This window comes from Salvelinus sp. IW2-2015, linkage group LG19, assembly GCF_002910315.2.
Source record: "Salvelinus sp. IW2-2015 linkage group LG19, ASM291031v2, whole genome shotgun sequence".
NCBI lineage: Eukaryota > Metazoa > Chordata > Actinopteri > Salmoniformes > Salmonidae > Salvelinus > Salvelinus sp. IW2-2015.
Window position 1 is genome coordinate 25,037,011 of NC_036859.1, and position 72,089 is coordinate 25,109,099.

General features: G+C 42.3%; 3 protein-coding genes across 10 annotated transcripts; all 3 read right to left on the bottom strand.

Moving 5' to 3' along the window:
* Positions 1-10,059: 10,059 nt before the first annotated feature.
* Positions 10,060-16,059, bottom strand: LOC111979023 (gap junction Cx32.2 protein-like). Its single transcript, XM_024009304.3, has 2 exons — positions 15,106-16,059; positions 10,060-14,813 (listed from the first exon to the last, which is right to left on the bottom strand). The coding sequence occupies exons 1-2, from the start codon at positions 15,167-15,169 to the stop codon at positions 13,627-13,629; spliced, it is 1,251 nt and encodes a 416-aa protein (XP_023865072.1). The 5' UTR covers positions 15,170-16,059; the 3' UTR covers positions 10,060-13,626.
* Positions 16,060-16,158: 99 nt separating this feature from the next.
* Positions 16,159-47,928, bottom strand: LOC111979472 (cyclin-Y). Of its 6 annotated transcripts, XM_024010038.2 has the most exons (13): positions 47,627-47,928; positions 47,252-47,435; positions 23,685-23,759; positions 22,970-22,990; positions 22,147-22,181; positions 21,990-22,013; positions 21,551-21,645; positions 21,413-21,448; positions 21,232-21,289; positions 20,954-21,073; positions 19,900-20,066; positions 19,436-19,598; positions 16,159-19,066 (listed from the first exon to the last, which is right to left on the bottom strand). In XM_024010038.2, exons 2-13 carry the CDS (start codon positions 47,403-47,405, stop codon positions 18,950-18,952), a joined length of 1,065 nt encoding a protein of 354 aa, XP_023865806.1. In that variant the 5' UTR covers positions 47,406-47,435; positions 47,627-47,928; the 3' UTR covers positions 16,159-18,949. The 6 variants fall into 6 exon arrangements, with proteins under 6 accessions (XP_023865806.1, XP_023865807.1, XP_023865808.1 ...); XM_024010039.2 differs by lacking the exon at positions 22,970-22,990 and having other exon boundaries at positions 47,627-47,926; XM_024010040.2 differs by lacking the exon at positions 21,990-22,013 and having other exon boundaries at positions 47,627-47,926.
* A 7,338-nt stretch (positions 47,929-55,266) lies between these two features.
* LOC111979360 (cAMP-responsive element modulator) lies at positions 55,267-66,679 on the bottom strand. Of its 3 annotated transcripts, none has more exons than XM_024009851.2 (8): positions 66,533-66,679; positions 64,865-64,985; positions 64,433-64,564; positions 63,636-63,727; positions 63,276-63,418; positions 60,557-60,736; positions 57,461-57,626; positions 55,267-57,101 (listed from the first exon to the last, which is right to left on the bottom strand). In XM_024009851.2, exons 2-8 carry the CDS (start codon positions 64,979-64,981, stop codon positions 56,957-56,959), a joined length of 975 nt encoding a protein of 324 aa, XP_023865619.1. In that variant the 5' UTR covers positions 64,982-64,985; positions 66,533-66,679; the 3' UTR covers positions 55,267-56,956. The 3 variants fall into 3 exon arrangements, with proteins under 3 accessions (XP_023865619.1, XP_023865620.1, XP_023865622.1); XM_024009852.2 differs by having other exon boundaries at positions 64,865-65,007; XM_024009854.2 differs by lacking the exons at positions 60,557-60,736; positions 63,276-63,418; positions 63,636-63,727; ... (1 more) ...; positions 64,865-64,985; positions 66,533-66,679 and adding an exon at positions 59,646-60,503.
* Positions 66,680-72,089: the final 5,410 nt, after the last annotated feature.

Here is a 72,089-nt window from a genome sequence, read left to right on the forward strand (position 1 = left end):
ATTCACAAAATTATACCTTTTTTAAACATTTCTTCGATAAATACAGTTTTTTTATCAATTACTATATTTGAATTTACACACATATTTGTTGTACTATTTGTTCCGTCCTTTCAGGTGGATTAAACTGAAATTGCAACCAACTTTCTAAGGCTTGTTTAAAAAAAAGGATATTTTGGAGATTATTTCCTTTTCAAACACCGAAAGTGAGCAGGTGTAATCTGAATAAAGGGAAAAAGGCCTTCTTGAACATAGGATGAAACATTCGTACCAATTTACTAGAGAACCAGTTTGGATTTAGTATAACTTTTGTATGACTGATGCCTTTAGTGAGAGGTCTAATGCTTTAAATTTAATAATTTCTGCCCTCCGAATTCATATTTGTATAATAAATAGGCCTTTTAATTTTATCTGGCTTGCCGTTCAAATAAAAATGGAATATTTTTTGTTCATATAATTTAAAAAGCAGGTCACTAGGTGTAGGCAAACCATAAGCAAATAGGTAACTGTGATATGACTAAAGAGTTAATCAGGGTGATTTTTCCACAAATAGACAGGTATTTTCCTTTCCATGGTAGCAAGATCTTATCTATTTTTGCTAACTTTCTATAAAAATTTATTGGAGTGAGATCATTTCTTTCTTTTGGATTTTTATACCGAGTATGTCCACATCTCCGTCAGACCATTAATTGGTAACTTACATGGCAATATAAATGTGTATTTTTTAGTGATCCAATACGTAATATGGTACATTTATATAATTTGTTTTAATCCAGAGAGGATAGCAAAGGTATCTAGATCTCTATGAGGCCGTGGAGAGACTCTAGTTGTGGTTTAAAGAAAACATGAATCATCAGCGTACAATGCACCCTTAGTTTTTAAGCCACGATTTCTAATCCATTATATTAATGTTTGATCTAATTTTAACAGCTAACATTTGATGGCAATAATAAATAGATATGCCGATATGGACAACCTTGTTTACTCCTCTAGATAGTTAAAAATGTTCTGAGATGTAGCCATTATTTACTATTTTACACCTAGGTTACTATAAATAATTTTAACCCATTTTATAAGAGATTCCCCAAAATTGAAATATTCTAGGCATTTATATATAAACTCCAGTCGTACTTTATCAAAAGCTTTTCAAATCAGCTATGAAACCAGACCTGGTGTCCCCGATATTCATAGTGTTCTATTGTTTCCAGTACTTGCCTTATATTATCTCCAATGTACGTCCATGTAAAACCTGTCTGATTAGGATGAAAATATCTGACAAACTTTTTTTTCTATGCGCCAAGCATTTTGCTAGGATTTTTGCATCACAACACTGAAGTGTAAGAGGTCTCCAATTTTTAATTGACTGGATCTTTATATATACCACTTGGCTCTGTTTCAGTAATAACGATATCAGACCTTCTTGTTGCGTGTCTGATATCTACCATTTATATAGGAGGTTTAAAACAAGCTAATAATGGTCCTTTGAGTATATCAAAAAAGTTTTGTATACTTCCACTGGTATGCCATCCAGCCTGGAGTTTTCCCATCCTTAAAGGCCCCAATTGCATCAAGCAGTTCTCTCTCTGTAATTTGGCCTTCACATGAGTCTTTCTGTACGATGTTAATTTTACATTATTAATAGGAAAAAAATCCATACAATTAGTTTCAGTTAGTGGAGATGAGGAGCCTGAAACGAAAACATATTCTTAAAGTACTTTACTTCCTCTTTCAAAATATCATTTGGTGAATCATGCGTGACTCCATCATTTGTAACAAGTTTTAATACATTTTTTTTGGTAGCATTTCTATATGAAGATTGAAAAAGAATTTGGTGCATTTTTCTCCATATCCATCCAGTCGCTTTATTTTTATAATATATTACACTGGATCTTTCTTGAATAAGTTCCTCATTTCTTTTGTTTTTCCTCTAACTTATTCTGTGCCTCTATGGTACCGTTTTATTTGCTATCTAACTGTACTGTTAGTCCTTCAATTCCTTTGTTAATATGGACTCTTTTGATCTAAATTCCCTTGTTTTATGATGAGTACTGAATTGCATGGCCTCTAAAGGCACACTTAAAAGTGTCCCATACAATAAGGGATCTGCTGTACCTATGTAATGTCTGAAAAAGTCAGTTAAAAATCTCTGTCCTAGTTCTAAACAATTTATCATCTAGTAGACTTTGATTAAATTCCAATATCCTCGGCCACGTGGAAATTCTGTAAGAGAAATAATATGCCAATTATTGATGATCGACCGCATTCTGTCCCCTATCAACACTTTTTTAACTTTTGGTGCCAGAGAGAATGGTATAAGAAAGTAGTCAAGACCTAGCTTGATTCAGCCTCCGCCATGTATATCTCACTAAATCAGGGTATTTAAGTTCCATATATCCATAATTCCAATATATCCATGACATTCATGATTTCTTAAGTGCCTGAGGGTGATAGTTTGTAGTGTGATTTCCTTTCCGGTCTATAGAGGTATTTAAGACCGTATTAAATCTCCCACTATAAATAGAGTCTAGTGTTGCTTGTAGAGTTGATAAATTCTATATATATTTTCAAAGAAGCTTGGATCATCATTATTCGGACCGTATAGGTTAACAAGCCATATTTGTTTATTGTCCAATAACATATTTAAAATAATCATCTACTTGAGGTCTGTTTGGACAATTTGCACATTTGGATCAAAATTATTGTTAATTAAAATCACCCTTTTGAATTTCTTTGCCCATGGAGAAATATATTTTGCCCCCCAGTTCTTTTTCCACAAAACTTAATCTAAACTGTTGAATGGGTTCCTGTAAACAATAGATATTATAATCCTTCTCTTTTAGCCAGGTAAATACTGATCGTCTTTTCTTATTATCTGCTAGCCATTACAATTGTAACTGGCTATACTTATTTCACCACTTACCATAATGAGACCACCTTTCATTCTTTAATCAGAATATATTTTTGTAACGTACTATTAAAAAGTAACATAATGATTGAGTGTTTATATGTTGTACCATGATTTTGCATTTCTACTAAGTAAACCTCCAATTGGTCCCTACTATTCACCCGCTAAAAGGCCTCATCTCGAGATGGCTTGTCATCCCAATGCCCGGCAGACCACCTCCCCCCTGTATCCCATAGCCCTGAACCGACTGGGCCATTCTTTGAAAAGAGCATACAGTGCATTTACCAAATTGGTAGATCAATTGCCATATGCATTTCCATTGCCTCACCTCGATTTGTATTATATATACAGTGGGGAGAACAAGTATTGGATACACTGCCGATTTTGCAGGTTTCCTACTTACAAAGCATGTAGAGGTCTGTAATTTTTTATCATGGGTACACTTCAACTGTGAGAGACGGAATCTAAAACAAAAATCCAGAAAATCACATTGTATGATTTTTAAGTAATTAATTTGCTTTTATTGCATGACATAAGTATTTGATCACCTACCAACAGTAAGAATTCTGGCTCTCACAGACCTGTTAGTTTTTCTTTAAGAAGCCTCCTGTTTCCACTCATTACCTGTATTAACTGCACCTGTTTGAACTCGTTACCTGTATAAAAGACAACTGTCCACACACTCAATCAAACAGACTCCAACCTCACAATGGCCAAGACCAGAGAGCTGTGTAAGGACATCAGGGATATAATTGTAGACCTGTACAAGGCTGGGATGGCTACAGGACAATAGGCAAGCAGCTTGGTGAGAAGGCAACAACTGTGGCGCAATTATTAGAAAATGGAAGAGTTCAAGATGACGGTCAATCACCCTCGGTCTGGGGCTCATGCAAGATCTCACCTCGTGGGGCATCAATGATCATGAGGAAGGTGAGGGATCAGCCCAGAACTACACGGCAGGACTTGATCAATGACCTGAAGAGAGCTGGGACCACATCTCAAAGAAAACCATTAGTAACACACTACGCGTCATGGATTAAAATCCTGCAGCGCACGCAAGGCCCCCTGCTCAAGCCAGCGCATGTCCAGGCCCGTCTGAAGTTTGCCAATGACCGTCTGGATGATCCAGAGGAGGAATGGGAGAAGGTCATGTGGTCTGATGAGACAAAATAGAGCTTTTTGGTCTAAACTCCACCGCCGTGTTTGGAGGAAGAAGAAGGATGAGTACAACCCCAAGAACACCATCCAGCCGTGAAGCATGGAGGTGGAAAATCATTCTTTGGGGATGCTTTTCTGCAAAGGGACAGGACGACTGCACTTATTGGGGGGAGGAGGATGGGCCATGTATCGCGAGATCTTGGCAACAACCCCTTCCCTCAGTAAGAGCATTGGAGATGGTTTGTGGCTGGGTCTTCCAGCATGACAACGACCCGAAACACACAGCCAGGGCAACTAAGGAGTGGCTCCGTAAGAAGCATTCTAAGGTCCTGGGTGGCCTAGCCGGTCTCCAGACCTGAACCAATAGAAAATCTTTGGAGGGAGCTGAAAGTCCGTATTGCCAGCAACAGCCCCAAACCTGAAGGATCTGGAGAAGGTCTGTATGAGGAGTGGGCAAAATCCCTGCTGCAGTGTGTGCAAACCTGGTAAGAACTACAGGAAACGTATGAATCTCTGTAATTGCAACAAGGGTTTTGGTACCAAATATTAAGTTCTGCTTTTCTGATGTACAAATACTTATGTCATGCAATAAATATGCAAAATTAATTTATAAAAATCATCAATGTGATTTTCTGGATTTTTATTTTAGATTCCGTCTCTCACGGTTGAGTGTACCTATGATAAAAATTAACAGACCTCTACATGCTTTGTAAGAGGAAAACCTGTAAAATTGGCAGTGTATCAAATACTTGTTCTCCCACTGTATCTGTGGATCACTCCTATTGTCCCTAACATCTTTTTACTTTCTCCTTCGCAACAGTTGTGGGATACACACATACACCACACACACTCAGCCCTTACCCCACACAACATAAGCTCACTTTCTCAACAATTGCACTCCCAGAGCCCAACTCAAGATGGGTCATGATTTACAAATGCACTTGCAGTTGCAGCTGCATGAGAAGGCTGCAAGACCGCACAAAAAATGAGCAAAAATTGAGAGATTTATTTACCATTGCACATCCTAGATAATGGAGGTCAAATGTACACCTTATTCCTGAAACACCCACAATACGGCCACCCGTCATGACCATGTCCCACGCATCTCCATGAGTCCGACTTTATTTTGTGCGCCAGGGCCACATATATACCCCTCTCTGAATGTCCGAGTGTGACCCCCTCCCCATGGGTTACTGCAGCTAGTGTTGTCAGCACTGCCACTGCCTGGGTGGGGGCACCCACCAGGAACCCCACCGGCTAGGTACAAGGTCGTCAAGGTTCTCATTAGCAGCTTTGAGAATTTCCTTGTATATTTGCTCTCCTTTAGGGGGCTTTGGCTTTGCAGGACCAACCCTGCCAAGCAGGCTCAGAATCTTGAGGGGTAGTGCTGCTCTTGGTCTCTGACTCATTTTAGCTGCATACAGACCGCTTACAGCGAGCACATAAAACAGTTAGGGACTTCTCCTTAGTATCTGGGTCATTCAGGTGGGTGTCTAGGGTATAGTGCCATGGACCGTACCATTAAAAATGGATAATAAATAATTAGAAAAAAAATGTGGTTCTCCATGATAGGACATAAATAAATAAGACGTATAATTCATTATAAAAGTATATCCATCATCTGAACAACATTGAAGCCCTCTCATACCCGGCTCACAGCTACATTGGCTCTGGATATGCAACCATTTCATTACTCATCAACTTTCCAAACATAGCAAATAAATAAAAATAAACACAAACCATACATCCACACATACTGTGCCTTCTGTTTACTTAGTTTTATCTTCACTATGTTGAATTGTGCTTGTGTGTTCAATTAGTTATATGTGAAGATTTATAGAAAAGCTATATTTTTTATTGTATTTGTTAACATCAGTAACCGGGCTTGAATTGTGTTTATTTCCCTGCTTTATGAGACTTTGTAATTTTTAAAATAACCATGGAGTAGTCTTTGTGTCTCTGAACAACTGGTTATCAATATATAGTTTATCAACGACGAGAGCTACTCGTTTCGCTTTTAAACTAATTTCTTTGAAAATTGGATACAGAACTTTGCGCCGTTCTGCAATTTCCTTCGGAAACTGATCATTCATTGCCAATTTTGGTCCAGCAAGTCTTTTACCCAGGCTTTTAACCATTATTTTTTCTAAATGAAGCAAATTTGGCAACGATTGGGCGTTCGTACCTCTGCCCTCTCTGTCCGAAGCGGTGAACGCGTTCAGTTGGATTTTGTCGATAACTTCGCGTGGAATCTGAAGCGCTGTAAGGAGGAAGTCTCTAACTATAGATTCAGGAACTTCTCCTTCTTTTTCTTGGATACCTGTAAGTACCAAATTCTCTCTCATGGATCTAGTTTGTATGTCCAGTTAAGGTTCTTACAGAACGGTGTTCTCCTTTTTAATTCCATTCATTTCGGTTTCAATCTTATTGACTGTCCCTTTTAGCTTGTGTGTTTCCTTCTCCAATGTCGCAGCTTTTTCATCACTCATCTCTAGGCTTGCCTTCAACTCTTTTATATCCTTACTAACTAATTCAAGTATACCCAGTTTGTCATTTATTGATTTTAACAGATSGGTTTCGACCTTTACCATTCCCGGTGGTGAGAATATTAAATCATCAGTGTCTGTAGAAGAGTCACGTTTTCGTTTTGTAATCGGTTCCCCTGTCTTACTCTCTGTCATGTTTGGTTGTTGCCTGTTTTCGTAATATTTGTCGATAAATGTCTCTAGTTTTAGGATTTGTTTTGTGTTATTGTCCAGATTGAAGGTTATCACTCACCAGATTATGTAGTGCTAATATTTTAGTCTAATTTAGCAGATATTTCGAATATTATGTTTTATCTTGAGGTGCTCTACATAAATCCCTTTAGTCCGCCATTACCCTTACGTTACCTTTACGTCATTACGTCACCTAATAAGAAGAGACTTGCTTGGGCCAAGAAACACGAGCAATGGCAAACACGAGCAATCACCTCTTGGCATTCTCTCAACCAGCTTCACCTGGAATGCTTTTCCAACAGTCTTGAAGAAATTCCCACATATGCTGAGCACTTGTTGGCTGCTTTTCCTTCACTCTGAAGTCCAACTCACCCCAAACCATCTCAATTGGGTTGAGGTCAGGTGATTGTGGAGGCCAGGTCATCTGATGCAGCACTCCATCACTCTCCTTCTTGGACAAATAGCCCTTACACAGCCTGGAGAGGTGCTGGGTCATTGTCCTAGTGGGACAAATMATAGTCCCACTAAGTGCAAACCAGATGGGATGGTGTATTGCTGAAGAATGCTGTGGTAGCCATGCTGGTTAAGTGTGCCTTGAATTCAAAATAAATCACAGACAGTGTCACCAGAAAAGCCCCCCACACCATCACTCCTCCATGCTTCACGGTGGGAACCACACATGCGGAGATCATCCGTTCACAAACTCTGCYTCTCACAAAGACACGGCGGTTGGAACCAAAAATCTCAAATGTGGACTCATCAGACCAAATGTCAGATTTCCACCGGTCTAATGTCCATTGCTCGTGTTTCTTGTCCCAAGCAAGACTCTTCTTATTATTGGTGTCCTTCAGTAGTGGTTTCTTTGCAGCAATTCGACCATGAAGGCCTGATTCACGCAGTCTTCTCTGAACAGTTGATGTTGAGATGTGTCTGTTACTTGATCTCTGTGAAGCATTGATTTGGGCTGCAATTTCTGAGGCTGGTAACTCTAATGAACTTATCCTCTGCAGCAAAGGTAACTCTGGGTCTTCCTTTCCTGTGGCGGTCCTCATATTAGCCAGTTTCATCATTGCGCTTGATGGTTTTTGTGACTGCACTTGAAGAAACTTTAAAAGTTCTTGAAATGTTCCGTATTGACTGAACTTCATCTCTTAAAGTAATGATGGACTGTCGTTTCTCTTTGCTTATTTGAACGGTTCTTGCCGTAATAAGGACTTGGTCTTTTACCAAATAGGGCTATCTTTTGTATACCACCGCTATCTTGTCACAACACAACGCATTAAGAAGGAAATAAATTCCACAAATTAACTTTTAACAAGGCACTCCTGTTAATTGAAATGCATTCCAGGTGACTACCTCATGAAGCTGGTTGAGAGAATGCCAAGAGTGTGCAAAGCTGTCATCAAGGCAAAGGGTGGCTACTTTGAAGAATCTAAAATATGAAATATATTTTGATTTGTTTAACACCTTTTTGGTTACTACATGATTGCTTGTGTTATTTCATAGTTTTGATGTCTTCACTATTATTCTACAATGTTGAAAATAGTAAAAAAAAAAAACTTGAATGAGTAGGTGTGTCCAAACTTTTGACTGGTACTGTAGGTAAGGATAAAGTGACTAGGAAACAGGATAGATTATAAACAGTAACAGCAGCGTATGTGATGAGTCAAAAGAGTTAGTGCAAAGCAGGTCAATGCAGATATTCCAGGTAGCTATTGCGGTGATGCAGCCAGTCAAGATGCTCTCAATGGTGCAGCTGTAGAACTTTGAAGATCTGAGGGCCCATGCCGAATCTTTTCAGCCTCCTGCGGGGGAAGAGGCATTGTCGTGCACTCTTCATGACTGTGTTTGTGTGTGTGGACCATGATAATCTTGACACTGAGAATCTTTAAGCTCTTGATCTGCTCTACTACAGCCCCGTTGATGTGGATGGGGGCGTGCTCGGCCCTCCGATTCCAGGCCTACCACCATCGTGTCGTCAGCAAACTTAACAATTTACATTTAAGTCATTTAGCAGACGCTCTTATCCAGAGCGACTTACAAATTGGTGCATTCACCTTATGATATCCAGTGGAACAACCACTTTACAATAGTGCATCTAACTCAAGCAATGGTGTTTGAGTCGTGCGTGGTCACGTAGTCGTGGGTGAACAGGGGGTACAGGAGGGGACTAAGCACGCACCCTTAAGCACGCACCCCCGTGTTGAGGGTCAGTGTGTCGAATGTGTTGTTGCCTATCCTCACCACTTGGGGGAGTCCCGTCAGGAAGTCCATTGATTGTGGCCTGTGGAATATTGTCCCACTCCTCTTCAATGGCTGTGTGAAGTTGCTGGATATTGGCGAGAACTGGAACATGCTGTCATACACATTGATCCAGAGCATCCCAAATATGCTCAATGAGTGTCTGGTGAGTATGCAGGTCATGGAAGAACTGGGACATTTTCAGCTTCCAGGAATTGTGTACAGATCCTTGCGACATGGGCCGTGCATTATCATGCTGAAACATGAGGTGATGGTGGCAGATGAATGGCACGACAATGGGCTTCAGGATCTCGTCACGGTATCTCTGTGCATTCAAATTGCCATTGATAAAATGCAATTGTGTTCGTCAGTCCGTAGCTTATGCCTGCCCATACCATAACCCCACCACCACCATGTGGCACTCTAWTCCCGATGTGATGTTGACATCAGCAAACCGCTCGCCCACACGACGCCATACACACGTCTGCCATCTGCCTGGTACAGTTGAAATCGGGATTCATCCGTGAAGAGCACACTTCTCCAGCATGCTAGTGGCCATCGAAGGTGAGCATTTGCCCATTTAAGTCGGTTACGAAACCGAACTACATTCGGGTCAAGACCCTGGTGAGGACGACGAACACGCAGATGAGCTTCCCTGAGACGGTTTCTGACAGTTTGTGCAGAAATTCTTCGGTTGTGCAAACCTACAGTTTCATCAGCTACCCAGGTGGCTGGTCTAAGACGATCCCACAGGTGCTGTACAAATCTTTTTGCCCATGCTGGCGCTACAGACTGCTAATACATTACTATTAAAGGCCCAGTGCACTACTTTTGTGAGAAATGTTTTTGTTCTATTAATATATATATTTTCTTCCAATCTTTCAGGTGTTGCTGCAGAACCCTCTGCACTCATACCTCTCATGGCTATGGCCACACCTATCAGGTGGATGGATTATCTTGGCAAAGGAGAAATTCTCACCAACAGGGATGTAAACAATTTTGTGCACAAAGTTTGAGAAAAATACGTTTTTTGTGCGTATGGAACATTTCTGGGAAATTGTATTTCACGTAATGAAACATGGGACCAACACTTTACATGATGCGTTTAAATGTTTGTTCAGTGTATGTTCAGTGAAGCAGGCTCTCTAATTCCTTTACCACTATATCTTCAGACAGGGTTGTACATCGTTCCTTCATCACTCAAAATTAGACTAGAGGTGAGGGTTGCAAAGGTCAACGGTTATGGCTATATCCGTCAGTCCATGTTCGTGAAAGTGTGTATGTATGAGTTTGTAAGTCAATGCATGACATTTCCATTTCCATATACAGGAAAAACAACAATTCTGCATATCTATTCTATGTTGCCTCTACTCTGACAGTGTTTTCTAATTCTTCAATACACAGACAACACTAATAGCCTGTATACTGTCTCTCCACTTATTTCCCTTACACAACAGAGTCATATTCACTAGGCCCCAAACAAAGAAAACATACTAAAACAGGAAGGGACTTCCTGACTTTGTCCTGTAAGAAACGTTTGTTTCGTTTTCTGTTGCAAAACAGTTTGCTACSGTTCGCAATAAWGAATGGGAATAGTCCATTCATTGTATGTAGTGATCTCTACATTTTCTCCGACATCAACATCCAAGGAGTGAGAATGGATTTTTCTGTCACCAGGGAGAACAAACATATAATCCTACTGAATTCTCTACGCAACATGCAATCTGGTTTCAGAGAAAGACGTATAATACTATATGTCCTCCAAGTTGTATTATAAATTACATCATCCAATTCGTATGCTATTTATTGTATGATCAGGTAAAACATATACTATACGTCCTCTCATTCCTATGATATTGTACAACTGCTATTCCATTCATAATGTAACCTAACGTAATGTATCATACTAAATGAAGGAGAACGGATTTTCGTACACAATCTTACAAATTTGCTTTGAGGCCAGGTTGATATTTGATATATATTTTTGATGTTCTCTTATGCTCAATGCTGAATTCTCTACCTAAATTGATCTATCATTAGTTAATGTCAACCATGAGATCTGAGTACTGTACCAATAGCATATAGGGCCAGTGAGGGTTGGATCATTTTCAGATGAACAGGGCTCTGGTCAAAAGTAGTGCACTATTTAGGGATKGGGTGCCATTTGGGATGCATCTGAACAGTGGATCAATAAGGTTGAGTAGGAGCTGACTCATTGTTGTGGTTTTCCCATGTGAACACCAAACATCATGCTTGCAAAACAAATTCAGAAAATAAAAATGATTTAAAATCTAAAAATATTTAAATTACAATTTACAGTTAAGGAAAAATATCTACATACAGTATGTATAGGTATTTTCAAATGGATTAAGAATTTCTAATCTCTGGCAGAGTGGTTCTTTCTTGTATCTGCACTTTCATTTATCTACCAGAGGAGGACAGTAAAGACAATGGCATACACTTATTCAGACGTTACGCGACCCTGTTGTTTCAATGGATTTAAAACAAAAATATTATTTAAATAGGCAAGTCAGAACAAATTCTTTACAATGACAGCCTACCCCGGCCAAAACCAAACGACGCTGGGCCAATTGTGTGCCGCCCAATGGGACTCCCAATCACAGATGGTTGTGATACAGCCTGGAATTGAACCAGGGTCTGTAGTGATGCCTCTAGCACTGAGCTGCGCCACTCGGGAGCCCTAAAACAAACAAGGTAATGATTATGACAGCCCCATGTGTACTTAAATGTTTAATAGTCTATACAATTACTTTAAAAAAGGAATTATATAAATGCAGAGAACTTGTCTACGAATTGAACAATGAAACAACATCCCTGTCCCAGACAATGAATGAATGTAGGCATACATTTAAGATGCATATACCACAACCCCGTTCCTTTAATTAACCTTTGACCTACCAGCATCATCACCCACTTACCCGGGGTAAGTTGTTCCAAGAGACCACTTTCTTTGGACAAGATACACTACAAAAGTATGTGAACGTTCTTTATACCACTCCAGCCGACGCTTGGCATTGCCCATGGTGATCTTAGGCTTGTGTGCGGCTTCTAGGCCATGGAAACCCATTTCATGAAGCTCTCGACGAACAGTTCTTGTGCTGATGTTGCTTCCAGAGGCAGTTTGGAACTCAGTAATGATTGTTGCAACCGAGGACAGGCGATTTTTACCCGCTACGCGCTTCTGCACTCGGCGGTCCCATCCTGTGAGCTTATATGGCCTACCACTTCGCGGCTGAGCCGTTTTTGCTCAGACGTTTCCAATTCACAATAACAGCACTTACTGTTGACTGGCGTAGCTCTAGCAGGGCAGAAATTTGACGACCTGACTTGTTGAAAAGATAGCATCCTATGTAGCTTAGTTGGTAGAGCATGGCGATTTCAATGCCAGGGTTATGGGTTTGATTCCCACGGGGGAAAGTATGAAAATGTATGCATTCACTACTGTAAGTTGCCCTGGAAAAGAGCATCTGCTAAATGACTAAAATGTCAATCCTATGACGGTGCCATGTTGAAAGTCACTGAGCACTTCAGCCAATCTACTGCCAATGTTTGTCTATAGAGATTGCATGACTGTGCGCTTGATTTTATACAGCTGTCAGCAACGGTGTGGCTGAAATAGCCAAATCCACTCATTTGAAGGGGTCCACATACTTTTGTATATATAGTGTATGTTTTCAAAACTGTTTTTTAAAATTATTTCCAGGGATACACAACATACTGAAATATATGTAAATATCTTTGTTAGAAAGAAAACTATATTTCCCTTGACAGAGTGATGCTGAATGTAACAAATGGCTCTCCCCTACACTCAAAACCACATGAAGGCTTTGGCCAGGATTCATTCCAAGGCACGTTGTAGAGCAGCACATTGTGTTTGACTTTTAAATGTAATTTACACTTGAGCTAACATCCACAGCATTGTTGACAGTAGGTGGGCTTGCATTCACCTCAACTTTTCCATCACTGGCCTCCTGTAAAGCCTCTCCTGACATTTACAATTTATTAATTTAGCAGACACTGTTATTCAGAGTGACATACAGGAGCAATTTGGGTTAAGTGCCTTGCTCAAGGGCACATCAACAGATTCTTCACCTAGTCGGCTCAGGGATTCGACCTTCGGTTACTGGCCCAACGCTTTTAACCGCTAGGCTACCTGCCACCCTGGTAGAGGAATAATGTTCCTTTGTTACCCTCAGTTCTCCAAGTGGTCTTAGCTTCTGATGAGTCGGGGCATGTCAGTCTTGTCTGACTGTTGTTTGGGAACCCAATGAAAGACCGTGTGAGCTGAACAACAGCGGAGTGCGGCCATCATTGCTCTTGAAGGTCAACTAACTGGCATTAATTGGATCACCCATTCTAATTCTGTTAGCTAACACATACAGTGAACACATTCTGTTTGTAGAGCTGAAAGTGTGAAGTCACAACAGCAAAATGCAATGTAGCCTATTATTACAATTTGGGGAAAAATGAATTTAAGTGTATGTAAAGAGTAAATCATCAGAGTTGTTGAACTAAAAAAGACAGCTCTCCCATTGTTGTGTTGCTGCCTTGCATAGAATTACATAGGTCTAAATAAAACAATCTACTTTACTGAGCATCTGATGAGGAAGAAGAATCACTGGAAGAGCTTGAGGAGCCCCTTACTTCCTGTAGGTTGACGTCGTCCAGGAGCCTATCACGGGATTCTGCGCTATCATAATGCTGCTCCAGGAGTGTTGCGTCTACCATGGTGGACTGGCCATGCCTCCGACCACTGTACATTGGTGAGGGTGTAAATTGGCYTGACACTACTACTGGGTCTCTCTCTAACCGCTGGGAGAGAGGGACGGAAGATGAATGGGAGATGTGGTTTGGATGAACGAAGCACCCGCTCCATGGAGCCCCCATAGGAATGGGGTGAAATGGCGGTTCAATCTTTGCATCCCTCCGCGGCAGCCTGCTCCCCTGCAGTGGTTGGGCAGCCACCCTAACGCGAGTCTCATCATTTATTCGGACTCTTCTGTGTGAAAGGTCACCGTTTGGGTTACATTTCGAGGTTGGTTTGTCAATGTGACTTTGTCCTCTCTTGAGGACAGTTTTGGGGGTGTTGTGGTTCTGGTTGTACAGGACTTCCATGTCCTCCCCAACCCCACCATTCATCAACCGTCTGCCCTTTCTCCTGGTCCTCTGTGTCACCATCCATTGCACAGAGCACACAATATCTGCCAAGTTCAGTAGCAGAGACAGGGAGGCAGASCKCAGCATGAAGTTGAGCATGATGGTCTTCTCTGTGGGGCTGGATACATAGCACTCCACCATGGACGTACAGGGGAATTCATAACACTGGAAGCTCCTGGGGACAGAGAAGCCATAGAGGTAGTACTGGCCGGCACTGAACGCTGCCTCCAGCAGAATCCGCAGTATCACATCCAGAAGATAGGCACTAACAAAGTTAGGTGTTCCTTTTGGTAGAGCGTGTAGAGGGGTGCACAGAGTGCCTGCTCCGGTCTGACTTCTGCTTCCAGAGAAATAGTTCCCTCTGATACGGAGAGTTGACGATACTTTGTGGATGATATAAGAGATGAACATCAGGTGAGGGAGACAGAGCATGATCAGTTGGAACAGCCAGAAGCGGAAGAGGGAGAGGGGAGCAAAACTGTCGAAGCAGACGTTGGTACAGCCTGGCTGGATGGTGTTGCACACAAAGTGCTCCTGCTCGTCCCGGAAGASGGGATAGCCAGAGAACAGGAGGATGAGTAACCTCAGGACCACCATCAAGATCAACCATGTCTTCCCTGCAGTAACAGCAAATCAATTAAATATTCACTCACACACATTTAAACATTTACATTTTGGTCATTTAGCAGACGCTCTTATCTAGAGCAGCTTCTAGTCAGTGCATTCAACTAAGGTAGGTAAGACAACCACATATCACAGTCATTGRAAGTAAAACAAACATTATTTTAGTGTTAGATACTCTTGAAAAAAAGCTTCATGTTAGTAACATTAACTATCCCATACATACAGCATCTACAGGCTCATTTACATACAGAACAGTATGTCCACATGGAGGAAAGGGAAACCTACCCAGAAAAGTGACGTTGTGATTGAAAGTAATGAAGAGTATTTCCATTAGGCCCGTCTTCTCCATGATAAAAACAACAAGCAGCTCATCCCATTGAGATCCTGTCTGTATACCTTGATCCAATCCAGATTACTCAGCAAGGGTCCATTTCAGTCCAATCAATCCAGTTCAACTCAATTCAGTCCAATTCAAATCCAAGTACCTCATTTGGTTGTAGAGAAGTGGCTCCAGAGTAAGTTCTCAGTTCCCCAGAGTGTATGTCTACTAGACTATAGATCTCTCTCAAGTGTTATAAACAGCTCAGTGATGCCAGGCAGGGTCCTCTCTCTGCTATTATTATCACATCCAAATCATGTTACCATCAAAGCATTGCTAGGATATTTCAACAAAATACACTGAGCTCAGACAACTGGTCGGGTCTACATAAAAGAAGCATAGTGATTATAGAATGTTATTCGAATTGAGGTTACCAGGTTAAAGGTTATAGGACAATAATGAGAATTGTAGCTTTGTGCCCAAATGGTGGTGATCTTGGCCTCCTGTCCATTAACCTCAATATCCAGGCTTCCTCACATTCGTTCGGAAATAGCAGAGTGATTAATGATACTTGGTGTGCATCCCAAATGGCACGCTATTTCCTATATAGTGCACTGCTTTTTACCCGAGCCGTATGGGCCATAGTCAAAAGTAGTGGACTACATAGGGATTGGGTGAGTATGGTAACGTGAGACTACATCTCCATGAAGCCATTTTAATGGTCATGTCAAGACAACAGCTGCTACATGTTGTATATGTAASAGTATGGCTTCTGTCCCTCTTCTAGCACACAGCTAACTAGCTCGCAATTCCACATTGGCTACAAATAGACTGCTAATAGGGGGATTTGGTGATTAGCATACACACATGATCTAACAAGTTCTCCACATATAAACATAAATTAATACAACAGTCAGACAAACGCTTTGGAAATAAGTGTATTTTATACTTTCATGTGTTGTCCTCTTGGATTTCTAAACTGTACAAATAGTTTTCACCCAAAAATAAATGAATCAAAATCAAAAGACATTTTCTTTTATTACAAACATGGATCAACGCCTCCATATAAATATTTCAAAATGAAGTTAATGATCGCATCATCACTTTAATACTTGATTATACACTGTACAAAGTTTACTCTCTAAATAATTCATACAATTGTAGTGCTTCAGTTGTCAGTAGGGTCTTCTTGACAAATGATAAAAACACAAATAAAAGTTGATCATGAATATAACAATATTAATATATTTATAAGACAAAATCAAACTGTATAACGTTTGGAGGAGCTATGTTATATAGAAGTTGGCTCAGTGTTCAGGTTTTTGTTCTTAAACAAATAAAGAAACATTGTAGTTTAAAACATCGAGTTCTAAAACAAAAAAGTCATGCTTCACACGGTGTATCAAGTATGATAACTCATTTCTATCCTTTCATTGGTCAGCTTCTTGTCAATATAACCTACTTTGAATCCTGTGGATGACACATTCACAGTAGATAAATCACTCACATTTACACTACATGGCCAAAAGTATGTGGACACATATTAATCATGGGCATTAATGTTGGTCCCTGCTTTGCTGCTATAACAGCCTCCACTCTTCTTGAATAGGCCTGGCTCTCAGTCGGTGTTCCAATTCATCCCAAAGGTGTTTGATGAGGTTGAGGTCAGGGCTCTGTGCAGACCAGTCAAGTTCTTCCACACTAATCTCGACAAACCATTTCTGTATGGACCTCGCTTTGTACACGTGAGCATTGTCATTCTGAAACAGGAAAGGGCCTTCCCCAAACTGTTGCCACAAAGTTAGAAGCACAGAATCGTCTAGAATGTCATTGTATGCTGTAGCGTTAAGATTTCCCTTCACTGGAACTAAGGGGCCTAGCCCGAACCATAAAAAACAGCCCAAGACCATTATTCCTCCTCCACCAAACTTAACAGTTGGCACTATGCATTCGGGCAGGTAGTGTTCTCCTGGCATTCGCCAAACCCAGATTCGTCCGTTGGACTGCCAGATGGTGAAATGTGATTCATTCCTCCAGAGAACTCGTTTCCACTGCTCCAGAGTCCAATGGCGGTGAGCTTTATACCACTCCAGCCGACGCTTAGCATTGCACATGGTGATCTTAGGCTTGTTTGCGGCTGCTCGGCCATGGAAACCCATTTCATGAAGCTCCCGACAAGTTCTTGTGCTAACGTTCTTCCAGAGGCAGTTTGGAAATCAGTAGTGAGTGTTGCAACCGAGGACAATTTTTACGCGTTACGCGCTTCAGCACTCAGCGGTCCCTTTCTGTGAGGTTGTGTGGCCTACCACTTTGTGGATGAGCCGTTGTTGCTCCTTGATGTTTCCACTTCACAATAACAGCACTCAAAGTTGACCAGTGCAGCTCTAACAGGGCAGAAATTTGACTGAATTGTTGGAAAGGTGGCTTCTTATGACGGTGCCACATTGAAAGTCACTGAGCTTTTCAGTAAGGCCATTCTACTGCCAATGTTTGTCTGTGTGCTCGATTTTATACACCTGTCAGCAACAGATGTGTCTGAAATAGCCGAATCCATTAATTTGAAGGGGTGTCCACATACATTTGGCCATGTAGTAAATCATTGATGAATTTAGCTGCAGATCTGAATATAACATTCTGAGTAACTAGGGAGATATACTAGTGGAAAGGTACCCACTGGGCACAGACGTCAGTTCAAAGTCTATTTCTTATTTACATAAAAAGTTTCGGTTAAAAGTTCAGTGAAAAAATACATTTTTCACATCCAATCAGTTTTCCACATTTATTTTGTTGAAATTATGTGGAAACAACGTTGATTCTACCAGTTTTTGCCCAGTGGGTAGTAAAGTAATATGGTCAACTTGTTTGAACATGAACAAAATAATTGTGTTCATTAAGAACTAAATGTTTCTGGAATTTGAATGTAGATCTCCAGTAGAAACGCCTGCACATCTAGAATGCTGTTTTACCTGATCAAATACTGTCTGCAGGTACTTGGATTTGTCAGGTTATAGCAGTAGGCAGTGAAAACAACCTTATGAACACAAAATGAATAAAAACCCTTTCACCAAAAGCTACAGAACCATCTCCAAAGGCCACCTGTCTGTCGTGCCACGCCAGCTTGGACAGTCTAGGACCCATGATCGTATTCATTAGTGCACGCCATAGCAAAACATTTTCAACGGAAACCGGATTTTTTTTCTTAATGGACAGGTTCAGGTCTTCCACCCGTTTCAGTCCTTTTTCTTTCGTTTGGTGCGACCCAGGAAAAGAGGTCAAATGTCACTGAAATGTTGTTTTCTGACAACTTCTCTGTTGGTTTGTTGCTACAACGCATAAAGCTAATGTTGCCACAGTGATGGTTGGCTGGCTACTTTTGATGGTCTTGATAGTCACCTGGCTGCTTCTGTCCACATGTCATGAGATCTCTTAACAGTCATCTTTATGTTGTATCACAAAGAAGCTTTCATTTTTCTTACTCTTAACAGTCAGTGAACTACCAGTCCTGTAGAGAGCTCTTCCCTGTGTTACAGGAGCGGAGGCACTGTGAAGGCATCTATCTGTGACAGGGACAAGGTCGGTCTGTCTATCCAGGTTAGGTTTGCAGAATACGGGTAACCTTTCCAAAATTCCCAGGAATCCAGATTTGATGATTCCCGGAATCAGCAGGAAATCCCGGAATCCTCCAATCAGGTATTCTGGAAAACCTGGGAATTTTGGGAAATTTACCATGCTGGCCTCAGGCCCAGTCTCAGGCCCAGTCTCAGGCCCAGTCTCAGGCCCAGTCTCAGGTGTGGTCTATGTTCCTGGTTGTTAGGAAAGGATGGCAGGGACCCATCGCACCCCGACCAGATTGTCCACGCTCGCTGAGCGCTTCTTGGCAGCTCTCCTGGCATCCTTGTACTTGTCATCACATAACCTTGAGATCGCCTGCAGGAGCAACAAACATGATGAATCGATAAACAAACTCGCTTGAACGGAATTGTTACTGCCCTTCAGGCATAGACTAAAAGATGTAGAAGATGTAGTTAAAGTGTTAAACCAAGACTATTCAGAGGATCAGCTGCCATCAACACAAGCCATTTTCAGATCAGCCGTTGACACAAAGTGCTCTATAGTAACCCGGCCTACCCTCTACTGCATAGCCTCTGCTTCTCTTTCGGTCTTGGCCGGGCTACTGTAAAATCACCTTGTGACAGCTGCTAATGTAAAAAGTGCTTTCTAAATAAATGTAGTTATTGATAGATTAGATTGAGTAGATTGATAGATTAGATTGAGCTAGATTGAGTGGTGTCTCACCTCTAGTCTCTGGGCTTTGTCCCGGCTCAGGGGCTCCAGAGGGAAGCTCAGGTTGTTAGTCTCTGACAGTGAGCGCAGGTCAAAGTAATACTTGGCATAAACACTTGACGGAACGTTGATGTTGAACTGCAAAAGCTCCAGAAACTGACGCTCCAGCTCGTTCCTGTTGAGAATATATGTTTTTCACAACAATTGATGGCACTCATACAGACAGCTCACTGTCCTAGAGATCGACACCAACATATTAGGGGCACGTATCCAAAACATCAGTGTAAAAACGAATTGTTGAATGTACAGTACATGGTTTTGATTTCACAATGTGGTCTAGTGTCAGACCTACAGTAAGTCAGTAAAGCTTTAAGTCTGAGATTTCCAGAAAAACTGTGTACACACTAAATGTGAGCAGCAAAACAGGMCAGCTACAATTAGCCAGCAGAAGAGTCCCTGATTTATTTTCTTCTTACATGTCCTCCACGGTGATGTCTTTGAGGATCTGGCAGTAGTCTACATTCCAAACAGCCTGGTCGTCCCAGACCTTAGAGGCCAGCAGAATGGCTCCCAGTACCATACGCTTCCAGTTCTCTGGGCCAATGTCTATCTCGGCATACGTCAGCAGCCTCTCAACGTACACCTGAAAAACACAGTGGGAAAATGAATACTAAAGTCATGAGGTAATTGTTGTGATATTGGCAGCTTCCCAAATAACACCCTATTGCCGATATTGTATGTTCATCTCCGGATCATTCGTGGCACACACAGAGCCATTTAAAAATCTGACCAGTATCTGAAGCTTGATTCATACAGTAACCTCCTGTGAACTCCCTCTTAACCCACCTCTTCTCACCCGAGGCACACCCGCCCCCATCCCTCCTCCATCCCTCACCCCTACAGCCCCTATCCCTCCCTCCCTCTCCTCACTCCCACATAGCCCCCCCCTAATCGCACACAGCCCGCCCATCAATCCCCCCTACTCCCACACAGCCCCCCTCAGTCCCCAGGGCCATCCTCCCTCCCTCCCCCTACTCCCCCTCAGCTCCCAGGGCCCTCTCAGGATGATCTCCTGAGAGAAGACAAGGATGTGTGTAAATTGAAGACAAGGCCACAACGTTGGTGCATCGAAATGTCACTTGTTGTGTGGAGAATGTGCTTCTGTGATGCTGACGTTAGCTCTGCTCTGGCTGCAGACCATCTGTGTGTTCCTCTGGCAGTAGAATAGTATACCCAGACCTTTTACTGTACGTTCGTGCAACAGAGGACACAGTGGCTAACTGGCTTTGGCCCCTGGCGGTTGGCCTAATTTTCCTCCACTGCTGCTCATGTCAGTGAATATCACAGGCTCTGAAACTGGCTGCCAGCCACACACAGACACAGGCTAGTTAGGAGGCTTCTTCTGACAGAATTGGCCTGCATCCCAATTCCCTATATAGGCCTTGGTCAAAAGAAGTGCACTAAATAGGGTATAGGGTCAGGTGCCATTTGGGACGCAAACAATGGAGTCAACCAGTCCCCCTCCTTTACCAGTGTAACAATGGCACATTCTGCAGTGAGCTGAGCAGCGCTGAACAGCATCCGGACGAAGCGGTAGATCTGTTTCTGCTCGGGGTCGTGTTTGTCATAGTCAGACGGCACTTCAGATTTCTGAGAGAGTAGAAGAACATGAAGGCTTTATGAACATGGTCACTGTATAAAACTAAATGTATAGATTCATACATAAAGGGATACACACACACACACAAACACACACACACACACAGTGGGTCAATATGAACACAGGAACTGATTGCATTGGCTGTTACCGAGAGAGGGTGAAGCTTCTCGTCAAAAATGTCTTGCCGCATTCCTCCATCTGTGTCCCTGAAACAGGTCATTCAGGAACGCTCAAATGTCAAAGGTCAAATGTTTTACTGGACTGTTACACTAGCTAACCAAACTCTCCATTCAAGGCATTGCTTGCTCACAGTGATAGGGTATTCTTACCTATTCTTTATATGGTAATATATTGCAAGAGATACACTGAAAGAAAGAAGGGTAGTTGTTAAAGCATTTGTCACAACCAGTACTTTCTGTCTGTCCCATAGGTCAACCCATGTAAACGGAACTGGGACATACACTCACCATTTAATGGTGAATTTAAGATTGGGCTGACTGACTGTGTTGTCATCCAGGAAGATGGTGGAACAGGAGCTGTGTTTTCTTCTAGTTGATCCATGCTATAATAATGAAATAGAATTACAAATACACATCTCTATATTGCTGCAATTATAAAAGCTGACCATTAGTCGAGGGCATATTGATACATTAAATAAGGTTTCTACTGAAGCTACCTCCTCAAATGTAGCATGCGATGGACATGCATGGCAAATTAAGACATACTTGTGTATTCACTATTTAAAGATTGCTAATCATTGTCAATAATGCAGAGGGTCCTTCACCCCTAACATGTTACCATGAATGATGCAAGTCAGCCCTAACTATATGAATTTAACATGATGTCACTTGAGTAGCAATGAAATGGATCCATAGAGGACACACATAAATAAATGTTGTACCTTACCTTTGACTCGCCAATGTGTGTTAACTTGTAAAACAATATAAAGATTTACCATGGGTAATTCATACATTATTATCAATCAGTTACAAAGACTAACTGTCCKATATAAGGAAATAATATATTAGCCTGAATCTATATTTAATACGTATTTAATACTCACATGATTGATGAAGAGGCTCTTTCTTTTTTCACGCACTAAACAGAGATAAAAAGAGAAAGATTGCGAAAGGCTTTAATCCGTTGTTATCAGCATTGTCCTAGAGCAGCGGTATTCAAAGTCGGGGTCACGAACTGCAGTGGTGTCGCCAAAATTATAATATTTTGTTTTTACAAAAAATTAAGAGTACAGGTTATTTTATAGCAAAAATGGTGAGACAATATACAAATGTTTTGAGAAAGATACATTTTGATGAAAGATATGAAAGAATGAAAGATACATTTTGAAAAATAAAATGTTATTGAGTAAATGTATTTATTGGATGATAAGAGATGAAAATGTAATGAGTTGAAGGTTATTTGTTGATGTAAAAATCTAAATGTACAGATTTGAAGGTTTTTCATTAGATTTGGGGTGGGTTTGCGAGAAATTCGTGCCCKAAAAAATGGGGTCCCCAGAAATTCTGGTGAAAAAAATGGGGTCCCCGCTGAYAAAGTTAGAATACCACTGTCCTAGAGATTGCGTAAGCAATAGAAAAAAGCACAATGGTAGATGAGAGTTTCAGCATGATCAGCAAGACATTCTGCAGTGAAACAGCAACGCTTCTATGGACCCTACATGCGTTAGTTGCAACATACTGTACAGCGAGAAGCGTATCAAAGTGTGCACAAAAAGGACAAAGTGGTTAACATCACACTATCAGAGATGATTCATTATGGTTAGGGCTGGTTACTGGTTATGAACAGAGAGCATTAGACACACACATTACTCCACAGCTAGGGGGAAACAGAAGCACTCAGTATTACTGTACATATACACTACTCACCATTTTTGCTAGACAACTCCACTGAAAAACAACCAAAAGCCGTCTACTTAATTTACCTGTTCAACTCAAACACACAACTATCACTGGCTCTCACTTTAATACAATAGTATGTATCAAATGTAGCTTATATCCTGGACAATTGTGTTACTTGCTAACCTGCTATGCTAATAGTGTCTTGTTACAGTATAACATAGCTAAGCATGACTCAAAGTTCCTAGAATCACTGTGTTGTTCTAAAATCCTTCCTAGTAAAATGGAAAGATTTATCAGCGAAAAACAGTGTGATAGGATGAGAATCCCAGAGGCTGTAGATACTGTAGTACTTCTAGGGAAACACCCCAGGGCAAGGAATACATTACCCCACAGAGCTGAGCTGTCTGTGTTCACTGGAAGCAGTCTTGTGATCTGGGAATATCCTACTTTATAACATAATACAGAGGTTATACTGTATTGCCAGTATCCATGAGTTTTCCCTGATAAACCTGTGTGTTTTCTTGGTCAGGTCACATGGTCAGGGAAAAACCCTGTTCCGTCCCCAATGGCACCCTGTTCCCTATATAGTGCACTATTTTTGACCAGGGTCCATAGGGCTCTGGTCAAAAGTAGTGCACTATGTAGGGAATAGAGTGCCATTTGGGATGCAGACCTGGTTTTAACTAAAGGCCTGAACGTCAAAGATTCATAATTTTTTATTGATTGATTGAAAGCCACTCACCATCAGTCTGAGATTTGCTGAGGAATATTGTGCTGGCCCGAGGATGGTCAGAGGGGTTGTACTCCATGTTCAGCTCTGAGAAAACAAAAACAATTATCACTCTGTCAGTTACTGAATATAACACCCTATTCCCTTCACTTTAGGGCCCCGGTACAGGGAATAGAGTGCTATTTGAGACACAGCCTAAATATTAACCTGTCAGATCAGATGTGTGGAGTTCCTCAAGTTACAACACAAATGTTTTGCAAGAGAGAGAAAAACACCCTCTTGTTGAATATGAAAACATTTCATTGTAGACAAACACATGCAACTTACAACTGACCGAGAAAACATAGGGGTGAGATGACATCATTTCAAAGGTTACATTTATACCCAAAGTTTCTCTCTCATCCATGCATTAGCCTCATTGTTAACTCATCCAGCCGGTATATGGCATCAGACAGAACATAGCCACATGCCTAATTCACACAATAGGGCCAAACCGAGCAAAACCAAGCAGAGCTGTACTGGCCTGATTACACATCCACGATAGTTGCTGGAAGCGTACTGGAAAGGACCGTGTGAAAAGAAAATACCCAAACCAGCACAGTACAGCTCAGATGGACTCCGTAGACAGACAGGAGGCTATATGTGTCATACATATAGAGCTGTTGTGAAGGAAGTTGTCAAGGAGATGAGTCTTTGTTTATACAGGACCTCCTGCCCTCACCTACCGTCAACCAATCATGTCAATGTGGAGCTATACGGAGCCCTCTGCATTGTTACACATTTTGAGAGGCACACGGTAGTGCGGTATGAAGCTCAATTTGGCCTCTGCATGCCTCCGGAGGCTTCGCAATTGTGTCATACCATCAATACAGAGCGTCCGACCACATTTTCGGATCAAGCGTAAATTGGCTCTTACCTGCCGACGGTGATTAATAATAATAATATAATTAAAACACTAATTAATAGCTTTTCTGAAAAGCACAGGGGACATAGTCACACAGGCTATAGGAAATGAAAGAGTGAGCAGCCTTAACAGTGAAGCGCCATAGGATGCGTCCCGAATGACAGCCTATTCCCTATTCCATAGTGCACTACTTTTGACCAGAGCCCTGTGTGTTGTTTTTGTTATCTGCTGTTCCCTCTAGTACTCATATATAAATTGTTGTTTGTTTCTCTTCACTCTCACAGAGACATTGAAGAATGATTCATGCTTTGTGATTCAGAGCATTATCTACATCACGGCCTGGGTATATGAGCTACGGATGGGCGTTCATGTCTCACATCAAACAAATAGTTACACTCATATGCTATACATATGCTATAGTATGGTAAATTACCATGATGGAGAAAAAGGTACTGAAGGATATTAATAAGCCACTATAGCTACCATTAATTTGGACTGTGCATCATAATGAAGTCTCCATGATAATGTCTGCAATGTGTCAAAATATACATTTGATACCATTGAACGCTACTCTAGCACTCACGGAGTCACTTTTCCAGAGGCAACATCACCTCAACAACAACACCTCAACACCTCCACAACACCTCCACAACAACACCACCAACACCTCAACAACACCAACACCTCAACAACAACACCTCAACAACACCAACAGCTCAACAACAACAGCTCAATAACACCTCAACAACAGCTCAACAGCACCAAAACAACAACAACACCACAACAGCACCAGGAAATGGGGGTTTCATGCTCAAACAACTGGAATATAGGTACTACCTTAAATAATAGAATAGAATAAACTCAAACCACAAAGCTAAGCCAACTTCACACTCAAGAGTGAGAAAAGTCCCTCGAAGATAGGTACTCCATTTCAGTACAAGGCTATGTGTGAACGGAAATGGAGAGCCTTTTTTGGTCAATTCTGAATAAAGAACTGCCAGGAATGCAGGGAGGTCCTCTAACTCCCACAGTGGCCCAAACAGCACCCTATATAGTGCACTATTGGGCCCTGGTTAAAAGTAGTGCACTATAAAGGGAATAGGGTGCCATTTGGTATGCACACAGCCCTACTGTATCCCTTCCCCTGGCAGGCAGACCCAGACCCAGCCAGTAGATTACAGAACAATATACCACAGAACTGGACAGTCAATGACAAGCTGCAAAGGAGTTGCTATGAGGGGTGTTAAAAGGAAAAATATTTTGTGTCATTTATTCATAGTTTTTTCTTATCATCTTGTTTGAATACAACAAATGGCTACTGTGATGGATGGAGAGACCTGGGGGTGCTGTTGCTGCTGATGAAGAGGTCTGAGGTGTTAGTCAGCAGCAGAGGGATATGACCTGGCGGCAACCCAGACAGAGGGCATGCTGGGCTGGCTGTAGGCCAACTGACCCGGAGGGGTGTGCCAGAGCTGAGAGAGGCCCTTTTGGTTATAATTTTCATTAGCTCGCTGAGACGTGGGGCAACTCTAAATGGACTGACAGTGTGGATTAGTCTTGCATAAAACACGGCCATTCCGTCAATTTAGCACACTTATGCAACAGAAGCCCAGGTTGTGTCTAAAATGGCATCCTAATCACTGTATATTGGACTACTTTTGACCAGGGCTAACAGGGTCAAAAGTAGTGCACTAAATAGGGAATAGGGTCCCATTTTGGACACACCCCATAGTATTACAATGAGAGACGTTTCAACACATTCAGAAATTAGAACCAGGAGGTATTCAGAGGCAGAGGTCACTTGAACACAATTAGCGAAAGGGGGTCAGGCAATCCTCTGACAGAAACAAATACCCTGCAGTTCTGCACCAACAAGGTACCAACATGTCTCTTTTCTGTAGAGCAAAACTGTTTTTAAATAGATTCAAGTACACAATACAGTAAATCCATTGACCTTAATCCATTCATTTTATATGTAATCAATAAATTTCAATAAAAGATCATTCACACTTAATTTCCCCCTTTCACTTTGCAGTACACAGTGGGTTGCATCGCAAATCCCTAGTGCACTACTTTTGACCACAGCCCTAGGTGCCATTTGGGACATATACCAGTGTAGATGAATTGGCATCATGCAGACAGGAAGGATATGAGAGCTCAGCCTTTTAATCCATGCCTGTTGATGCCCACTCACTACTACAGAGCACCACCACAGAGTATAGAACCGATCTGGGACTCGAGCGGGTCCGGATCCAGAATTCTAAATAATGTCACAGGTCTGATCTGATTGTCACGGGTCTCGGGTATGTGTAATTTTAACTGACTTGTCCGGAAGGGACCGTACAGATCAGAACGAGACTGCTGCAGTGTATAAAGAAAGAGATATTTTATAATTTATGCTGCTCCTCTTGCTTTTCACGAGAGTGGAGCGTGGCGCGTGTAGCTTGTTGTTGACCAATCGTGAGTCATCAAAGCGGCAATAGGCTACGGTCATAGAGCCTCGCTCAGTGTGTGGCAAAAATTAGGAGATATCTAATCAATAGAAGATGGAATTAAAATGATGGAATTAGAAGTTAAATGGAGGCTACAACTACCAGGAGCCAACAGGTAGGCTGCTACTTAATATTCTSAATGGAGTTGTTGTTATTTGTAACTGTAGGATGAGAAAGCACATGCACTACAGCCTCAGTTAGCCTAGTTAGCTAGCTTAACTAGCTTCTCCCGGTTTGATGCAGTCCAAGACAGGTACTAGGTAAATAGTATTTGATGATAAATAACCTAGCTATGGCAGCGATTAGTCTACTATAGCATCTCACTCCCTCCTCCCCGTGTCACTCGCTCACAGTAAGGTCCCTCCCTGCCTGCTGGAGCGGCACCTCTCTCGGGTCTCTATATTTAAAAAATGTATTTATGCATATCTGGTCCAGGTAGGAAAGCCCCAGGTCCATTACGGAACGGATCCAACTTTTTGGACCTATGAAGACCTCTACCACAGAGCACCACTACAGAGGCAACACACACAGAACCACTACAAGCCATAGAGCACCACTACAGAGCACACTAACAGAGCACTCAACCACAAGAGGACCACCACAGAGCACTACCACAGAGCACCACTACACAGAACACTACCACAGAGTACTACCACAGGGCACCACTACTGAGCACTACCATAGAGCACTACAGAGCACTTACCAAGAGCCTACCACAGAGCACACCCCACAGAGCACTACCACAGAACACTACCACAGAGTACTACCACAGGGCACCACTACAGAGCACCCATAGAGCACTACCATAGAGCACTACCACAGAGCATCACCACAGAGCACCACCACAGAGCACTACCACAGAGCACCACTACAGAACACTACCACAAGAGTACTACCACCAGAGCACCACTACAGAACACTACCACAGAGTACTACCACAGGGCATCCACTACATGGAGCACCACTACAATACAGAGCACCAGCTGACAGAGCGAGGGGCAGAGAGAGGGGAACAGCAGCCTATGCTATCACAGAGTATGCAGCCACACCCGTCTCTGGGCTCCATGAGAGAGAGTCACCTGAGACATGGCTCAACACCACTGACAACTGAACTGACAGAGAGATAATCAGCATCGTAGGTCTACCTCTTTCCCTCTGTCTCAATCTGACACTGTCCTTCCTTTCTTACTCTGAGTATAATTCTGTTGTCAGACAGCAGGTTGTCAAGCAGTAGGATGGATCTAATGCAGCTGAGACACCATCTGTGGCCAGCCTGCTCCTTCTACAGCAAGGAACACATTTTTTTTTGACAAGACCTTGCAACCATGGCGAGGTAAATACCTGTCTACTTACTAAAATTACACTGATTAACACTTTAGTCATATCACTGTTTACTTATTTACTTATGTCGCTACCTACTCCAGACGACTCATTTTTAAAATTATACTTAACAAAAACATAAACCAACATGCAACAATTTCAAAGATTTTACTGTTCATATGAGGAAATCAGTCAATTGAAATACATTCATTAGGCCCAAATCTATTGATTTAATGACTGGGAATAAAGATTGGCAACTGTTGGTTACAGATACCTAAAAAAAAAAAAATGGGCCTCACAATGGGCCTCAGGATCTCGTTGCGGTATTTTTGTGCATTCAATTACCAAGCGATAAAATCCAATTGTGTTCGTTGTCCATAGTTTATGCCTGCCCATACCATAACCCCACCATGGGGCACTCTATTCACAATGTTGACATCCGCAAACCGCTTGCCCACACGACGCCATACACATGGTCTGCGGTTGTGAGGCCGGTTGGACGTACTGCCAAATTCTCTAAAACAACGTTGGAGGCGGCTTATGGTCGAGAAATTAACATTCAATTCTCTGCCAACAGCTCTGGTGGACATTCCTGCACTCAGCATGCCAATTAGACGCTCCCTCAATGAGAGACATCTGTGGTATTGTGTTGTGTGACAAAACTTCACATTTTAGAGTGGACTTTTATTGTCCCCAGCACAAGGTGGACCTGTGTAATGATCATGCTGTTTAATCAGCCACACCTGTCAGGTGGATGGATTATCTTGGCAAAYGAGAAATGCTCACTGACAGGGATGTAACAAACAAAACGCTTTTTGTGCCTATGTAACAGTTCTGGGATCTTTTATTTCAGCTCATGAAACATGAGACCAACACTTGACATGTTGCGTTTATATTTTTGCTCAGTGTATATAAGCAAAACATATTTATCTTTATTTGGAATGGTTAGCCAGACAAAATTAAAATGTGCTGATTTATATAATGATTACGAGTTTGGYGGGATAAAAATGATTAAATGTTAAAGCATTAAACCTCTCACTAAAAGCTTCAGTTATACTAAAGTTATACTTAAACCCAGGGGTGCATGACCCCCCCACATTCTGGGTAGGCTGTTTTCCAGTTTCAGCCAGTGGATTTAGGACAGTACAGTCACCATAGAGCTTGCAGACAGGCTGTGTGAAGGAAAAGCTTCTGAAAGGCTGGCGTATAGGACCAGCACGGGAGAGATGAACAGAGGCAGCTGCTGTTTGTGTTGTGCTTTTTCTCTGAGTTGGAAAAGAAAGCAGAGCAGAAAATGGCTACTCTTTAGTTGACTAATCTAGCTGGCAAAGTAACTGCTGTTTGACAGAAGAAGAAAAACATATTCCTCGTTCTGAGCTAGTAGTGTAACTGACATGTTACGTTAGATAATGTTTCATCACCTCTTCACTGAAGTTAATTAACTACTAGCAGCTAGTTAGCTAACTAGTAGCTACCACAGCCAGTTCAGCTTTAGCTAGCCTTTAGCTATCTGTCAGGTAGCAGTATCTAACAGCTGTTGTTGTATGGAAATGTTTTGTAGCCTTTGTTTTGTCCCGTTTCAACAGAAGTAAATTTGATGYTTTACCATTGTACCATTAGCTAGCAGAGCCAGCCAAAAGATGGCTAATGTTAGCTAGCTAGCAAATTTGAGCTATTTTTGCCTCAATCACACTAGACCTGAATCAAACGCCGCCAAACGATTAAAGACCGATATTCTGACATTTCCTTTGCTTGACAAAGAGGCACTGAGGCATTTTCATGGGAAAATCAAAAGAAATCAACCAAGACCTCAGAAAAAAAATATAGACCTCCACATAACAATGGCTCACTGTTTAATGGGTTAACACCTTTCTATAATTAAAACATCACAAAGCAACTGTCTTGATGATGCAGGGGTTGTTTATTCTGCTCTTTGCAAATCGCCAGTAGTTTATTCTTCCCCAAGTCTTTAGTGTCCCACTCCTGATGGAAACAAAATAACACTAGAGCTAACATTAACACTGGTGACACACTGGTGCTGGGTAAGTCTCAGGTGGAAAATCACCAAATATTATGTAGGGAATATGGTGCCATTTGGGATGCAGCCTGTGTAAGAGAAGGCTAATATCGCCTGTAGCGTAGGCCTGCTGTTCTCTGATAGGCTTTATGAATTAAGAATGGGACTGTTAAACAGTGCTGTGAACACACACAGAGACAGAGAGAGAGAGAGATCTACCTCACTTGCTTTGGCAATGTTAACACATGTTTCCCATGCCAATAAACCCCTTGAATTGAATAGTTGAATTGAATTGGAAGGAAAGGAGCGAGAGAGAGAAGAGAGGAGAGAGAGAGAGAGAGAGAGAGAGAGAGAGAGAGAGAGGCTGAGAGCGTGGCATAAAGGAGGAAAGAACACAGGCCACATATCACAGTCACATGTTTGTTTGGAAACACTGGATGCCTGCAGGTGACTAGTGACAGGTGACTAGTGACAGGTGACTAGTGACAGGTGACTAGTGACAGGTGACTGGGGCAGGTGACTAGTGACAGGTGACTAGTGACAGGTGACTGGGGCAGGCAGGAGGGAGGGGGACATTTGTATGTTGTTTCTGTTAGACTTAAAAACAGGGATTGAATAGATTTAAGGATTCACTACAGCAACAACACATTTAGATTTGGTCCAAAGCAATCAACTTTCAGTTTGAGAATATTGGTATGAAGATAATGGGAGAATAATAGAGCAGTCAATAAAACAAAGTAAGCTGTAAAATACTTGTAAATGTGATTTGCGAAAGGTCTTAAGTGTGAGGCAACGCTAGAAAATCCCTGAAGAAATAACAACAACACTTGTTTCCGCTGCTCTCTGTCTCTGTGGCATTTGATACTTTACAAGAGGACTCCTAAGGATCTAGTCCGGTGATGTCAACATGAGTATTTACAGTGTTGACCAGATGACTACTGCCTGCCATTCTTTTGTGTGGCTCTCACTACGCTAAAAGGATTCTCTTAATATTACTGACTGATAGTTGCTGCAACTACTTTGCACATAAATGCATCTTTGTGTCAACTGAACAGAATAATTGAACAGAATGACACTTCCTTTATAAACTCCTAACCCAAAGCAAAACATGCAAATGTCAGAAGAGAGAGAATGAACAAAAACAGCTACTGCTCCCAAACTACTGTCTGTATCATCCATCCTGTCACTTAGCAAACACAGCATGTGTCCAAAATAGCGCCCTATCCCTTATATAGTGCACTACCTTTGACGAGGGCCCATAGGACTCTGGTCAGAAGTAGTGCACTATAAAGGGAGTAGGGCGCCATTTTTGGATGCAGACCCATCATCAGGCCGTTGTCTAATCTCCCTAATACTGTTCCAACAGACACCCCATTGTTGGGCTACAAAAGTTAACTGTAAGAGTGTAGTGGATGGTGGTGGGTCCAGTTTAGACAAAACGCTGAGCTGCGGAGCTCTGTCTAGGAGAGAAAGGCRTGTGTCCCAAATGGCACCCTATTCCTTATATAGTGCACTACTTTTGACCAGAGCCCTATGGGTGAGAAAAGTAGCACTGACAGAGCCAGACTGAGGCCAAAGCACCATTAGTCTGTCAATCAGATATGTAACTAATTGCTTCAGTCTTCCCCTGAGAATACTATTTCTCTGCAACTAAATAATCCAAGAATCTTACTCAACATCAGACAGGGATGTCAACTCAGATTTGTATAATTGCATTATTTGTATAATGGCAAGTGAAAATCAGATTGCCAGTAAATTATTTCCTCTGAGCACATTATTGAAGGCCAATGAGACCAATGCTTCTATAGGGGTTATTCATGTGATGAGATGCTCACTGATGGGAATAAATGATTCTCCCTTTACTGGTCAATAAATCAATCAACCACCTCACGTACTCCTGCCAAGGCTTAATCTGCTAGAAATGATTCATTAGCAGTAAAGGGGAAGACAAAACAGTAACAGTAAGCGGGAATTTAACTTCTCTCCTTCCTGCAAACTTTGGACATTTCTTTTTGGACAGACATCTTCAATGGTTTAAGGCACACTAATTCCAGGTATAGAGATGATTGGTTTGTGATTACAGCCAATATTTAATGTAAAAATGCTTACCTTTTCTTCTCTTCAAAACCACCAGTTTTAATAGAGGGGGTATTAAAAGGAAATAGGACAGCGTCTGAGCGTCTCTACATTTGCATAATTTCAGATGAGGCCGGTGTCTACAGACAGAGAAGTAGGAAGGAGGAGACAGGAGGGGAGGAATAGGGAGCGAGTGATGGAAGAGAAGAAGAAACAGAAATGGAGTTGAAAGTGGTAGAAAATGTATGAAAGAACAGTGAGATTGACACAGTAGGAGAAACGGGGACAGACAAACTGTAACATAACAGCTAACTTATACAGTTTAAGTCGAAAGTTTACATTCACTTAGGTTGGAGTCATTAAAACTAGTTTTTCAACCACTCCACAAATGTCTTGTTAACATTTTTACATTATTACATTTTAGTCATTTAGCAGACGCTCTTATCCAGAACGACTTACAGTAGAGTGCATACATTTTATTACATTTTTACATACTGAGACAAGGATATCCCTACCGGCCAAACTCTCCCTACCGGCCAAACCCTCCCTAACCCGGACGACGCTATGCCAATTGTGCGTCGCCCCACGGATCTCCCGGTTGCGGCCGGCTGCGACAGAGCCTYGGCGCGAACCCAGCCCAGCCTGGGCGCGAACCCAGAGACTCTGGTGGCGCAGCTAGCACTGCGATGCAGTGCCCTAGACCACTGCGCCACCCGGGAGTATCTTAACAAACTATAGTTTTGGCAAGTCGGGTTAGGACATCCACTTGTGAATGACAACTGACATAATTTTTCCAACAAGTGGTTTACAAGAAAGATTATTTCATTTATAATTCACTCTTAACATAACATTCCAGTGGGTCAGGATGTTTATAACACTAAAGTTGACTGTGCCTTTAAACAGCTAGAAAAATTCCATAAAATGATGGCATGGCTTTAGAAGCTTCTGAATAGCTAATTCGGGAGGACTCATCGATTCCTTATAGGTGGTTTGGCAACTGTGTAAACCTGACTGGAATTGCTTATATATTCAAGTTCCGTAGATCCTTTCTGCACTCTCTCATTTGAATGTTTCAAAACTTGTGTACTGTGCACTATACAAACGTCAGAAGTTGCCTCAGATTAACCTGCAAGTAAAACCTTGAGAACCACATAGCGTTTTAAGAACTAACTGTTATTACAGGATGAATCATAGATAACTATCACATATTGGATATAAGAAATAACACAAAATCCAATACACTGTCTCGCTTAGCTTAAAGAGAAAATTGTGGAAGAGGAGGTGGTCCCCGTGGATTATGTATAACAAGTACTATATGGGTAGAATACTCATGTTGATGACACTAATTAAGTCCTGTTCCTGCGAGTTCACATTAAACATCTATTACTTATATAATAGAAAGTCAGGAACATTGGGTATCAAATAAATCTGGGAGTCCACTTAATCTCGTAAATTCACTCTTGGGGGTGGAGGCCAATTGTTTCCCAGAAAACAGACCTTCTCGTAGCCTGGATAAGGTACCGTATTATTTCAAAGAGAGGCTGTTGAAGAGCCGCTCTCAGCAAGTGCAGGTGTGAGTGTGACCTAAACCTAGTCATGGGCCAGCTGACCCATTCCCAGGCCTCAGCGGAGATTGTGCTGGCGAATATCATTTTCACCTGTTAGCACCAGGCAGGGTTCCACTCTGGTTCGCTCTCGCTGATAGCATTTTCATACAGGCACTCCACTGCATGGGAATTGACAGTCCCACAGGCAAGCAGGAATTCCTCAATTTCCCGTTGAGTGAGACAGAACAGGAGTGGGGCTTCCATGCTACTGGGACTGGGTCTATTAATAACTACCTCAAACGAGATGTCAGTGCTAAGAATTAGACTGAAAACAAGGTATCTTGGAAGAATGAAGGAAAATGAAGACGAGGTAGCTTCTTGAAGTATGATTTTCAGCAGAGGACAAGGAGATCTTTTGGATAGAGCTGGTTTTTTTCAAAAGTGGTTATGTTAGAATGTCATTTCCATTCACAACATAAATTACATGTAGCCTGTTCACGATTGCCACAATTGGAAAAAGATTGAAGTGTTTCTTGGACATGCACATTCACCAGTCAAAGCACGAAGAAATATGGCACTTCAATATGCTACTCACAGTCAAGTTCCTTTAAAGGGTGCTGCAACTGATCCTGATTTGGCCTCTTTTAATATTTGGATCATTAAAAATGCTGAGAGCCTCTGTCATGACGTGGCCTTGTGTAAGGTTATGACCCCCCCCTCATGTAATACACATAAGTTATCTCCGCCAATTGTACTCACAATCACGCTCTCTCATGGGCACCACGCATAGACTCGTAGGCGTAACTCTTGAATAGACTTCTGTTAAATTAAGAGAGTCTGGGAACATCAAACACAGTGGAGGAGACAAGCTTGAACCATATGTTCGAAAGGTGAAATAAGAAACCTAGTTGAAGACATTTGTGTGCGTTTCGGTTCAGCTCTATGGAAAGATGTAGAATACGTTACGTATAGTGGTGGAGTTGCGCGTATAAGTGCACTAAAATTGCAATGACACCAGATACTATCAGGAAAACGGTGAGTGCAAGTTGGATAGACGAGATGCTCAGGATAGGAAAACTGCAGGTATATTGCTGTTAAATACGCTAAGTATATACAATGGATCATCTACAGCTGTTATGTGCATAGAGTATATTAAATGCATTATCACTCTATTAACACTGATTGAGGAGTATTCGTCGTGCAGAAATGACAGAATGTGGAGGGCGGCACTGGACGGTAGGCCTAGTGGTTGAGCGTTGGGCCTAGTAACACGACGTGTTGCAAGTGGGCACAATAATACGAGCTTAACGAAAACAAGTCTAGAACTTAAATGGGTTATATAGAACAAAGACTCTTAGCAAATGATAAATTTTAGCGTGCGCCGATGACAGAAGAATTCTGTAGACTGGTTTTGTGAGAATGTCGTCCATAAAGATTAGAACTTGGTGCTGACTGATCAATACAAGAGATAGAATGTTGTGGGGCCTCGCACCCATTAATGGTTTCGCATTGTTTGTTTGGGAGGAAAGTGGGAGGCTTGCAAGAAGAACACCATTCCAACTGTGAAGCACGGGGGTGGCAGCATCATGTTGTGAGGGTGCTTTGCTGCAGGAGGGACTGGTGCACTTACACAATAGATGGCATCATGAGGTAGGAAAATGATGTGGATATATTGTTGCAACATCTCAAGACATCAGTCAGGAAGTTAAAGCTTGGTCGCAAATCGGGTCTTCCAAATGGACAATGACCCCAAGCGTACTTCCAAAGTTGTGGCCAAATGGCTTAAGGACACCAAAGTCAAGGTATTGGAGTGGCCATCACAAAGCCCTCAACCTCAATCCTATAGAAATTGTGTGGCACAACTGAAAAAGCATGTGCGAGCAAGGAGGCTAACAAACCTGACTCAGTTACACCAAGCTCTGTCAGGAGGAATGGGCCAAAATTCACCCATCTTATTGTGGGAAGCTTGTGGAAGGCTACCCAAAACGTTTGACCCAATTTAAACAATGTAAAGCAATGCTATCAAATACTAATTGAGTATGTAACTTCTGACCCACTGGGATGTGATGAAAGAAATAAAAGCTGAAAATAATCATTCTCTCTACTATTATTACTGACATTTCAATTAAATGTGAAATAAAGTGGTGTTCCTAACTGACCTTAAACAGGGAATATTTACTAGGATTAAAATGTCAGGAATTGTGAAAAACTGAGTTTAAATGTATTTGGCTAAGGTGTATGTAAACTTCGACTTCAGCTGTATATCTTCAACAGGCCTGAAGCACACAGAGCTTGTGACCACTTACAAGACATTTTTTCAAGGCATGAGCAGTGAGAGCATCTTATATCGAATATAAAGGACGCCTTTCCTTCCGTTTCTGCTGCTGCGACTGGAACGAATTGCAAAAATCTCTGAAGTTGGAGACTTTTATCTCCCTCAACAACTTTAAAAATCTGCTATGCAGCAGCTAACCGATCACTGCAGTGTACATAGTCCATCTGTAAACTACCCACCAATTTACCTTACCTCACCCCCATACTGCTTTTATTTACTTTACTTTTCTGCTCTTTTGCAACACACAGAGTTATCTCTTTTGCAAATGATCACTTGATGATTTATCACTCCCAGTGTTAATTCTGCTAAATTGTAATTATTCGATTTATTGCTACCTCATGCCGTTTGCACCATTGTATACAGATTCTTTTTTTTTTCCTCACATTCAGTGTTATTGACATTGTTTATTGTTTACTTCCATGTGTACTCTGTGGTTGTTCTGTTCACACCTGCTGCTATGCTTTATCTTGGCCAGGTCCGCAGTTCCAAATGAGAACTTGTTACTCACTAGCTATTCCTGGTTAAATAAAGGAATAAAAAATATAAAAAAATAAAAATATTTGACATATATAGGCGCCTTCTTCCTCCACTATATAAGCACAATCGATGAGAAATTGTAACGATTCAACTAAGTGTTTAAGCCGAGTGCAGCGACGTAAGGATCACAATGTCAGCAAAGGATTGAGATTACTTGAGGACTACAGACAAAGAGAGGTTGTCTCTAAGATACTATTTCTCGCAAAAATGTAGTCAGAATTGATACCATCTCTTATACGCCTGTTGACTGTTTGATGCTGAGCCGGTACCCGTGTACAACGTGCAGAGATGGTAACAAAGTACAGAGTCAATCGCGTCTACCCCGACAACAAAACCACAGCTATACACACGTATGCTCGCGTTTCACCACCAGAGACACTCTTCAAAGGACAAAGGACCTCCTGTTCGGAAACATCTACCCATACTACACCGGGGGAGCGTAGAAGAATATTGAAGCGACAGCCTCAGAGTTAAGATAGCTATTAATTGGCATTTTTGGGCCTCTTCTTTGATGCCAGAAATGTAGACACGGTTAAATTATTTAGAATGGCATATAGATATCTGATTTTATAGAATAGACAGGAGCTGTTCCTACTGCCTTCCGGTTGGACCATATTAAATCAATAAAGGATGTTTCCTTTATGAGACTAGCTTCCTGCATCCTTTCGTCTCTGTTCATTCTTCCGCCGGTTTCACTCAAACCCAACCGCCTGTTATCAAATTTCAGATGAGACTGAAATAAAGTGACGATTAATAATTGACTGCTATTGATGTAATATTACTAGGTCTTTCAGAGTTTATTCGGAGATAACAGCTTCTATATAACACTCTTTGCGTGGTGCCCCGACTTTCTAGTTAAATTAACATTTAGCAATGATTAGCTCAATCAGGTAATATTTATATACAAGAGATAATGGAATTATTATAGAATATTAAAGTTGTATGCACATCATATAAATGGTATCCTGAGACATAGCCTGACAATAGAAACCCGACACTTACAAGAGAGCACAATGAATGAATACTAATCGACGTGACTTATGGTTTTGAGGTGTTAGCTTTTACATGTGAAGTGTCTCTTTTCTTGTGTGTGTTACGCAGATGGGCACGAGCAGTTAGACCAGACAAGGTCAACTAGTCTAAGAGGTCTGCATATTTAGCTTCAGCCTGGCCTGGTGCATATACATTCCAGATGATTGTCACTGCATAGTCATCTCATGTGTACTATCAAGTAATGGCTATAAGTCGACTTCAAGCACCCAGTATGTTGGTCAGTGCATCCAAATGGCACCCAGTCTATTTATTGGTCCTATATATTCGTGGCTACTTTTGACGCAGATGCCCCTATGGGGGAAGTAGGTTACCATTTGTGGACGTTAAAGACCGTGTCTTAGACTCACTCAAGCACCTGGAAGCCCATTATGGACTTAATAACAATACCTATGAATGGCTTCTCTACCAGGCATAGAGGCTAGTTAGGGACAACGTCAATAATTCACAGTGTTGAGTGTAATGTGAGAAAGTAGTTTCGAGAGAAAGTTGTGCAAGCATTTTAGTTTTATATCATTCCACTAGCTAATTTTATTTATCTTTATGCATATGAACTAATATTAGGATATAGTTTTTTAAATAGTTGATGTTAGATGGTCATGTTTTATAGATGTCATTTGGACAACTTTGGAGCTATTGGAGATTTTACACACATGGCGCCCTGGTCTGGCAGATGAACAATCATCTTAAAAGCAGGATTCAGGAACACAGTAAGCTTTGTGTGACAGAGAAGAAAATAAATGGTAGTCTATTCCGTCGCCCCCCCATCTCCTTGAGAGTGTCTCTTTCTTTTGACCATCTCTCTCTCTCCCTACCTCTCTCTCTCTCCTCTACAAAATAAGTTTTCGCTCAAAGATATTATTAAATTTTAACAAAGAGAGAAATTATTTTATTCTAGAATATTTCCTGAATATAGGACACAGGATCTTTGGTATTGAACATGTGTCTTCTATACTCGAGTGTAATATGAGAAAAAAGGGCCTTGCCATCGGCACCATTCTCAACAGAATAATTGTGTCCAACCAATGCGCATCCTACAGTGAACTACTTTTGACCAGGGCCAGACACTTGTGAAAAGTAGATGCACTGTAAGGGGTGCGTACTGGCGGCAAGAGAAGTCAGGCGCAGGAGAGCAAAAACTGTGTTACAACGGCGCAGTATATAATAATAAAATCACTGTAAACAGAACAATCAATACAATGGGTACAAAACCCGTCGCACACCAGAATAACGTGCACAAGCACTTACAATAACACAATTCCGGACAAGGACATGGGGGGAACAGAGGGTTAAATACACAACATGTAATGATGGAATTGAAACCAGGTGTGTGGGAAGACAAGACAAAACAAATGGAAAATTAAAGTGGATCGATGATGGCTAGAAGACCGGCAATGCGACCGCCGAACGACCAAGGAGAGGAACCAACTTCAGCGAGGCGCAGGCGATCCGGACGAAGACGGTGGAACTCCTGCAGCATGAAGGGTCCAACACGTCCTCCGACCGGAACCCAGCACTTTCCTCCGGACTGGACCCCTCCCACTCCGCGAGATACTGAAGGGCCCTCGGCCCGACGCCTCGAATCCAGTATGGAACGAACCGGGTAGCGCCGGGGCCCCCATGGGGCTCCTCTGTGTCATACAGCCGGGACAATGCGTCTGCCTTCACGTTCTGGGAGCCTGGTCTGTAGGAAAGGGTAACACAAACGGGTGAAAAACTGGCCCACCTTGCGTGGCGAGGTAGGGTTCAGTCTCCTCGCTGCCCAAGCGGATGTACTCCAGATTGCGGTGGTCAGTCCCGAGATGAGAAAAGGGGTGTTTAGCCCCCTCAAGCCAATGTCTCCACGCCTTCAAGGCCTTGACGACAGCCAACAGCTCCGGTCAAATCAAATCAAATTTATTTATATAGCCTTCTTACATCAGCTGATATCTCAAAGTGGCTATAGACGAACCCAGACTAAAACCCCAAACAGGGAAGCAATGCAAATGTAGCAAGGGTCCCCCACGTCAATGTGACGTTTCCGTCCGCGGCTGAGCTTCTTCGAGAAGAAGGCACAGGGGCGGCGCTTCGCGGTGCGTACCCGAGCGCTGAGAAGAGCACAGCTCTATCCCAGCCCCGGACGCATCCACCTCCACTATGAACGTCCGCCAAAGAGGGATCCGGACGGGCCAGCACGGGAGCCGAGGTAAACAGAGCCTTCGGGTGACCAAAAGCCCTGTCCGCCTCAGCCGACCCACTGCAAACGTACCGGGCCCCCCTTCAGCAGTGAGGTAATGGAGCGCTAAATCACATGAACCAAACCTCCCGGATAAACCTCCGGTAGTAGTTGGCAAACCCTAAGAAACCCGCTGCACCTCCTTTACCGTGGTGGGAGTCGGCCAATTACGCACGGCTGAAATGCAGTCACTCTCCATCTCCACCCCTGAGGTGGAAATGCGGTACCCTAGGAAGGAGACGGACTGCTGGAAGAACAGGCACTTCTCAGCCTTGACGTACAGGTCATGCTCCAAAAGGCGCCCAAGCACCCTGCGCACCAGGGACACATGCTCGGCGCATGTAGCGGAGTATATCAGAATGTCATCAATATACACCACTACACCTTGCCCGTGCAGGTACCTGAAAATCTCGTCTACAAAGGCTTGGAAGACTGATGGCGCATTCATCAACCCGTACGGCATGACGAGGTACTCATAGTGCCCTGAGGTGGTACTGAAAGCCGTCTTCCACTCGTCTCCCTCCCGGATACGAACCAGGTTGCAAGGGCTCCTGAGATCTAGTTTGGTGAAGAAGCGCGCCCCGTGCATTGACTCAATCGCTGTGGCTATGAGCGGTAGCGGGTAACTATACCTCACAGTGATCTGGTTCAGACCTCGATAGTCAATACACGGGCGCAGACCTCCCTCCTTCTTCTTCACAAAAAAGAAACTRGAGGAGACGGGTGAAGTGGAGGACCGAATGGACCCCTGACGCAGGGATATGTTTCCATAGCCGCCGTCTCCGCCTGTGAGAGGGGATACACGTGACTCCTGGAAAGTGCAGCGTCTACCAGGAGATCTATCGCACAATCGCCGCGTTGATGGGGTGGTAATTGAGTCGCCTTCTTTTTAGAGAAGGCGAGAGCCAAATCGGCATATTCAGGGGGAATGTGCACGGTGGAGACCTGGTCTGGACTTTCCACCGTAGTAGCACCAATGGAAACCCCTAAACACCTCCCCAAGCACTCTCACGACCACCCTGTGAGAGCCCTCTGTTGCCATGAAACAGTGGGGTCATGACAAGCTAACCAGGGTAGGCCTAGCACCATGGGAAACGCAGGAGAGTCAATAAGGAAGAGACTAATTCTCTCCTTGTGACCTCCCTGCGTCACCATGCCCAGAGGAGCGGTGGCCTCCCTAATCAACCCTGACCCTAATGGTCGACTATCTAAGGTGTGAACGGAGAAAGGCACAGCCACGGGAACAATGGGGAACCCTAAACTGTGGGCGAACGATCTATCTATAAAATTCCCAGCCGCGCCTGAATCGAAGAGCGCCTTATGCTGGGAATGCGGGGAAAACTCAGGAAAAGTGACATACAAAAACATATGTGCAACAGAGGGCTCTGGGTGAGAATGGTGCCGACTCACCTGGGGTGACGCCAGAGCACCCTGCCTGCTGCCTCGATACCCAGAGAACCCATCCGGCACCGACCGGCAATGTGTCCTCTGTGGCCACAGATGGTGCACGAGCTGGAACCCCCTCCGGTCTCCCTGRGCACAGCCCCTCCCAGCTCCATGGGTATRGGAGAGGGMGTGCGMGGGGATGGAACCAACAGACCCCGATCTCAACGTCCGCGGGTAGCCAGCAGGTTATCCAGCTGGATGGACACGTCCACCAGCTGGTCGAATGTGAGGGTGGTGTCTCTGCAGGCCAACTCCCGACGGACGTCCTCTCGCAAACTGCAGCGATAATGGTCGATCAGGGCCCTGTCGTTCCATCACCCGCCGGCAGCCAAGGTCCGAAACTCCAAGGCGAACTCATGGGCGCTCCTCGTCCCCTGCCTCAGATGGAAGAGGCATTCACCCGCCGATCTACCCTCGGGCGGGTGAACTCCTCAAACAGGTCCAACGCCGCATCTCCCTTTCTCCACACGGCGTTGGCCCACTCCAGGGCTTTCCCGGTGAGGCACGAGACGAGGGTGGATTCCCTCTCACGGCCCGAAGGACCCGGGTGGACGGTTACCAGGTATAAGTCTAGCTGCAACAGGAACCCCTGGCAGTTCGCAGCCGTCCCATCGTATTCCTGGGGAAGGGAGAGACGAATCCCACTGGGACCAGGAGGAGYGGCGCGTAGTGGAGACACCGGTTGTGCTGGTGGAGGCGCTGGTAGAACTCCCTGTCTCTCCCAGCGGTCCATTGTCTGGACAACGCGGCCCATGGCGGTGCCAAGATGGTGGAGCATTGCTGCGTGCTCCCGGACGCGCTCCTCCGGGGTATCTGCTCCTGCTGACTCCATAAGTTTGGTCCGGAATTCTGTAAGGGGTGCGTACTGGCGGCAGAGAAGTCAGGCGCAGGACAGCAAAAACTGTGTTACAATGGCGCAGTATAATAATAAAAACCACCGTAAACAGAACAATCAATACAATGGGTACAAAACCCGTCGCACACCAGAATAACGTGCACAAGCACTTACAATAAACAATTCCGGACAGGGACATGGGGGGAACAGAGGGTTAAATACACAACATGTAATGATGGATTGGAAACCAGATGTGTGGGAAGACAAGACAAAACAAATGGAAAATTAAAAGTGGATCGATGATGGCTAGAAGACCGGCGACGCCGACCGCCGAACGCCGCCCGAACAAGGAGAGGAACCAACTTCGGCGGAAGTCGTGACAGCACTATAAAGGGAATGAGGTACCATTTGTCATGTGCATATGTGAGGCAGATCCACCCAGGAGTCATCTCTGGACAAAGTAAGACATGCTCTGAATTTCTTCAAAAGCAGCCTGCCTGCCTGGCCCGTCAGTCTGAAATCTAATCTTAGTATCAGCCAAGAGATCAGTTCATACAGGGCAAGCATGGGGTTTGAAATAGTGTCGTGATGACCCCTGCTTAAAAACACAGGATGGAGAGTCACTTTAGGAAAGGGCCACAAAGCCATAAATGGGATGTGACATAACCCAGGCTGCCTGGGTCAGACATAACATAACCCAAGCTGCCTGGGTCAGACATAACATAACCCAGGCTGCCCGGGTCAGACATAACCCAGGCTGCCCGGGTCAGACATAACATAACCCAGGCTGCCTGGGTCAGACATAACATAACCCAGGCTGCCTGAGTCAGACATAATATAACCCAGGCTGCTCGAGTCAGACATCACATAACCCAGGCTGCTCGAGTGAGACATCACAAAACCCAGGCTGCCCGAGTCAGACATCACATACCCCAGGCTGCCCGGGACAGACTCAGGCTTCTCATTCAAACAGAACTAGATCCAACCTTATACAAACCCAACTTTTATGGCTTGATAAGTCTTCATAAGTCCTTTATAGACGAATTCTTCAGAAGTTGTCGGGTCGTTTTACGAAGAGTACATTTTAAGTGTCTGTAATATTTTAAGTAAAAATGTGCAGCACCAATATTAAATAAAACAATTATGTTATATTAAATGAAGTTTACTAATTATACCACGTGGAAATTCAATGAATCAATTGATTTAAATCAAAGCAATTTTGTATTTTTTTTTTAACACACTTAACGCCAACATTTCTTCAAGTTGTTACCATCATTGCATATTCCTAGTTATGTTCTTGCTTTGACAGTCATTTCTGAAGATAATTATTTATTTAATATGATTAGTGAATAATTTACATCTGTCCCTCATTTTAAGGTCAACCCTGTTATGTGAACAGAACTCTRGTTTTATTATGGTGAAACTATTCCATTTTAAATTATTTTTTCAAAAGAAAAATAGTTAAATAATAGTGTAGAAGCTGGTTCTACTATTTTTTGCCATTTTCTGGTGTTTGAGCTGAGCGAGTTGAGCATAACACATCAACCCTGTTACCCATAGATAGGCTAGAAATATTTTAACAATGTCATTTTTGGGGTGAAGCRTGCATTCAATTGCTACTCCCGGTTGCCACAACAAGCTTCCATCTCCCCTGTCACAAGGAGATTTATGGCTGATTAAGATGAAAACCTCAAACTCCTTTACCGTTCAAACCCTGTTTCAAACCTCGTACTCAACCCTGTTCGTCAACCCTGTACAGTCAACCCTGTACGCAACCCGCTACTACAACCCTGCTACGGTCAACACTGTTTCATAGCCAACCCTGTCACGGTCAACCCTTTACGGTCAACCCTCGATTAACTACAGGTCAACCCTGTTACGGTCACCCATGTTACGTCAACCATTACGGCAACCATGACCGTATTTTCTTCTAAAAAGTTCAACCCTGTTACGGTCAACCCTGTTACGGTCAACCCTGTTACGGTCAACCCTGTTACGGTCAACCCTGTTACGGTCAACCCGGTTACGGTCAACCCGGTTACTTTGTTGGCACTTACTATTGTCACTTTTTTTTATTCAACCCCTTGAGATGGGAAAACATGTTTTTTATGAAGTTGTGCTCATTACGTCAGAATGTTAAAATTAGGTGAAATTACGTATATWTTTTTTTACCAAGTTACACTACACAAAATGTACTCTATTCGTGGAACGACCCTGTAGTTCTTTTAAAAGAGGGACCCAGAACTATTTTTACAAGAGTATTCTAATAACAAATACTGAGATTTAGTCCATGAGAGTCTTGGGGTTAACAGTCCATCCTTTCAGAAGCGAATAACCCTCTTTATAGTGTCTCATAAGACTCCCCATCTAAATGAAGGCATTAGTTAGTCTCTCAGTAGTGATTTGTCCCGCTGGGCATGTAATTTGCATCTACAGGCTTCAGCTGCTGCTGTGGTAAGACAGCTACAGATAACACACACACACACACAACTGCTGTGGTAGGACAGCGACAGACAGCCCCGCTGATCAGTCTGCCGTTCAGAAGCACATCGCCATCCTGTCTATGACCTCACTTGCAGACCTCGTTCCAAATAGCACCCTATTCCCTATATAGTGCACTACTTTTGACCAGGGCTCTGGATGCTGTCCGACAGACACCCAACATTGTATAAACTGCCTTAATTTTGCTGGAACCCAGGAAGAGTAGCTGCTGCTTTGGCAGCAGCTAATGGGGATCCATAATAAATACAAACACATTCACCTATATGCTCCTTTCAAATCACAAAATGAGCAGTCCACAGTATCTCTATCTCTGTCAGTCTCTTCTTTAATCTCCCTCCCTCTTTTTTCCCCTCACCATCCATATGTGTAGTAGAGGGATACTCTGTGTCACATTGCTCTCGTCTTCAAGCTAAATCTCAAAAGCAGAGGTGTTATTGGTGGTGTTTCTAGGGACTTGCAAGGCTGCTCCAGAATAACATGCTGGGTGCATTAAACCCACACCACCAGATTATGGGCTTGCTGTTCTGTCCATTCCAGCTCTCAGAAGTAAGAGCCAAGGCAGAGTGAGACACAGCCTATAATTAAAACTGTACAGACAGTCACATATTCTATCCACCACTGTGGGTTCACTGTGGCTTGGACATACCCAGTGTTTGAATTGGACCGGTACACACCGGTACCACCACCTCAAAATATTCTACTGCTTGAGTAACAGAATATCTTATAGAATATTGGATCAAATATTGTGGAGTACTGTCACCTAAATATATACAATACTGCGCTAGACACAAAGTGAGTACCGGCCTATATTTAAATCCACTATAAGCACTGGACATACCCATAAGAAATAGTGATGAATCTTCAGTGGCCTAATGTCATGATAGGGAATGGTGGAAACCCCAATAGCAGTTGATGTCAAATGTGCAGACTTTGCAGTTCATGGATTTTCAGACATGCATGTTGCTGAACAGACCTTACAATATTTCACTTCAGAGAATTTAATCTCTACATGAGTCGGTCCAGCTTGAGTAGGTTATACCCATTTAGTAGACACTTTGAGAGTAAATTTATCAATTTTTAATATATGTTTCAATAAAGAGTGCTATACCATGCCACTGTTGGTGTGTCTTTCATGCTCCAAGTGAAAACAAAGAGAAGCATTTATGAACAGGATGTTGTCTGTTCTGGTGCACCAAGGCTGTCCCCCAAATGGCACATTATTCCCTATAGTGCACCACTTTTGACCAGGACCTACAAGGCTCAGTCTCCGGTKAAAAGTAGTGCTCTTTAATGGGAATAGGGTGCTATTTGGGACAACCCATATTTCAACATGTCACATGGGACTGAGAGGCAGACTGGATGCCCATGCTGCCTGCCCCCATGTATAGAAATACCTATGTAATAACATTCAGATAATCAGGCTGGCCTAATATATGCATTAAGTCAATCACAGAGATCCATTGCCAGYGGGAGGAGAAAGCCCTGCATATATTATAAATGACCAATAAAGGTCCCACACTAGTAAATGTTGCCGACATGCAGCCTGGTCTCATACACTAGATGTAGCATAGTAAATATAAATCCTGGATACTAAAAWRACATTTAACATTTAAGTCATTTAGCAGACGCTCTTATCCAGAGCGACTTACAAGTTGGATTAGTATGGTARGTTACATTTGGTATGGTTATATAAAACAGCTGGTTACTTAAGGCAACAAATTAAGTAGGGTGGTTGGTCAGGGTGGATGGGTGGGCATATAACACTAACGTCTAGCAACCCAAAGGTTGCGAGTTTGAATCTCATCACAGTCAACTTCAGCATTTTTGCTAATTATCCAACCTTTCAACTACTTACTACTTTTTAGCTACTTTGCAACTACTTACTGTGTTAGCTAACCCTTCCCRTAACATTAACCTTTTTAACTAACCCCTCCTCTAACCCTAACCTTAACCCTTTAGCTAAACCTTCTCCTAACTCCTAACCTAGCTAACGTTAGCCACCTAGCCAGAATTCCTAACATATCATACGAAATGGGTGATGGACATCTACAAATTAATGCATACCATATGAAACTTAAACTATATTAAATGGAGTGTCTTGGTTTCCGTACAGAATAATACGAAATACTCTGAGACCAGGTTGCAGCGACATGTTATATTTATAGCCTACTTGGCAAGCCAAACCAATAAAACATTCAGTGTGAACTTCAAAATGTTGAGTCGTGTTTCAAAACACTCACAACCATCACACGAGAACATTAAACATTAATAGGTCTACATTAGGCAATTATTTTATACTTTACCGTCGACATTCTCTCGGTCGCTGATGTGCTGCAGGTTGCAGCCCGTATCCTCCCTACTCAACTCCGGCTCCGTGTTGTACGACTCCAGCCTCGAATGAGCATTTCTTCGGAGCTTCGGACTTGAAGACACACAGCAAGAGGTCGTGCTCCCCATCTTTCCAATGCGTTACAATGTTGCTATTACCTATTGGAAGAATGACATCGGTAGTTCAAATCGCTACTGAATCGGGGAGGAGGATCAAAGCAACGAGGGTGAAACCACCGCCGCAACCAGCACATGAATACACTGTCATTGATAAATCCTCCAACAACATCTGCGACTAAGCAGAGAAATGTTTCGCATTTTACACTGTAAACTGTTTTTAGCCAGCCTACCTTCTTCTAAGTAAATCAACTAAGCTTCCACAGTCGGCCAAGACAACGCATTAACCATGCTTTTGAACATGACTAACGTTAATTTCTAAATCATCCATGCCTGATGAGGAGGAGACATCGTCGTTTTTATCAGTTGTAAAGGGAATGTAAATGGAGCTCTGCGATACACATGATCGTGAAGGCAACACAGTTGTAGCTTGAAAAGGTTCCGGTTCAAGTGGGTGGTTACAAATTAGCTCAGAACCTCCTGTCATGATCACATCAGAGACACATATTCCCAGATCACAAAGACCCACAAAGAATTCTATAAACTCCCATATCTTTTAGGCGAAATACCGCAATGTGTAATCACGGCAGCAACATTTGTGGCACGTTGCCATGAGAAAGGGACAACCAACSGAGCACAAACAACATCGTAAATACCACCAATATCTTTCTGTTAATTTAATTCAATTCAAAGGGATTTATTGACATGGGAAACATATGTTTACATTGCAAAAGCAAGTGAAATAGATAATAAACAAAAGTGAAACAAATAATTWAAAAAAATTATAATAAATATACTCAAAAGTTCCAAAGGAATAGACATTTCAAATGTCATATTATACTATACTGTGTTGTAACGATGTGCAACTAGTTAAAGTACAAAAGGCCAAATAAATAAACATTATTTATCTTTCCCCACTATTCTTACTACAATTATTTACACATTGCTAAAACACTGCACATAGCTGATATTATAAACTGTGTGGTTCAAGCCCTGAATGATGATTGGCTGACAGCCGTGGTATATAAGAACTTATACCAGGGGTATGACAAAACATTTATTTTTACTGCTCTAATTATGTTGGTAACCAGTTTATAATAACAATAAGGCACCTCGGGGGTCTGTGGTATATGGCCAATATACCATGGCTAAGGGTTGRGTCGTGCATAAGAACAGCCCTTAGCAGTGGTATACTAGCCATATACCACACCCKCRCGTGCCTTATTGCTTAAATATAACACTTGAAATGTCTGTTTTTAAACTTTTTTGAGTGCAATGTTTACTGTTCATTTCTAATACTTTGTGTGTGTGTGTGTGTGTGCAGGGGCGGACTTAGCGATTTGGAGTCCCCAGGCAAATAAAAAAAGACCAAATCAGATGTGGCTTTGTGTCACTACAATATAACAACAGTAGTATGGATAACTAATTATTCCAAAAGCCTTATACAGCCTGGAATGGATAGGTGAGGTYAGGATTGGCTCCACAGAAATCTGTCTTGTAAATCATAAACTCACTGCCATGAAGCTCGGGAACTTAAAAATATACCCATGCACAGATAAAGGATTAGACAAAAGTAACCTTATACATTTGAAGTCGGAAGTTTACATACACTTAGGTTGGAGTCATTAAAACCTTTTTTTCAACCACTCCACAATTTCTCAAAACTATAGTTTTGGCAAGTCGGTTAGGACATCTACTTTGTGCATGACACAAGTCATTTTTCCAACAATTGTTTACAGACAGATTATCTCACTTATAATTCACTGTATCTCAATTCAATTCCAGTGGGTCAGAAGTTTACATTCACTAAGTTGACTGTGCCTTTAAACTGCTTGGAAAATGCCAGAACATAATGTCATGGCTTTAGAAGCTTCTGATAGGCTAATTGACATAATTAGAGTCAATTGGAGGTGTACCTGTGGATGTATTTCAAGTTTTACCTTCAAACTCAGTGCCTCTTTGTAGACCTCTACAAGTCTGGTTCATCCTTGGGAGCAATTTGCAAATGCCTGAAGGTACCACGTTCATCTGTACAAACAYTAGTACGCAAGTATAAACACCATGGGAACACGCAGTCGTCATACCGCTCAGTAAGGAGACGCATTCTGTCTCCTAGAGATGAATGTACTTTGGTGCGAAAAGTGCAAATCAATCCCAGAACAACAGCAAAGGACCTTGTGAAGATGCTAGAGGAAACAGGTACAAAAGTATCTATATCCACAGTAAAACGAGTCCTATATCGACAGAACCTGAAAGGCCGCTCAGCAAGGAATCAATCAATCAATCAAATGTATTTATAAAGCCCTTCTTGCATCAGCTGATGTCACAAAGTGCTGGACAGAAACCCAGCCTAAAACCCCAAACAGCAAGCAATGCAGGTGTAGAAGCACGGTGCCTAGGAAAAACTCACTAGAAAGGCCAGAACCTAGGAAGAAACCTAGAGAGAAACCAGGCTATGAGGGGTGGCCAGTCCTCTTCTGGCTGTGCCGGGTGGAGATTATAACAGAACATGGCCAAGATGTTCAAATGTTCATAGATGACCAGCAGGGTCAAATAATAATAATCACAGTAGTTGTCGAGGGTGCAACAGGTCAGCACAGTAGGCTTTTCATAGCCGATCATTCAGAGTATCTCTACCGCTCCTGCTGTCTCTAGAGAGTTGAAAACAGCAGGTCTGGGACGGTAGCACTTCCGGTGAACAGGTCAGGGTTCCATAGCCGCAGTCAGAACAGTTGAAACTGGAGCAGCAGCACGGCCAGGTGTACTGGGGACAGCAAGTAGTCATAGGCCAGGTAATCCTGAGGCATGGTCCTAGGGCTCAGGTCCTCCGAGAGAGAGAAAGAAAGAAAGAGAGAACGAAAGATAAGAGAGAGAGAATTAGAGAGAGCATACTTAAATTCACACAGGACACCGGATAAGACAGGAGAAATGCTCCAGATATAACGACTGACCCTATCCCCCAACACATAAACTACTGCAGCAAAAATACTAGAGGTGAGACAGCAAAGCACCCACAACATGATGCTGCCACCCTGTGCTTCACCGTTGGGATGGTTGGGAAGGAAGAAATCACTGCTCAAACACACAATAAAAAAAGCCAGACTACGGTTTGCAACTGCACATGGGGACAAAGATCATACTTTTTGGAGAAATGTCCTCTGGTCTTGATGAAACAAAAATAGAACTGTTTGCATAATGACCATCGTTATGTTGGAGGAAAAAGGGGGATGTTTGCAAGCCGAAGAACACCATCCCAACCGTGAAGCACGGGGGTGCAGCATCATGTTGTGGGTGCTTTGCTGCAGGAGGGTCTGGTGCACTTCACAAAATAGACGGCATAATGAGATATGGAAATGATGTGGGTATATTGAAGCAACATCTCAAGACATCAGTCAGGAAGTTAAAGCTTGGTCGAAAATGGTCTTCCAAATGGACATTGACCCCAAGCGTACTTCCAAAGTTGTGGTCAATGGCTTAAGACAACAAAGTCAAGGTATTGGAGTGGACATCACAAAGCCCTGCCTCAATTCTATAGAAATATATGGGCAGAACTGAAAAAGCATGTGCGAGCAAGGAGGCCTACAAACCTGACTTAGTTACACCAGCTGTCAGGAGGAAGGGGCCAAAATTCACCCATTTATTGTGGGAAGCTTGTGGACGGCTACCTAAACGTTTGACCCAAGTTAAACAATTTAAAGGCAATGCTACCGAATACTAGTTGAGTGTATGTAAACTTCTGACTCACTGGGAATGTGATGAAAGAAATAAAAGCTTAAATAAATCATTCTCTACTATTATTCAGACATTTCACATTCTTAAAATAACGTGGTGATCCTAACTGACCTAAGACAGGGAATTTTTACTAGGATTAAATGTCAGGAATTGTGAAAAACTGAGTTTAAATGTATTTGGCTAAGGTGTATGTAAACTTCRGACTTCAACTGTACGTTTCAATACGAAAGTGTGAACGTGATAGAGAAGTGCAGGTGTTCCCTCATTTACAGACAGAATGTCATTCGAGATGCAATCAAATGTAGATGCAATATCTGTTTTAAGTTGTGATATATCTCAACCAGAGATGTTTTATTGTTATGTATGTTACAGCCCTTGTAAGTAGTTTTGGCTCAACTACATTTAAGATCTTTAATGTAATAATACCCTCTGTCCACAAGAGGCCAGTGTTGATCAACTATCAGTGAAGGTAGTGACTTCAGGATTAGACCAGTGTATAACTACATTATTGACCGCTGGAGGGCGCCTTTTCCTGTAGTGGAAATTTCCACTTCAACCAGACAGGATGAACTTCAGGAAGATGTTGCAATGCTGCTAATAAAATATTAAACATACACCCACCTCAAGTTGTTCAACTTCTCAGTTTTGATAGGTCCTATCTGACGGGTGCAATGCTCATATAGTAAGCATTGTAGGCAAGCTGCTAAATATACAGTAGTTGTTGATTTTCCGTATGACAATGAAACCCTCATCTACGCTCGTACATTCACTCTTCAAATGAGCACTTTCTGTGTAAGTGAGAATTGGACATCAATTCTGAGAGAATCTATTCACATATAATCCTCTTCAAAATAACCGATCTCAGACCTTTTTAAAGTGAACTCTGTGGTAAAAATAAAAATGAAAGAACTCAGTTCTCTTTGCATTCACACTGCTCTTAGCTTTGAATGAGGACTCAACTCTTAWGCAGGTTCACTTCACTTATTTTGTGGTCTGAGTCCTCTTTGCGTTCACACTGCTATGTTTAGAAAGGAACCAAGATCTTTTTCCAAACATTCACTCAATGCATTCTGGGTTTTTACAAAGTGCAGGACCAGCCATTCCATCAGAACATGTAATCAGACAGTTATATACACCTACWTACATTTTGGAAGTGAATAGATTGCATTTAGTTAAAATATGACATAATAATTGTAATCAGAAGATACTATTAACATGTAAATATTATTGGTAACAGAATAAATAGCAGAAGAATAACTATAGATTAAATAATGCTGTAATTGAAAATTGTACACCCGATGTAGGCTACTGCCCCTTTAAGAGCTACAATAGATTGTGTATCCTATGTTGTGATTCTCACCAAATACACTACATATGCAAAAGTATGTGGACACCCCTTCAATTAGTGGAATCGGCTATTTCAGCCACACCCGTTGCTGACAGGTGTATAAAATCAAGCACACGGCCATGCAATCTCCATAGACAAACATTGGCAGTAGAATGACTCGTACTGAAGAGCTCAGTGACTTTCAACGTGGCGTTGTCATAGGATGCCACCTCTCCGACAAGTCAGTTTGTCAAATTTCTACCCTGCTAGAGCTTCCCCGGTCAACTGTAAGTGCTGTTATTGTGAAGTGGAAATGTCTAGGAGCAACAACGGCTAAGGTGCGAAGTGATAGGCCACACAAGCTCACTGAATGGGACCGCCGCTGAAGCGCATAAAAATTGTCTGTCCTCAGTTGCAACACTTACTACTGAGTTCCAAACTGCCTCTGGAAGCAACATCAGCACAAGAACTGTTCGTCGGGAGCTTCATGAAATGGGTTTCCATGGCCGAGTAGCCGCACACAAGCCTAAGATCACCATGCACAATGCCAAGCGTCGGCTGGAGTGGTGTAAAACTCACTGCCATTGGMGCAATGGAAATGCGTTCTCTGGAGTGATTAATCACGCTTCACCATCTGGCTGTCTGGACAAATCTCTGTTTGGTGGATTCCAGGAGAACGCWACCCACCCCAATGCATAGGGCTGTTTTTCAGGGTTCAGGCTAGGGCCCTCAGTTCCAGTGAAGGGAAATCTTAACGCTACAGCATACAATGACAGTCTCGACAATTCTGTGCTTCCAAGTTTGTGGCAACAGTTTGGGGAATGCCCTTTCCTGTTTCAGCATAACAATCAATGCCCCGTGCACAAAGCGAGGTCGATACAAAAATGGTTTGTCGAGATTGGTGTGGAAGAACTTGACTGGCCTGCACAGAGCCCTGACCTCAACCTCATCGAACACCTTTGTAATGAATTGGAACACCGACAGAGCCAGGCCTAATCGCCCAACATCAGTGCCCAACCTCACTAATGCTCTTGTGGCTGAATGGAAGCAAGTCCCCGCAGCAATGTTACAACATCTAGTGGAACGACTCCCCGGTAGAGTGGAGGCTATTATAGCATCAAAGGGGGACCAACTCCATTTTAATGCCCATGATTTTGGAATGAGATTTMTGACGTGCAGGTGTCCACATACTTTGGTCATGTATGTTGTAGTTCTCACACTATTCATACCCCACAATCATAAAACAGCTTATGAAGCTTTCTTAGCCTATAGATCACATATTGGAAAACAAAAAATCAGAACTAAAAACACATATTTAGGAATTTCTGTGCATCCTTGACAATCGCTAATCAATATCCAAAAACAGCACACGTTGTTTTCAGCGAACCTACACATGATCATCTTCTCTTGTGGCACCAATGTGAGGGGTTATGTCAGGGGAAACGCTGTTGCAGTAGTCTAGTGTGTGGTGCGGAAATAATGACAAGCGAATCTGGGGAGCTTTGTGTTCACATTGCCCTAGAAAAGGGAACCGAACCAAGGATTTCAAGTGAACTGAACTCAGACCACCTCTTGAATTGGTCAGTTCGGTTCAGAGCCTCTTTTGAGGGGTCTGAGTTCCTTTGGAGTGTTCACACTGGACAAAAATAAACACACTGAGTTCAAACATTTGCTGAAAGGTGTGAAAACACCCTAACACATTGTACTAGATAGGCACTTGTACATTGTGTTGACATCACAGAATATAGTGGAGGGTCACAGATTGTCTTTACAATAACAGAACAGTGAGGAAAAACAGAAGTTGTTTTAATGTTTCATTCCAAAACCCCTCTGTTCACAGGTCCAGCCCATCCACTCTGCAGTGTCCACAGACCTGAACAGGAGAGAATAATGCACTATACCTTCACACTAATACTTCCAGAGAAATTAGAAATCCAAGGCTTAAAATAACAAGAAACTTGAGGGCAGTTAGAGCAGAAACAAGGTATACAACAGTATTGTTTCCTAGCTATACTATAAAGCACTAAACTGTTCTTGCACTTGAGATAGTCTGTATCAAGGCACAGGGCGAGACCCAGATGCAGACACAGGAGGCAGATGGTTGGAGTCTTACAATGTTTAATAWTCCAAAGGGGTAGGCAAGAGAATGGTCGTGGACAGGCAAAAGGTCAAAACCAGATCAGAATCCAGGAGGTACAGAGTAGCAGACAAGCTCATGGTCAAGGCAGGCAGAATGGTCAAGCAGGCAGGTACAGAGTCCAGAAACAGGCAAGGGTCAAAACCAGGAAGACTAGAAAAAAGGAGAACCCAAAACAATAATACAGGAAAAACACACTGGTTGACTTGACTAAACATACAAGACAAAATGGCACAGAGAGACAGGAAACACAGAGATAAATACACTGGGGAAAATAAGCCACACCTGGAGGGGGTGGAGACAATCACAGGTACAGGTGAAACAGATCAGGGCGTGACAGTCTGTGTGATATAATGATATAACGGTGATATTCCTTGGGGAGAAAATCTATTTCTTATATGCATTTCTGATGCCTGGAGTATCATAATGKATTATGTTAGAGCGTCATGAGGATCTAAGGTGTCTGGTGTAACACTTCTGTTATGAAATGTTGTGATGTCAGAGTTAAGGTATTTGAGGTGAAGAGAAATGATGTTGGTTAGTATTTGTGTTCATTCTTGTGTTTGTTATTTCAGAGGTGAGCCCAAAGGCATTGTGTGGTACAGACTTCAGTCCATATAGTGTGTCGTTTTCTGACTGAGGATTCATCTAACAAATCATTTCACTATAATTCATACTGTGGTATGGACATTTTATTAGAAATAGTATATTTTGACAATCTTCAAACATAAGAGGGATCAATACACATGAGGTGAACGTCTGGTTTTAAGAGCTAACCTGTTTGACATACTTTTCAATTCTATCCAAAACTTTTACTGAGATCAAATGTATTTTACATCTCACCTGAATTATATAACCACTGGCCTGACAACAAACATACAAAAAGACATATACCTGTAAACAGAAAGGTTATCAGGAAATTGAAAGCAAGCAGAACTGGTGTGAGGAAAGAAAACGAAGCTGCATCATGATCATCATAGTCAGGTCTGTGCTCTCATGGCCATACCTGTCAAACAGAGCAGTCATGAACTCTATTTTTACATGCCAACTGGCACACTATTACCTATTTAGTGCACTAATTTTGACCTGGGCCCATAGAACTCAGGTCAAAAGTAGTACACTATAAAGAAAATAGTGGGCCATTTGGGYCATATCATATCTGTTATGATCAACTAATTCATATAAAACGTTTATAACGAGTATCAAAATATCCAAACGTCAGCTTATCAGCACTTTCAGTGGTTCTTTTGTACAGTACACTGGCACAGCACAGTACTGTTCCGAGACACAGACAAAGGGGACAACGACTGGTGAGATTCAGCAAACATCAAATGTAGCAATTTTGTGTGGTAAAGCAGTAGTCATTTCAAGATGGTCTTGGTGAGATAAGATTCCTCCAATGGCTAGAAATATATAATTATTTAATATACACTCATCCGAGGGCCACGCCATGTTAATTTTACATTTTAAATTGAACTGTGTTGTTTGAAAAGAGACCAAGTGAAAGGCTGGGTCTTACACATTGATTCAGGTAACACGTGAAGTCATTAGACAACCCCGATTGACACTCAAACGGACAAATAAAGAATTTCAAAACTCGAATTATATCGGAAAGTGTCACACTGTCCTGTCCTGAAAGAAGAAGTCCATCTGATTTAACAAAAGGTATGTTGACAACAGCCAAGGTGAGCAGAGAAGTACAGTAATTTAAGGAGAACAACTGTAGCTAGCAGTGACAAGTAAAGATATATAGGTTTAGCCTTGTCCCAGATCTGTTTGTACTCTTGCCAACTCAAATGCTTTCATTGTCAAGCCAAATGTGATAAAAAAGTAACAAMGATTTGGCATGACAGCACAAACAGACTGGCACTCAGGCTAAGGTAGGTTGGCTTGCTGGTGAGTCTGCGTGCACTTAATGTGAACTTGCTGGCTGATAGTGAGGCTCTTCCGCAGCTTCAGCTTCTCCAATGCGGTGAGCCAATGGTGGTGAGCGGTGTGCCTTCAGGAAGCATATCTACTTCCTCTTCCTCTGCAGGCTGGCATCTCATTGGCTGCCTCCCTGCAAACAGCAGAAGCAAACGCGGCTGGGCGTCACTTGTGTATTCACATACAAGCGCGAGGACAGACAGGGGTCCTGTCCGGAGCAGGACTTGACTTCAGCCCYGAGAGCACAAGCCTATGGCCACCTAACAACCTCCGGTGCAGCATCAAATTGACTGGGCCCAAACAAGCGGAGTAAACGAGAAACAAAGACAGTGAAAGTAGTTTTTGTCCCAGTCTTTTTTTTACAGCAGTCAATCTGTAAACTCCACTCTGTGCTTTCTCAGTAGGATCTCTCTCTCTCTCCTGGCACAAGGCTGAGAGCAGCTACTCATTCTTGTGGCAGTAAATGTCCTTTAGCGCTTTGAGTTCCTCAATGAGGGTCTTGTTTTGGTTTTCCAGCACGGCCACACGGTTCTCCAGACACTTGACATACTCTTTCTTTTTCTTGCGGCACTCCCTTGCAGCCTCCCTAGAGAAGACAGAGTAAGAGACGGTCAGTGGGAGAAATCCCAGCTCTAAGCACCAATCAAAAACACTTTAGAGACTTCCCATAACATCCAGTCAACCTWTATAGATCATCAATTATCAAAGGGGTGCTTTAAAATCTACAGGAAACTGAGAATGAGGACCATGAATGATTTCGAAATCTGTTCCCCTTTTGCAGTTGTTGACCAACTTCAGAGCAACAGAGTAAAACTAGAATGTGTCCCAAAAGGCACCCGACTCCCTATATAGTTCACTACTTTTAAATCAGGGCCTCTGAGAAAAAGTAGTGCACCATACAGGGAAGAGGATGCCAATTTGGGACGCAACCTGTGTCTGTCTCACCTGTTCTTCATGAGACGGACCTCCCTTTTGCGTGTTACCTCCTCAGTGTGCATCGGGGGATTGTGCATGGACAGGGAMCCTGGGGACGCAGCCATCACCAGACCCTGGGGTAGGCCCGACGAGGTGGGCGAACGGAGCTGGTATGCTGGCATATCTCCAGTGGCAGCTAGGGGACACAGACAGAACACCAGGGTTKATTTTAATAGTACTTCTTTTAACCAAGTTTATCATTTGCACAGACAGACAGGACATCAGAATTGGAAGTGATTAAGTAATTTATTCAAACAAGGTGGTCACTGGAGAACAAATTATCACTTGCATTGACCACTTACCTATATTTAGCTCACTGGGGCAAAAACCAAGTGCTGTATTTTTTTACTCCAGCCCTTCAATCACACAGATTTCTCATCTTCTATCRACTTAGAGGATAAGCGACCATAAATTAGACATAAACGCTGAACACAAATCATGTAGATGGGTCCATTTAATAACAAAAAAKAACAACTGACCACTTGTTTAATGTTTTTTCTGTTAAAACAACCAGACAAGCCCAGATTCCAACGGACCGTGAATTAAGCAAACCAAACCTCATTTAAATGTTATTTTTCTACAGACAGATTTAAGATCACAGCACAGGTGCCAAATTAGGGGAAGTAGGCCTAAGCACAGATCTAGCTTTGTGTGGTTTGAGTACCCACATGAAAAAATACTACAGTTTACTATAGAATACTACAGTACTTACTAATGAATTKTGTAGTATACTGTAGAATACTATACTACACACTAAACTATCCCTTGATCATGTGTAGTACTTTCTATAGAATGTTGTAGTATACTGTCCGGGGGTGGGGTGTGGATTACTACAACTACCTCCTTGACATGTCTTTGTCAGACGATGTTAAGACAATCGTCTTTCTGGTTACTGAGTGGATAACTGCCATCCAAGTGAAAGAGAAAAGACAGTAGCACTGGCTGTAGCCTACGTTTCATTATTTGGTGATGATTCACTATTGATTCATTCATTTTTGGGTCAAACAAATCTTGTACTTGGAATGTGGTTCTGATCTGACCACTAGTATGTTGATAAATGTCTCTGACGTTTTCTGATACTCCAAAGTAAATACAGGAGAAAACTATCATCCTTATATGGCAAGAATAAACACTTATTCAAAACAACTATATTTTCACAACAAAACATTTTACTATTTTTTTCATTTATGAATTTATAATAGCCCAAATGCCACCACTGCACTTGTGTTTTAACGCAAGAGTGAGCAAGTAACAGCTTGCAGATCTAAAGGGATAAACAAGGCTGAATTCTTCTCTCCTGTCGTTATCGGAGTGGATGACTAAGCTGGTAGCGCTGAAGCTGTGATCACTGCTCTTTCACTGCTCCCACAGAGGGCTCTGTTCTGTCTGGAATCACAGTATGACTCCCAGCTGACGTCAATGTGAGTCTCACTCGACAGTTAGCATTTTCATTTGCCTGGCCCCATCTGGTTCCAGGAAACCGGAGTGACGTCAACGTCACCCCTCCCCCCCCCTCCTCTCCCTGGCTGCTCCAGAGAAGTGTTCTGTTTTGAGTGTTTTAGGGGGCAAGCAGACAGACAGGAACTGGGTTGAGCAAGCTAACTAAACACTTATTGCCATGTTCGGTTAACATAATGTCTAACTTTTCACTATAGGAATGTTGAATGGTAATTATACAGTACTCTTGTAATGTTTTCAAGTCTCAGAGAGAGAGAAATGTGGGCAGGATGCCTCTGTAGTAGCTATCTATTAACCTGAATTAGTTAGTCAGTGCACGTCATTCAGTTTGCTATTGGTTTCCTATGCTCTCTTAAAAATACWGTATCTTGATAAAAAATACTCTGAAACACAGCTTTTGAGGCTTCCAACTAAGCCAACTGCTATGACTTAATAACTATGGTAGACTACACACACTTTTGAATAAATTCTAAAAGTTCTGTAAAGACACTTAACAATCCAAACTTTCATGTAATTACTCACAAAAAAACATGTATTTAGCCCTCTAAATACAGAAACAATGCAAGTACATCTCTGAATTGAACAACAATGCAGGTATACATTGTCTATCACTGCCAGCATGATACATTTAACTTGCTATAAAAATAAAAGTGAGAAATACTGAGAAAGGAAAACACACTAAAAGATAGTTACATACCTGATTCAGTCTCATCTCCAGTAACAGCCATATCTTCTACTCTCTAACAATCTGGGATCCACAGTATTACACACTTTCTCTCTATCTGACTGTGTGTCTTTCTCTCTCCCTGCCTGCTCTCTACATGGAGTGGACACCCATCAACTTCGCACAAAATTACAATTAAGGACACTGACATCACAATGACATCACTGGACCTGCTGATGTCAATAAGACACCCTGCCTCTAGGCCCCTCCCCTGCTCTGCTCCTGGATCAAATGCTAAAGTGGAGCAACACAATGCAGCAAGATAGGGGAGGGAGGAAGGGTTAGCTGGATATTTTTAGACCATATGACGCAACTAGGCGACGTAGAACAAACATTAGGATATTGTGCCCAAGTGACAGCAGCCYTACTAATGTGAGCACCCTGATTGAAGCATTCCCTGGGGATTCACTTTTACTACTTGATATTATTATATGATTATTAAGCTTTTCATAAATTTCTCTGAAAAATAAGGTCAATAAATTCAGCATAATAAAGAAGTAGCCTAACAGAGAGGTTTTAAAATAATAAAAGGCAGAAATGTTCCAGTTATTGGATTTATAAAAATACTGACATTTTACTGAAACCCCTCATGGAAAAAAAAGTGTACATTACTCTGGTGGATATTACTCTAACTAACATAATTTGAATATATTCTACTGTTAAATCATAACACTGGTTCCATAGTAACATTACAGGGTCAACCAGTCAAACTTGACACTTTTTAGAGACAAACTAGTCAAGCTCCAGCCATTTCAAGAGCTTCCTTTTGTTCATTTACCAAATTAATGCAAACCTATACGTTGATGAATCACACTTTTCCCTACATAGTGCACTACTTTTGACCAGAGTCAAAATGGAGTTCATTTAGGTACAGTTGTTCCTACCTTGTATCACCACCTGGCCACCTTGTACAGAGAAGAACTGCTGTCCTGAGTCCCCTGCCTGGGTTGCATACTGCAGGATCTGGGGGGTACCAGAGTTGGACATGGCCAGAGTCTGTACGCCCTGCAGACCCTCACTGCCTGGGCTGGCTATCTGGATGGCTCCCCCCTGGGTGATGGCAACTGAGGAGGGACACACATTTTTAGAAGTGATGGGTTACTCAGAGGTATATTGTGGATGTTTGTGTGAATCTTATTAAAAGTTATCTGACTAAAATATAAATAGTAAATATACAGAGCTAAAATGGAGTGTGCATTTCTGACCACTGCTACAAATAGCTGATTATCAGCTGCTTCTAAGCAAGACGTTTTGGTCCATTAGATTAGATGTTTTTCTTGAAATATAGGAAAGTACTGTACTTTATGGAAGGTAAGGTCACTGGCTTATTGATGCACAACTGTAACCTGGAGAATTTGGCCTCCACAATGAATCCTCTGTTTAAGATCTCTTACACAATAACACAAACTGGATATAAAAATGAATGTCAGGGTTCTCCCCAGGATCTTTTCAGAAGGTGGTGCTGTGGAGTACGGCGCGGGGGAGGCCCCGAAAAGGGCCAGTGTCACTTTTGAGTCCAAACCATGTGGACACCCCTTCAAATTAGTAGATTCGGCAATTTCAGCCACACCTGTTTCTCTAAGAACGGGATCGGCTAGTGCTGAAAAATCGTCTGTTCTCGGTTGCAACACTCACTACCGAGTTCCAACGTCAGCACAAGAACTGTTCGTTGGGAGCTTCATGAAATGTGTTTCCATGGCCGAGCAGCCGCACACAAGCCTAAGATCACCATGCGCAATGCCAAGTGTCGGTTGGAGTGGTGTAAAGCTCGCCGTTGGACTCTGGAGCAGTGGAAACGTGTTCTCTGGAGGAATGAATCACGCTTCTCCAACTGGCAGTCCGACAGACAAATCTGAGTTTGGCAGATGCCAGGAGAACACTACCTGCCCGAATGCATAGTGACAACTGTAAAGTTTGGTGGAGGAGGAATAATGGTCTGGGGCTGTTTATGGTTCGGGCTAGGCCACTTAGTTCCAGTGAAGGGAAATCTTAACGCTACAGTATACAATGACATTCTCAACGATTTTGTGCTTCCAACTTTGTGGCAACAGTTTGGGGAAAGCCCCTTCCTGTTTCAGCATGACAATGCTCCCGTGCACAAAGTGAAGTCCATAGAGAAATGGTTTGTCGAGATCGGTGTGGAACAACTTGACTGGCCTGCATAGAGCCCTGACCTCAACAACTTTGGGATGAATTGGAATGCTGACTGCGAGCCAACCCTAATCGCCCAACATCAGTGCCCAACCTCACTAATGTTCTTGTGGCTGAATGGAAGCAAGGCCCCGCAGCAATGTTCCAACATGTAGTGGAAAGCCTTCCCAGAAGAGTGGAGGCTGTTATAGCACCAAAGGGAGGACCAACTCCATATTAATGCCCATGATTTTGGAATGAGATGTTTGACGAGCATCACGTAGTGTATATACACTACCGTTCAAAAGTTTGGGGTCATTTAGAAATGTCCTTGTTTTTGAAAGAAAAGCACATTTTTTGTCCATTATTATAACATCAAATCGATCAGAAATACYGTGTAGACATTGTTCATGTCGTAAATGACTATTGTAGCTGGAAACAACTGATTTTTATGGAATATCTACATAGGCGTACAGAGGCCCATTATCAGCAACCATCACTCCTGTGACTCCTGCCTAGAAGGCCAGCATCCCGGAGTCGCCTCTTCACTGTTGACGTTGAGACTGGTGTTTTGCAGGTACTATTTAATGAAGCTGACAGTTGAGGACTTGTGAGGTGTCTTGTCTATAATTAGATACATGCATCAGCATTCTCTCAAGATGCTGAAAGAAAGAAATCCTATTTTTTCACTCCTGTTTCCAAGTCAACATTTAGCCTCCATTTGGTTTATAATTTTCCTGCAAGAAATGCTTAATTCTGCAGGAGTTATTGTTAAGGCTGTGTGAGAGGTTATAGACCTACAGTCAGTGTCCAGATTTCAGTTTCCATTTAACCCATCTGAACACTAGGTTACAGTTCCCTTGACATGCTATCATCACACATAAGATAACACTGCTATCATCCTCTTTTACCACTTCACCAAATCTTTACCAAACATTACTTTTCTGTCCCTCCCTTCTCTTTATTTTCAACTCTTCATTTTGCTGCTTTTCTCTTATTTAATTAAATGTCAATATTGTCCTTTTTGCATCTGTGGATCGACGTTAACATTTTCTGCCCGTTCCTAAAAGCATTTGGTGATAGGCGTGTAGTCTATTTGGTACGTGTCCAGTTTGGCCCTAAAGGTTAGGCTTACGCACTAATACCAGATAGCCTAAAATAATTTAAGAAAAACCAAAATTTAGCCTATAGATATAATTTGCACACAAATTATACATTTATGTATTTTTTAAGGTATTYTTTTCACTTTATTCAACCACACAATATTTAATAACCCTAAACCCGCCCACCCCTCAGATATAACTGCGGTTATGAGTCAACCCGTGCATCACCAACTCTTACATTCTTTGGGGAGAACCCCTAATGTCACAATAGTGAGTGCACGTCAACATTTTGACCATAGTTGCGTCCTAACTATGGCAACCTATTCCCTGTATGGTGCAGTACTTTTGACAAGAGCCTAATGAAACTCACTGTATTGGCCGCTGCTGGTCTGATAGATTGAAGTTGGCACTTGAACTGAAGGCACACTGGAGGATGGAACCTCATCTTCAGGTTTCTCTTCCTCGATTCTCGGAATTGAGGAGGAATCTGATGATAGTTCATTGAGGATTTTTCTGAAAGAGGAAAGCACGTAATAAACTACTCTGCTTCGATTGCTTTGAAATGTCATTGCTTGTTAATCAAATTACATCTTGTTCCCTTTATAGTGCACTACTTTTAACCATGGCCCATAGGTCTCTGGTCAAAAGTAGTGCACTATATAGGGAATAAGGTGTCCTTTGGGGAAAAAAATGTTTGTTTCATATTTGCAACGTTTTTATGTCTACCAACCGATAAGATGGGCGTCTTGAGAGAATCTCTCTTCTTTTCTGTGTGTCTGTGACTGCTGACTCCCCATCTTCAAGCCCAGCTATGGAGGTTATCTGGAGCAAAGAAAAACACTATGAAGTCTTAAAGTAATGCATAGATATGATCCCTGTGTACAGTCACCTCCCTCCATTTAAAATACCTTACTGAATACTGAAAAATAAAAGTCATTCCCAGTGCRGAAAACAAATTTGGACAATAGTAGAAATCTCAGGTTGTTTCCTAAATGACACACTATTCCCCCACAGGGCTCTGGTCAAAAGTAGTACACTATATAGGGAATAGAATGCCATTTGGGACATATTCTCTGTAATTTAGAGAATAAAGGACAACTAGGGTGACATCATGTGCTGATTTGTCTAATGAAAGCAGACAGTGTGTTGTCTTAGAGACAGTCAGACACAATACAACATTCTGTGTACATGAAGGTTAAACTTTGTGCTTTTGCTAACTTCAATGCTGTCATTGTCAAGCCAAGCATGTTTGGAATGACAAAGAGTGACAAGATTTTMGCATGATGGGACAAACAGACTGGCACCCAGGCTAAGAAACTARAGCTACAAGTACATAAAACCATTCTTTGGTTTTTCTATGGGGAAAAATAACTACAGTAAAATAACACAATGCAGATTTGACTGAATTTAGCCAAGAAGGAGTGACTTGAGGCTGTATCCCAAATGGCATATATTCCCTATATAGATCACTGGTCAAAAGTAATGCACTATATAGGAAAAGGGAAGGGATGGAGCTCTATTAGCTACCTGCACATTCTGCATCTGTGGTGACTGGATGACAGAGGCCTGAGGAGCCTGGATGACACCCTGAACATGAACTGTCTGCCCACTAGGTAACTGCACCACTGTCATGCCAGCGGAGTCTCCTGTTCCTGAAACCTAGAGGAAGATGAGAGATGTCCAATTGTTTTACAAGCAATTTAAACAATATTTGAGAAATATTTGAGGAAAGTAAACTCTATCATCAGTACGTCTAAACTAGCTTGAGTGCCAGTCCGTTTGTGCCATCATGCAAACGCCTTGTCATTTATTGTCATGTTTTGCTTGACAATGAGTTATGGAGTTGGCAAAAACACAAACAGATCTGGGACCAGGCTATTTAGACCCCGATACACATCTGAATTATAAGAGTGATGATGAGTGACATTGGCCACAACACACACTTCACAAAGTATCTACCTGAGTGATTACTGCAGTGGGTGAGTTGGATTCACTCTGACTTGGATCTTCATCAGACAGAGAGTCATCAAAACGTCCCTCCTGCTTTGACGACGCAACCGCTGTGTCCATGGTCATCGGACTGGAAATGTCAGGAAATTAGGCTAAGCACAATTAGTCTACTTCGCTTGTTTTTATAAGTTTAAGGTTATTTTAAAATACAGTGAGCTCCATAATTATTGGGACAGTGACCATTTRGTTTTTTTGACTTGGATTTGGATTTGACTTGGATATGAAATTATACAATGACTATGAGGTTAAAAGTCAGCTTTAATTATTTMAGGGTATTTTCATCCATATCGGGTGAACCYTTTYGAAATTACAGCACTTTTGGTACATAGAGGACCAAAAGTATTGGGACAAATTCACTWWTTTTTTTTATTTAACTAGGRAAAGAACAAATTCTTATTTACAATGACGGCCTACCCCGGCCAAACCTGGATGACGCTGAGCCAATTGTGCGCCGCCCTATGGGACTCCCAATCACGGCCGGATGTGATACAGCCTGGATTCGAACCAGGGACTGTAGTGACACCTCTTGCACTGAGATGAAGTGGCTTAGACCGCTGCGCCACTCAGGAGCCTGCCACTCGGGAGCCTATATGTGTATTAAAGTAGTCAAAAGTCTAGTACTTGGTCCCAAAGTACACAAAGTTAGGTATTCTCCTGTGCTGTAACCATACTTTGTAACCATCATTGTAATGGTTGAAATGGAACAGAATCAAACATGTGGTTTCCATTTATTTGATACCGTTCCATAGAATCCATTCACACCATTACAATAACCCRGTCCTCCTATAGCTCCTCCCACCAGCCTCCTCTGATATGCCATCAAAGTTCCAAGAACTCTTCATAAAGTTTAAGTCAAGTGGCCTTCAAGTCAAGCATTACAAGAACACACTTKAACCAAAAGGTTGATGTGATTGTGAATCAAATGAATGTATTCGATGCAATGTAGTGTTAAATATGGCAGTTGCTATTGCTTGMACCTTGGTTCATATTTTCACTAAACTTTCCCCCCCATGGAGCAAACAGGTGCCTGTCTGAATTCGAAATGGGAGGAGTCTTGTRTCTAAGCTGTCTGAACTGGTTAGTTTGTACCTGTAGCGAGGTTGTTACATATGAAACTTTCTGCTACATCTGTAGCCATATTCAGCACCTAAAGAAGATACATTGGGTACATTAAAAGGTCTTGCTGACAACCACAATGTATTTTCTTCAGTAGCTGGCTAACGACAGAGAACGCGAATGGAGTTGCGTCGTTTAGCTATGCAGCTGTTCGATAGAAATTGCGACTCGCACCGAAAAGCATTAGGGGTGGTAACGTTAGCTTTAGATAATGTGACTAGCAGCTAGCTAGTAGAAGGGAGTTACAGAAAAAGTTAAGTAATAATATACGGTCACTGGTTGGCAAGCCAATTATCYCTGTATACCATGTCAGCTAGCAAGCCAAACACTGTTGCATTTGTTTTTGTGCATGAAGTTGTTCAGRTGGCTAGCAAGCAGGAAGTAGATTCGACTGCGAATCGAAAGTTTGTCCATGCGTKAGTGTAAACCGTGAACGTTCTGTCTCGTCTCTCCTTTTTTTCTGGGCTTGTCCCGCGAGTAGGCTACAGTGTAATAACTTACCAAAGTTAMAAATTACGTAGTCAGACTCGTCACTAATTATGGTAGGAGTGGATGGCTCGAGCCACGTAGTCCCCACGTCAGTCRTGATGATGCAGCGCTAAAATGTCGACCAAGCACTCGTCCCCTCCAACTGAACACTACAGAAAAACACTACACGTGGGAGGAGCTTCACAGATTACTGTACTCTGCTACTGTAGCTAGATTGAGGGCAAATCATTCTGTTCATATTTAACGTTAGACAACAATGCACTGAATAAACTAATAATAATCTTATGATTAACCTTTGATACTGTATATTACTAGCAATACTGTGAGTTAAAAATAGTATAATAGTGTTTAGACCTACTCTGAAGTTTAAAGAGTTAGCCTAAACATTGTCATTATATTTTCCTTCTATCCCATGTGCACAGTGAACACTTAACATTGATACATTGTTCTTATTTTTTTCAGATCATGTTGTAACTTGTAATGTAGGCCAAGAGTTGCCTGGCTGCCCAAACTTCAGTTTGAGTAGTCAGGCAAAGTTTACAGTATTTCAATTTTATCTGGATGTGCTATCTAGTGGTTGTAAATGGGAAAACAACTCTGGTTTGAAATGTATCAATTTGTTATTGATTTAACCTTTATTTCGACAGGGACTCATGCTGAGAGCAAGGTCTCTTTCTCAAATGAGCCCTGCATACACATAAAACACATCAGTACACCAAAAGAAAAACAATAATAGAAACAAACACATTRTTATGTAAAAAAAWATATATTTCTTTGAGCTCAGCAGACTTGAAATTTGCACAGTGTTGAAAGAATTGAGAGAACATTACATATGGCTATTTAAAAATATATATTTATCCTTTATATTTAACTATGCAAGTCATTCTTAATTACAATGACGGCCTAGCCGACGCTGGGCCAATTGTGCGCCACCCTATGGGACTCCCAATCATGGCCGGATGGGATGCAGCCTGGATTCGAACCAGGGACTGTAGTGACACCTCTTGCACTGAGATGCTGGCCTCATTTACACTATCCTTCTTAATCTGGTTCCGGCAAAAGGCAAGTTTCCTCAGTACATTGTTCGTTGCAACGTCATCTCACCGAGTCTACCTCTCACAAGTTACATTTTTTTTGTGTAAAGTACAACAGTAACATAACACTCACAGGAATGAACTGTTTTACATTTTGCCCATAGATAACAAAAAAATACTTCAAATGTTTTACGAAATATCCTTACATAATGGAATTTTGTACTTTGTCTCAAGAAATGGATTGGTACATTTTGTGTAGCGGCATATCTCAAAATACTAGTAAAACAAACAGTATAGTATAAATACAGTATAATGGGCCTATATTTATAAAGGCTACCATTCAATACATAGCTATACAAAGAATATGGGTATTGAATGAAAGTTTTTGTCAAATGGCAACGGTTTTTTAATAATAATTTTCCAAACTTACTTAGATCTGCATTTCAGCCAAAGCAGTACTGCAATTATCAACAATCTGTTTATTAGGTGGAACTGTTGAAATAAAATAAATGGATGAAAAAAAACATCTCCAAAACATCTAAAATACACTGCTCAATAAAATAAAGGGAACACTTAAACAACACAATGTAACTCCAAGTCAATCACACTTCTGTGAAATCAAACTGTCCACTTAGGAAGCAACACTGATTGACAATAAATTTCACATGCTGTTGTGCAAATGGAATAGACAACAGGTGGAAATTATAGGCAATTACCAAGACACCCCCAATAGTGGTTCTGCAGGTGGTGACCACAGACCACTTCTCAGTTCCTATGCTTCCTGGCTGATGTTTTGGTCCACTTTTTGAATGCTGGCGGTGCTTTCACTCTAGTGGTAGCATGAGACGGAGTCTACAACCACACAAGTGGCTCAGGTAGTGCAGCTCATCCAGGATGGCACATCAATGCGAGCTGTGGCAAGAAGGTTTGCTGCGTCTGTCAACGTAGTGTCCAGAGCATGGAGGCGCTACCAGGAGACAGGCCAGTACATCAGGAGACGTGGAGGAGGCCGTAGGAGGGCAACAACCCAGCAGCAGGACCGCTACCTCGCCTTTGTGCAAGGAGGAACAGGAGGAGCACTGCCAGAGCCCTGCAAAATGACCTCCAGCAGGCCACAAATGTGCATGTGTCTGCTCAAACGGTCAGAAACAGACTCCATGAGGGTGGTATGAGGGCCACGTCCACAGGTGGGGTTGTGCTTACAGCCCAACACCGTGCAGGACGTTTGGCATTTGCCAGAGAACACCAAGATTGGCAATTCGCCACTGGCGCCGTGTGCTCTTCACAGATGAAAGCAGGTTCACACTGAGCACATGTGACAGACGTGACAGGTCTGGAGACGCAGTGGAGAACATTCTGCTGCCTGCAACATCCTCCAGCATGACCGTTTGGCGGTGGGTCAGTCATGGTGCGGGGTGGCATTTCTTTGGGGGGCCGCACAGCCCTCATGGGCTCGCCAGAGGTGCCTGACTGCCATTAGGTACCGAGATGAGATCCTCGACCCCTTGTGAGACCATATGCTGGTGCGGTTGGCCCTGGGTTCCTCTAATGCAAGACAATGCTAGACCTTCATGTGGCTGGAGTGTGTCAGCAGTTCCTGCAAGAGGAAGGCATTGATGCTATGGACTGGCCGCCCGTTCCCCAGACCTGAATCCAATTGAGCACATCTGGGACATCATGTCTCGCTCCATCCACCAACGCCACGTTGCACCACAGACTGTCCAGGAGTTGGCGGATGCTTTAGTCCAGGTCTGGGAAGAGCCCTCAGGAGACCATCCACCACTCATCAGGAGCATGCCCAGGCGTTGTAGGGAGGTCATACAGGCACGTGGAGGCCACACACACTACTGAGCCTCATTTTGACTTGTTTTAAGGACATTACATCAAAGTTGGATCAGCCTGTAGTGTGGTTTTCCACTTTAATTTTGAGTGTGACTCAAAATCCAGACCTCCATGGGTTGATAAATTTGATTTCCATTGATCATTTTTGTGTGATTTTGTTGTCAGCACATTCAACTATGTAAAGAAAAAAGTATTTAATAAGAATATTTCATTCATTCAGATCTAGGATGTGTTATTTTAGTGTTCCCTTTATTTTTTTGAGCAGTGTATATAGAATGCATACAGTTGCAGTCGGAAGTTTAAATACACTTAGGTTGGAGTCATTAAAACTCYTTTTTCAACCACTTCACAAATTTCTTGTTTAGAAGCTATGGTTTTGGCAAGTCGGTTAGGACATCTACTTTGTGCATGACAAGTCATTTTTCCAACAATTGTTTACAGACAGATTATTTCACTTATAACTCAATGTATCACAATTCCAGTGGGTCAGAAGTTTACATACACGAAGTTGACTGTGCCTTTAAAGAGCTTGGAGTATGTCATGGCTTTAGAAGCTTCTGATATGCTAATTGACATTATTTGAATCAATTGGAGGTGTACCTGTGGATGTATTTCAAGGCCTACCTTCCAACTCACTGCCTCTTTGCTTGACATCATGGGAAAATCAAAAGAAATCAGCCAAGACCTCAGTTAAAAATTGTAGACCTACACAAGTCTGGTTCATCCTTGGGAGCAATTGCCAAACGCCTGAAAGTACCACGTTCATCTGTACAAACAATAATACACAAGTATAAACACTATGGGACCACGCAGCCGTCKTACCGCTCAGGAAGGAGACGTGTTCGGTCTCCTAGAGATGAACGTACTTTGGTGCGAAAAGTGCATATCAATCCCAGAACAACAGCAAAGGACCTTGTGAAGATGCTGGAGGAAACAGGTACAAAAGTATCTATATCCACAGTAAAACGAGTCGACATAACCTYATAGGCCACTCAGCAAGGAAGAAGCCACTGCTCCAAAACCGCCATAAAAAGGTCAGACTACGGTTTGCAACTGCACAAGATCGTACTTTTTGGAGAAATATCCTCTGGTCTGATGAAACAAAAATAGAACTGTTTGGCRATAATCACCATCGTTATGTTTGGAGGAAAAATGGGGAGGCTTGCAAGCCGAAGAACACCATCCCAACCATGAAGCACAGGGGTGGCAGCATCATGTTGTGGGAGTGTTTTGCTGCAGGAGGTACTGGTGCACTTCACAAAATAGATGGCATCATTAGGGAGGAAAATGATGTGGATATATTGAAGCAACATCTCAAGACATCAGTCAGGAAGTTAAAGCTTGATTGCAAATGGGTCTTCCAAATGGACAATGACCCCAAGCATACTTCCAAAGTTGTGACAAAATGGCTTAAGGACAACAAAGTCAAGGTATTGGAGTGGCCATCACAAAGCCCTGACCTCAATCCTATAGAAAATTTGTGGGGAGAACTGAAAAAGCGTGTGCGAGCAAGGAGGCCTACAAACCTGACTCCGTTACACCAGCTCTGTCAGGAGGAATGGGCCAACATTCACCCAATTTATTGTGGGAAGCTTGTGAAGGCTACCAGAAATGTTTGACCCAAGTTAAACAATTTAAAGGCAGTGCTACCAAATACTAATTGAGTGTATGTAAACTTCTGACCCACTGGGAATGTGATGAAAGAAATAAAAGCTGAAATGATTCATTCTCTCTACTATTATTCTGACATTTCACATTCTTAAAATAAAGTGGTGATCCTAATTGACCTAAGACATGGAATTTTTATTAGGATTAAATGTCAGGAATTGTGAAAAACTGAGTATTTGGCTAAGGTGTATGTAAACTTCCGACTTCAGCTGTATATTTGATTTACAGTGGAACGCAAATTAATCTTTATCTCACCCTGATCGATCTGTAGAGGCTCGGTTAGACTGCTGTGCTCCACGCAACATAATTAGTTGTGTTTAGAACCAGAGATGAAGATGGTTTTATGCAGTTGGTAAGTCAAATCATGATTAGGTTTGATGTCTGTTGTCACATGTAGAGAGGTTGGTTTCCCATCCAGCTCCCATTTAACAAAGATGTCCTTGGGGTAGAAACCAGTTACCAAACAAATAATGACCCGGTCTTCTCCAGTTCTAGGTCTAATGACCACTTCAGGATGAACTGTCAATTCAAGGACAGAACATTACAATACCAAATGCCATGCACTCTGCAAGACAAAGTGAACTTCCAAATCATTTATTTCTACAATCATCAGTTTTGTACACTAACCATTGCCCACCTGCTTATAATTGTGGGTACAATACAGTACTATAGTATACTGTATTGTACTATACAAATCAGGAATTAACTTCAAATTTGGCCTAAATAGCCACATTCATATACAACAAATATTAAGTAAGATATATTGCAGTGTGTATGTACAAAGGTTGCCAATGCTGCCAAACGGGTCATACAAGAGAGTTTTTTGTTCCTACGTTGTTCCGGTGTCATTCCACTGAAATGTGGTTGGACCATCATACATTGTTATGTCTCTGATTATTTGATTAGCATCATACAGTACAGTTTGTTTGAATGCCATAAGACAACAGTTGGTATAACTAGGCCTATGATTGGAGATGGGCAAAGATACACCCAATGTGTCTTGTTACAAAATACCCTAAAGGCCA

Excerpts from the sequence above, each read along its gene's own strand:
- LOC111979472 (XM_024010038.2), bottom strand. The coding sequence starts at position 47,405 with ATGGGGAGCACGACCTCTTGCTGTGTGTCTTCAAGTCCGAAGCTCCGA. Across the intron at positions 21,074-21,231 it reads AGAAGCTTCACCCTCTCTCG|AAATCTGAAGTGCCGTCTGA; the intron begins GTAACAGCCAAT and ends CTACTCTCTCAG. Across the intron at positions 19,599-19,899 it reads GACATCACCGTGGAGGACAT|GAACGAGCTGGAGCGTCAGT; the intron begins GTAAGAAGAAAA and ends TATTCTCAACAG.